The 71,026-nt window shown below is 35.7% G+C and overlaps 7 protein-coding genes and 3 pseudogenes across 8 annotated transcripts; 3 read left to right on the forward strand and 7 right to left on the reverse strand.

Annotated features, from left to right (window-relative positions):
* Nucleotides 1-1,089: 1,089 nt before the first annotated feature.
* On the forward strand, nt 1,090-2,878 carry LOC114741570 (protein RCC2 homolog). The gene is made up of 5 exons (XM_028929839.1): nt 1,090-1,195; nt 1,298-1,351; nt 1,582-1,651; nt 1,991-2,024; nt 2,241-2,878. The coding sequence occupies exons 1-5, from the start codon at nt 1,107-1,109 to the stop codon at nt 2,399-2,401; spliced, it is 408 nt and encodes a 135-aa protein (XP_028785672.1). The 5' UTR covers nt 1,090-1,106; the 3' UTR covers nt 2,402-2,878.
* A 2,561-nt stretch (nt 2,879-5,439) lies between these two features.
* Nucleotides 5,440-7,357, reverse strand: LOC114741572 (cytochrome P450 71A1-like). The gene is made up of 2 exons (XM_028929840.1): nt 6,441-7,357; nt 5,440-6,237 (listed from the first exon to the last, which is right to left on the reverse strand). The coding sequence occupies exons 1-2, from the start codon at nt 7,323-7,325 to the stop codon at nt 5,614-5,616; spliced, it is 1,509 nt and encodes a 502-aa protein (XP_028785673.1). The 5' UTR covers nt 7,326-7,357; the 3' UTR covers nt 5,440-5,613.
* A 798-nt stretch (nt 7,358-8,155) lies between these two features.
* LOC114741560 (cytochrome P450 83B1-like) lies at nt 8,156-9,736 on the reverse strand. Its single transcript, XM_028929833.1, has 2 exons — nt 8,855-9,736; nt 8,156-8,764 (listed from the first exon to the last, which is right to left on the reverse strand). Exons 1-2 carry the CDS (start codon nt 9,734-9,736, stop codon nt 8,156-8,158), a joined length of 1,491 nt encoding a protein of 496 aa, XP_028785666.1.
* A 5,412-nt stretch (nt 9,737-15,148) lies between these two features.
* LOC114741571 (cytochrome P450 71A1-like) lies at nt 15,149-17,023 on the reverse strand (annotated as a pseudogene).
* Nucleotides 17,024-17,901: 878 nt separating this feature from the next.
* On the reverse strand, nt 17,902-19,547 carry LOC114741561 (cytochrome P450 71A1-like; annotated as a pseudogene).
* A 20,839-nt stretch (nt 19,548-40,386) lies between these two features.
* LOC114741562 (basic leucine zipper 34-like) lies at nt 40,387-42,151 on the forward strand. Its single transcript, XM_028929834.1, has 6 exons — nt 40,387-40,721; nt 40,891-40,966; nt 41,124-41,250; nt 41,350-41,520; nt 41,594-41,662; nt 42,066-42,151. Exons 1-6 carry the CDS (start codon nt 40,387-40,389, stop codon nt 42,149-42,151), a joined length of 864 nt encoding a protein of 287 aa, XP_028785667.1.
* A 2,396-nt stretch (nt 42,152-44,547) lies between these two features.
* On the forward strand, nt 44,548-47,300 carry LOC114741559 (pentatricopeptide repeat-containing protein At2g30100, chloroplastic). The gene is made up of 2 exons (XM_028929832.1): nt 44,548-45,594; nt 46,281-47,300. Exons 1-2 carry the CDS (start codon nt 44,839-44,841, stop codon nt 47,052-47,054), a joined length of 1,530 nt encoding a protein of 509 aa, XP_028785665.1. The 5' UTR covers nt 44,548-44,838; the 3' UTR covers nt 47,055-47,300.
* Nucleotides 47,301-48,064: 764 nt separating this feature from the next.
* LOC114741573 (inactive receptor-like serine/threonine-protein kinase At2g40270) lies at nt 48,065-52,322 on the reverse strand. 2 transcript variants are annotated; one of them, XM_028929841.1, is made up of 8 exons: nt 52,005-52,322; nt 51,766-51,907; nt 51,576-51,647; nt 51,355-51,498; nt 50,067-50,644; nt 49,538-49,728; nt 49,321-49,453; nt 48,065-48,993 (listed from the first exon to the last, which is right to left on the reverse strand). In XM_028929841.1, exons 1-8 carry the CDS (start codon nt 52,111-52,113, stop codon nt 48,404-48,406), a joined length of 1,959 nt encoding a protein of 652 aa, XP_028785674.1. In that variant the 5' UTR covers nt 52,114-52,322; the 3' UTR covers nt 48,065-48,403. The 2 variants fall into 2 exon arrangements, with proteins under 2 accessions (XP_028785674.1, XP_028785675.1); XM_028929842.1 differs by having other exon boundaries at nt 52,023-52,320.
* A 3,002-nt stretch (nt 52,323-55,324) lies between these two features.
* Nucleotides 55,325-57,737, reverse strand: LOC114741563 (amino acid transporter AVT1I-like; annotated as a pseudogene).
* Nucleotides 57,738-59,988: 2,251 nt separating this feature from the next.
* On the reverse strand, nt 59,989-62,600 carry LOC114741569 (amino acid transporter AVT1I-like). The gene is made up of 3 exons (XM_028929838.1): nt 62,269-62,600; nt 61,339-61,946; nt 59,989-60,813 (listed from the first exon to the last, which is right to left on the reverse strand). Exons 1-3 carry the CDS (start codon nt 62,429-62,431, stop codon nt 60,298-60,300), a joined length of 1,287 nt encoding a protein of 428 aa, XP_028785671.1. The 5' UTR covers nt 62,432-62,600; the 3' UTR covers nt 59,989-60,297.
* Nucleotides 62,601-71,026: the final 8,426 nt, after the last annotated feature.

Genomic DNA, 71,026 nt, shown 5'->3' on the forward strand with positions numbered 1-71,026 from the left:
TGCAGATTGTAGTTATATAATTTGTGTGTGAATTGTAATTACAAAGTCTCCCTCCCTTGTCATATTTGTGTATGTATTAGTAGATCGAGATTAATGTAGTCCTGTAATATGTGAGAGAGTTAATAATAAATCTTACCTTTGGTCTTATCCTAGCAATTTGAACTTTTTGCTTGAATTGGTCATTGTTATGGATTGTGTTGAGTCTTCATGACTCAGTGGTTTGCTTTTTGTGGGGAAATCTGTAAGTCTCATGATTCTCGTCCAAATTTTAAGTGGCTAAACATTTTACTTTTAGCTTTAACTAGCCAACTAGGGATCACTTGTAGTAATTTGACCTGATTGCCTTGCATTTTAATGGTGATTTTTTTTTTTTTGGTTGTTGTCATTTTTGAATTGGAGCTTCAAGACTTGTTATTGAGAAGTGCTAGTCCATATTTCATACAAGTCAATCGTATTGATGCTTGTCATTTTTATTACTTACTCGCGGCGATTTAGGGCTTTCTTGTAACTGTCTTGAGCTATGATATTTGTATTGTCTCTTGGCAGTCAGCGGTCAGCTCTGCTTGTCCTATGCAAAATATTTTGTTTAAAAGTGATTTCGTACAGAGTCAAAATTTGTTGACGTAATAGGGTAAAGTTGACCTGTTCCATATTTAGGCGTGTTAGCATGCTGTTGTTGCTGGGGCATGCTTTTGACCTGTTATATGTGCTGTACAATATAGGATTATAGGAGCAATGTGTTACTTAGCCTCCTGTGAACTGAACTGTTTCTGTATGATATGTTATGACTTGGGAGGTGGCTTTCTACAAATAGTTTCTGGTTTCAGTGTCATCACTTTGAAGTTTATTCACTTTCCAGGTGGAGGGCAATTGTATATGTGGGGCAAAATAAGAATACAGGTGATGATTGGATGTATCCAAAGCCTCTGCTGGATTTAAGGTTGTGCCATGTCCATGATATTTACAGAATTTCTTGCCTTTCATTTTCTTCTGTCTTGTTGTGTGTGTGTGTTTCTGTGTTTGATCAAAATGTTGTGTAACTGATTGGGTAACTTTTTTGGTCTGTGTTGGTAGTGGCTGGAACTTACGATGCATGGATTCAGGGAATGCACCATTTTGTTGGGGCCGATTCTTCATGTATAAGTTGGGGCCATGCTCAACATGGAGAACTGGGATATGGGCCTAATGCACAGAAGTATTATGATTCTTATCATTGTGTTTCGTTTCGTTTCTTTTTTTTTTTTTTTTTTTTCCTTTTTCAATTTTCTTTAGCGGCTTCACCTTCACCTGTGTTCAGGTCTTCAGCAGTACCCAAAAAGGTGGATATTCTTGAGGGCATGCATGTTATGGGGTGGGTATTACGTGTCGTTTAATTCTTCCCTTGTTTTTATCTGCCTTTTGTTTTACGGATGTCCATATACGTCTTACTTTGAGAGTAATTGCTAAACTTAAATCTCTCGCTCTTATTGTCTCTGGAAGCCAAAATGTTGAGGATATCTATACGAAATAACTTGTTAAATGCCTTTTTGGTTGTTTTGGGTAGTTGGAGATTTAAGATATGATTATTTTTATTTGAAACAGTGTTGCGTGTGGTATGGGCCACTCCATGGTCATTGTTGATGGAACAAATGTTGGTGAACGACTTGACCAGGTAAATCTTAGCTGGTTTGCATATTTCAAAACTATCATGGCGAAGTATTGGGACCATGGGCTGCATGCATTCAAATAAGTAGATATTTCCTAGTTGCAACCTGGGAGTTATTGTTTTTCCTTCCTCCTCCTACTTCATCTTCTCTCTGTTGATGTTGTTAAATGTTAAGTGCTCTATATTGGTTGTTCTATTCCTGTGTAACTAACTAGCATGTGAGTCCCATGCGTTGCAGAGTTGAGGAGTGAATCACATTGTTCAAGGCATAGGAGTAGTGGATCTTATTAGAGTTTTTGTTATATATATATAGATACTATGTGCTAACGTCCTGTTTTTCTGCAGCTTGATATATACGATGGAAAAGCTTCTGGTGAAGGTATGTTGTAATGATCAAAACTCATTTATTAGGAAAAGTGAATCATTAGAAAATGATTTTTTTTTCTTTTGTTTTTTGGGTGGATGGGATACTGCTTCAGCCTGGAAAGCCTGAGTGTGTCTTAATCTATCTTGAGTTGGATGTTTACAAGGGTTTAAGTGTGATAGCTATTTTAAGCTTAAACTGGTTGCTTATTTGAATGTGCTCTTGCTATAGTAAATGAGGAACCTGTAAAGAAAACTACAGTGCCTAAGCAGAGTACAAAAAGGGTGCAAGAGGTGGTGACAATTCCAAGAAGAAGCAGAAAACAAAAGAATCGTCTGAATCGGAGGAGGAGGAGGATGATGATGAAGCAAGTGACGATGAGGAACAAGTAAATGGTGCGGCCAAGGGGAAAAGGAAACGTGGCGGAAATAATTCTGGTAAAGCGAAAGGTAAAGCTAGGGGTTCTGGCCCTGGGAGAAATCGGGCTCCAGTAAAAACGGGTAGGAGAGGAAGACCCCGTAAGTCTTGACTTGGGATTTGTGGTCAAAATTTAAAGTTTTGTTCACCAAGAGAATTGTACTGTTATTTGTTGGCTGGTGAATTTGCCTACCTATTATAGTTATTGAAATTTTTATTCTGCTATGTTTTTATTGTAAATTTTTAGGAAACTAGTGGTTGGATTCGGAGATCCCATAGGCTACAAGCCTGGGTTTTAATTTTTAAATTAAGGAAAATGTCTTTGTTTACCTCATCAGCTGCCACTCTTGTTCGAGTGTGACTGCTGATTTGAACTTTGAGTTGACAAGGGAAGGCAAAATGCTCTCACCAGCAAGTTCCAAGAGAAATGAAGACAGAAAGTTGAGTTGGAATGATCACCTATCAAGTCATGTTTTGAGATTCATGTGTGGTTTTAATTTCTCGGCAACAGATCTTTTAATTATTTAATGACGGATTATCATCAAAATTGCATCAACAGACTTTTCCAATTTTATTGTAGTTTGTGGCCGTATTTTTGATTGCACACGATACTATTTAATACTACTACTTTGGTTCTCAAGAAAGAATTTATTTGATTTTTATTTGGTTTTGAATTTAAGATTTTAATTTATTTTTTTAAAATAATTTTTATAATAATAATAGTTAATCAACATTGATTAGAAAAGGTATTTTAAAAAGATGATATTTATTATTATAAATAGTTAACTCAATTTTTTAATCTAATTTAATTAATTAATTAGTTTTTATATTAAAAATAAAAATGGTATAGGAAGGTGTATTAACGTAATCCGGAAGCTCGGTGCATCCAATGCGAAAGGACGATCGTAAAGGTACTTGGGCTTGTGCAATTATCATTTAGTTTGTATTTTGCGAACCCGTTTGTTTAGGAAACACGATGTTACTCGACATGGCAATAAAGCCATAAGCAAGCGCATTGAATTACTTGAGGAACGCTATTTTTGGACCAAATTTTTTTTTTTTGGGGGGGGCGGGGGTGGTTGGGTGTTCAACTGGGGCTACCTGTGCGAGTGTGCCACGTCCCATAAGAAGGCAATTTCTAGTGAGTTTCCCTATCTTCGGCCGGCAATATTGAATGAATTTTGGCTTCCTTCTTTTCTTGCAATCCTCCAAATTCACCGAACGGATGCCATGTCAGGTGTCGAGCATACAATTACGGTCCAAACATCCCTTATGAACAATGTAATAGATTACTAATTTAGAAATACTAGATCTGCTTCATGATACAAGAGGTAATTAATTTGTGAATAGTTAGAAAATTAATTTAGTTTTTGTAATGGATGTTTTTTTTTAAAATATCTTTATTAATCATGTGTATTAGAATAAAACTTTTTAATACAGGTTACTTTGGATAAAAATAAATATGAGAAAACAAAGTAGATTGACTCTTATATTTAGAATTAAATTGAATCTCTAACTAGTTTTTATATTTAGTATCAGAAGTAGTATTAAAAACATTAATTAAGTTAGTTATTTATAAAAATCACATGTTAGCTTTTTTAAAATACTTTTTTTTAATTATATACATTGAAACTATTACTTGGTGAAAATCTCTTATAATTAATAGGAATATTTTGAATAAAAAATTATAAATTTGAAAGATAAAATGTATTTAGATCTAAATTCAACCCCTATATAGTTTGTAATATTTTTGTTTCTTAATATAAGAGCCAGTTTGACATTCAGTTTGGTACTAAATATAAGATTTCAATCCACTTTGTCTCTTATATTTATCTATTTTTTTAAGGTAGTCCTTATAATGGTTGTACATGGTAAATATTTCATCAAATAGTAATTCTAGCTAATACATATGATTAGTAAGGGTATTTTAAAGAAGACGACACATATTTATTATAAATAATTAGTTTAACTAATTTTCTTAATTTACTCAGATTAGTCAACTAGTCACGTCCTGTATTAATAGTAGAAGGTAGTATAATATTATACTCGTAATATAATACTCCTCCGGTCCTTAATATAGGACTCAATTCTTGAGTTAGTTTTGGTCCTAAATATAAGACTCATTTCTCATATTTTTTAATTTTCTCTAAATTACCCCTATGGATACTCCCCCAACCATAATCAAGTAAAAGAGGGGGAGGGGGTATTAAAAAAGATTATTATGGTATTTTAGGAAAAATGTGTCATTTTTCTTATCATTAACTAATTTACCTAACTTCCTTAATCTAATCAAATTAGTTAAATGGGTCTTATATTAAGGACCGGAGGAGTATAATACAAGTGGTGGGTGGTAATCCGCACCTACCTTAAGATTACCTTTCGGAATCGCCAAGTCTTAGTTTTAAAATTCAGCGATCATGGAGGCTTGCTGATTAATTTTCAGTTTAAAAATGATTCACTTTGACGATCAATGTACTGCATCAATACTACTGGTTACAGGCTCTGCAATTGTTGAATGAAAATAAATTCAATCCGTATCCGATTGTCAAATTACTATGACAGTTGAAGCCTTCAAATTATGAGAGCTGTTTTCATTTCTTTGCAAACCTTCACGTTCACTAATCAGCATAAAGAATGCCCGGCATTCGCGGCTGTACGTATTCTTCCTTTGTTTTCTTTATTTCTATCAGTTTGACCTTCACAGATACATTACGGCATACTTATATCTTAGTCGTACTAAAATCTTTGTTTAAGAAAATTTATCTCACCAATTTTATTCTTTTCAGTTGCAACCTGCTAACTAAGTCAACTCAATGAAGCTCAGTCTTGCGTGATTTATCCATTAACAACGAAAAAATATTTCTAGCTGCTGAACACGTACGTTGCTTAAATTATTTTTTGTGCGAACTAACGTCATTGCTGATTAATGATTTGATGTTGTTCCTATTATATTTTTTGTTCCAAGTGGTTTGTTATTATTTACTTACCACACAAATGTGCAGAGGCTTCGAGGTTGGATCAGGTCAAGAGTGATGTGCGCATCCAATACATCTTTCATTATTATACCATAAACACGCGACCCAATACATCAACCCTAAATTTAACAAGGCAGGATTATAAGCAGGATGGAATCTACGATCTTATATTTGGTGGAAACTGCTAAATGATTGGCGGAAAAGTAATTTGACTAAACTATGCAGTCCTGTAATTTCTTGGGCATAAGGCAAAGAGCATTCTTTTTGTGCATGGCGATTCCAGGAAGAACATCAGTGTCTATGTCCTCCACTTTCATCCCTTTGGGGAGTTCCCAATCGAAAGAGTTGAGTAAATTAGCAAGTGCTAGCTCCACTGTTACAACTCCCAGTTGTATTCCTGGACATATTCTTCTTCCTCCTCCAAACGGTATCCACCCAAATCCTTGTCCCTTGCTGAAATCCACAGACCTACCTTCAAATCTTTCTGGATTGAACTCTTCTGGCTGCTCCCATGCCTCTGGGTCCCTCCCTATGGCCCACACGTTGAAATATATCACACTCTTGTCTTCTATGTCATACCCACCGATCTGGCATTTCTCAGTCGCTTCCCTCGGTACCATTAATGGCGCTGGTGGGTACATTCTCAGTGTCTCCTTCACTGCCGCCTCCAGATAAGGAAGCCTTTGGAGATCATCTTCGTCAATGAAGCTTTTTCTCGGCTTTAAATTTCTGATTTCTTCTTTGACTTTATTCATCACTCTTGGATTCTTAATGAGAGCCGTCATGGCCCATACCAGCGTCGCCGCCCCGGTGTCAGTCCCAGCTATGAATATATCCTGCACCCAAATAATTCACTATATTTTATTATTGTAAGACACTCTCATGCTTGTCCCAATCTAATGAGTATATTATATTGTATCCAAACATATGTATTTTATCAGTGCACGGCAAGCCTTTTAAGAGTCTACGCCATAAGCATTCTGCCTAAAATATTTATTTAATCTCAGGTTTGAAACGGTGAAAAGGTTAAGAGTAATACCGTAAGTAAGGCTTTGATGCTAGTCAATGAGAGTTCGAATGAAGATGTATCCTTCGTCAATCCAAGACAGACATCGATGAAGTCTTCTTCTTGGTCGGATTTTCGTGCTTTTGAATGGATGTGATCATCGATGATCTGCTGGAAGAAATTATCCAATTCCGTGAAGTTTTTTTCGAGCCGCGATAATAATCCCCTGAGCCTATCAATCCAGTGCCCGATGAAAGGTAAATGGTCTGTGAAGTAAAACGCAGCGATCATGGCTTGTTCTTCATTCAACATCCCATGAAACTGACTCCTTTTGTTTCCTTCATCTTCATATCTCTTTCCAAAAGCAGCTCTGCAAATTATGCTGCTTGTCAGACGCATCACCGCCTCGCTCAAGTTTGTGACTTGATTCAGGGAAGCCGACTTTGATATATTGTTCATCATTCGGAGCACTTCGTCTTCCCGGAGAGAGCGAAAAGACTGAACACGTTTGGTGTTGAACAAATGAACGACACAGAGCTTTCTGAGTTCTCTCCAGTAATCGCCGTAGGGTGAAAAAACCAGGTCTGAACAATCATAGCTGTATTTCCTCTGACCGAGCAAGGATGGACGACTGGCCATTTGGAGGTCATGGGTTTTGAGGAAGAGCTCAGCCATTTTTGCGGAGGAAACAACCAGAGTTGGTATGGAAGCGAGGCGCAAGTGCATGAGAGGGCCGTAGTGGTTGGAGAGACGCCATAGGTGGAGGTGAAGGTCAGAGCTCGGAAGCTGATGAAGGTTGCCGATAAGAGGAAGGCCTGGAGGACCAGGAGGGATGTTAAGCGAGGCGGTGGTTCTTTGTTTATGAAGAAGGTAGAAGAAGATGAAAGGGATAAAGAGAAGGGCGATTAGAAAAAGCATGATTTTGCAGCTTCTATCTGCTTTCCGCCGGCTAAAGTGCGTCAGTCGCTTTACATTTTATAGAACGGAAGTCTCAATTTGGAATTATTTATGCAAGTGAATATTACTGACAAATCCGTGGTTTTTTTTTTTTCCCGGACTAGAGACTGAAAGGGAAAACCACCTAACGCAGTTGCGTGTGCATTTAAATATGGGACGGACGCTCTGTGTATATTTATAGATATATTCTTCCGGTCCTAAATGTAAGACCCTTATACACATTAGTATAAGAGTCTTACATTTAGGATCGGAGGAGTATATTTTTATATAAATTGTTTCCTTCGGTATGGCCCAAGAGCAACATTGGGCTGTGAGCCTGTGAGTTTAAATCACTCCGCCCACACATTATCCAAATTTGTTCGAGAGCATGCTTTGAGGGGGGGAAAACTCGCGCTTTTGATTGTATTTTAATTTCTTGTAATGTGTTTCTTGAATACTTAATGAAGAATTTTATTATTTTAAAATAGCGTGAATAAGACAAAGTTCAATCATATCACAATCTTCTTGTAAATAAATCACAATTTGCTTGTAAATAACTTGAAATTATATATAAATATAAAATAATAGTTACGTGAGGAGGTGTATAACTACAGCTTAAATACCAGAGCAAGATATTATCGTGAAAAGTTAAATTCTTAGAAGGAAATGAAAAATCATGAACTCGACGTCATTTTATTGAAGCGAACAAGTGAGCAGACGGAAGTGAAAGTTTGAGACAGCTACAGTGCAATCTTAAATACCGGGAAGGATTCCACGCACACAAAAATAGCAGGTGACCACGTGGATGTGTATTATGGGTTCTTAATGACTAAGAAAAGATCATTTTTCTTGTTCACAGCTATTCCTGGTGTGACTTCGGTGTCAATGTCATGCTCCTCAATCCCAGCAGGCAATTCCCAATCAAAACAGTGAAGAAGATTAGCAAGTGTAAGCTCCACTGTGACTACTGCCATGAGCATTCCGGGACAAATCCTGCGACCAGCTCCAAATGGAATCAGCTCAAAATCTTGGCCTTTGAAGTTTACTGAACAGTTGTTGAAGAACCTTTCTGGATAAAACTGTTCTGGCTCTTCCCATGTCTCAGGGTCTCTCCCTATAGCCCACGCATTCACTAAAACCATAGTTTTTGGTTGAATCTCGTAACCTTCTATGCTGCACCTGTCCATGGATTCTTTTGGCAGAAGCAAGGGAGTAGGTGGAAACAGTCTCAGAGTCTCCTTCACCACTGCTTTGAGGTAAGGAAGCCTCTCAATATCCTCTTCACTTATGAATTCTTTCTCACTATATAACTTTCTGATTTCATCTTGTACTTTCTTCATTACCCTGGGATTCTTTATCAATGAGGTCATTGCCATAACTATTGTTGCTGCACTCGTGTCTGTTCCTGCTATAAATATATTCTGCATCCACATATATAACAGAAATTGAATAACCTTTAAGAAAAGAAAAAAAAGACTCTTGTTTATCATAGAAAATGGAGACAATATTACCATGAGCAAAGCCTTGATGTGATCTAAACTGAGATCAAACGAGGACGATTGAGAATCCATTATTTGAAGAAGGATATTAATGATGTCTTGTTGGTCGGCAGGAGGTGTTGTTGCATTTATGTGATCGTTGATGACTTGTTGGTAGAACATGTCAAGTTGCTTGAAGGTTTTATCCAGACGACTGAGAAGTCCTCTGAGTCTATCAACCCACCCCAACCATGGCAGATAGTCTGAGAAATACAATTCGACCAATAATGCCTCAGCTTCATTTAGCAGTCCATGAAATCTACTTCTCTCACGTCCTTGGTCTTCCAAATCATGCCTTTTCCCGAAAGCAATCCGACATATCAAAGTGCTGGTGAAAAACGTTAACCTCTCGCTCAGGTTGATTACTTTGTGAGAAGCAGCAGACAGTGACAAGTTTCGAATCATTCGCACAACCTCGTCTTCCCGAACGGGACGAAACGAGTGGGTGCGCCGAGAGCTAAACAGGTGATGGACACACAATTTTTTCATTTCTCTCCAATAGTCACTGTAAGGTGCGAAAGCCACGTCTAAGCCGTTGTACGACAATTTCTGTTGACCAAGCAAAGATGGTCTGCTAGCAAATACGAGGTCGTGGGTTTTCATGACTTGTCTGGCTATTTTGGCCGAGGAAACAACAATGGCGGGCTTGAGGCCAAAGCGCAGGAACATGAGAGGGCCATATTGTTGGGAAAGATGGCATAGATAGCTATGTGGGGAAGACCTGGAAAGCTGGTGAAGATTGCCTATGAGAGGAAGACCCGAAGGGCCTGGTGGAAGCCGTGCTCTTATTCTTCTTGTTCTGCGGATAAGAAAGATGAGGAAGATGGATGAGAAGAGAGTTAAAAGTATCACCATACTTTTGGTGCGGTACGAATTAAGTGTGTGGAGTTAGGAACCTGGATCTAAGATATATATAAAAGTGGTATGGTTACAGTTTATGATTTAAAATTCGATCGTTTAGGTTCACAAAATGATGAACGGGTAAATGGATATGGAGAAAAATTGAAAAGGGGAAAGAATTGCCATAAGATATTTCTCATATTCAATCACGTGCTTAACCCAAATGCCTGTAGGCCACATCATCACATGACCCGATCTGGCCTATCAAAAGGCGAGACACTCCTATTTAATTTGGAAACAATTTTAAAAGCGACATGCATGCTTAAAGAGTAAACACGTTACCTAGCTAGCCTAGTGTAAGCTTAGTATTGGTGTGGACTTAGGTTTTGAAGAGGACATTAATGGGCAGTTACTTTGGCTTTTCCTAGACGGGTGGGGCAAAAGAAAAAACTAAGGGTTATTTGTTTCAATTTATATCCTGCAATCCAGTGCAGGGTAGTGTAATGACAATGTAATGAAAGTTTATAATATTAGCATTTGGTACGTTTTTTGAGAGTGGTGCAATAAGCTATATCTAATAATTATTTAAAATGAATAAATAACAAAAGATAAGTTTATCTTTATAATGGCAACAACACACTCTCTTCAGACGAGAAGAGAGAGAATGAAGATATTTCTTATTTTTATAATGGCAATGGCAAATGAATGACGGGAAAGTTAGTTGAGGATGGAGGTGGGGTCATGGATTTTTGTGTTGCTCAGATTTGCTGAGGAGGAAGGTTAATGACAGAGAATGAAAACCAGAAGCCACGTTGCCGTACCTTTGGTGTTTGTATCGTCGTCCGCTGAAGAGCCACGTCTTGTTAGTCTCGATGCGCTTTCTGTAGGTGCAGGAAGGACTGCCGCCGCCGGTGGCCGTAGTGGCGATGTTAGCAGCGGGGTAAATTTCATGGAAGGAGAAATTGATGGACAAATGTGGGAAGACGCACAAGTAGATGGGAGTATTTTTGGCATAAGGCAATGCTAATGGGATGGTAATGTAGATTCACAGGGGGCCCTATGAATCCTCATTGCCATTTTTTTGGTAATTATAATTAATGCAACCAAACGCACATATAATGGGATCTAAATAACATTCATCATCATTGCAACCCTACAATGCGGTTGAACCTATATGGTAATGTAACGGGATCTTAATAATTCATCATGCTAAATATTCTTTTACTAAATTTTATTAATCCAAATAACAATCTCAACTTTTTATTTTTAATGTTTTGTATCAAGCAGAACTTTTAACTTCAAAACACCTAAAAATTGTTATTTTCACGGATTATGGGATTAGATGTTCTTTGTTTTCGTATGCTAGAACTCCTCTGTACATGATTTTTTTGTTTTGTTTTGTGAATGAGATCATTTTCAGTCAAAAAAGAAAAGAAAGAAAAAAGACATCATTTGTGATGGAGGTTCGGAGCATGTGCTGTCATTTATTTAATGTGAGAATCGGTCTTAGTGCTCATCACAATGATAAGCACTATCATGTTTGTCAAATTTCAACCATTTAAATTTAATATGGATGACTAAGATTTAATATTTAATATTTAATATTTTTTTAAAATATATTTTTTTAATAGGTACATAACTCAAAATAAAATGAAATACCTTGACTGTAAGTTTTTTTTTTAAAATAATTTTTATTAAAAAATTGTTAGTTAAAAATTTTAAATTTAAGTTATTAAAGTTATATCTCAACAGTTTAGATTTTATGACAGTAATAAATATCATGATACTTAAGTATCGAAACATATTCCACTCAGTGTGATAGCATTGGATTCATTTGTCCGCTTTCTAAAAAAAGGAGGGCAAATCTGGCCCGGCGCGGGTCTTGTGTTGCTCAGCCTCTTGTTTACATCAGTCGCATTCATTTTGCTACCTGGATGCTATTCTCTATTTACTTTTCTTTTCACTATAATAAATGAATCGTAATATTTTCAAAGAAAAGTAATATGTAAGATATCATATTTTATGCATGAAATCTATTTTTAAATATATCTTTTCTAATCTTTTTGTATGTTCTAGGTAAATATCCCATATATCACATCATATGAAGTGTTTAATATATCTTCAAACATTTTCATATAATTTAAATTTAAAATATACAACATTTGTATATTATTTCTATTTAAGAGTTATGGGCATTATATATGATCATCTAAATCTAAAGTTTAATACATTTTATTCATTTTTTTCTTGATTTATTTTTGTTGAATATATATATAAGTCTTTTCCTATTTTTTAAAATATTTTTCTACACATTTCAAAAGTTTAAATATTAAAAAACAAATAAATACATTGTTTAAAAAATATTGAGATATTATTTATCAACTAAATATATATAATTACCAATTTACTATGAATTCAATTATTTAATTTCAACAGCTGCTTAAAAGAATGGCCAAGTTCGGATTCGAGAAGCTGCTCCCTTCGTTCAACCGTCGTTTGATCAGGGGACCGTTAAAAGGATTTGTCGGCTGGATGGATATTGCGTTTATTGAAGGGATGCCTTTTAGGATAATGCGGATGCATTATCTTTTCTGTGGGTTGGGCCGAAATGTGTGTTCAGGCCCATAAAACATTTGGTCTATAAATCAAGTACACTGGAGACCAAGTTTAGGCGATGTTTGGGCACCATGTGGTCCGTAAAAGCAAGTTTTCCAATGTCTGTTACTCTGTTTGGGTAGAGTTTTTTTTATTCTCCTCCACAAAATCTAAAAACAATAAAAAAAATATTTCGAAAAGGTAAGTGAAAATTATTTTTAACATATTAAAAAAGTCAGTTTAATATTTAGAAAAAATTGCAAATAAAGACCCTATAATATATAAAATTTCAATTTGAGACTTTTAATTTGTAAAATAGCAAATAAGAACCCGATCTCACTTTTGCAAATATGAAATCGTGGTGAAATGTCTGAAATATCCCTTAGTCAAATGACAAATTGACTATGAAAAATGACAAGTTTACTTTAGTGAATGACAATTTCATTAGACCAAATTACAACTTGGTTGAGGGTATGCCAAATGACGAGTTGACTATGGGAAATAACAAGTTCATTTTAACGAATGACAACTTTAGTAAACCAAATCACAATTTCACTAAAGGGCATTTCAGACATTTTACTCACATTTCATATTTGCAAAAGCAGGATCTGATCCTTATTTGCTATTTTTCAAATTCTAAATCCCAAATCATAATTTTATATATTAGAAGGTCTTTATTTATAATTTTTCCTAATATTTATACTTCTACGTTTAGAAACTAGTCACGCCAATCAACCTCGCTCGTCTTCTACCTTTCACTTGCTTTGAATTTATCATCTCACTTTTTAAGTTTACTTTTGTAATTCAAGTTCAATGCAAGAAGCCGTTTCTTTAATATACTACTTCTGTTTTTTAATACAAGATCTTGTTTAATTTTTATTTTGATCCTAAATATAAGAACACAATCTATTTTGTCTCTCATGTTTATTAATTTTTTTTTCTAATATAGTCCTTCTAATAATTGTAATTCTAGCTAATACATTTGATTAGCAAAGATATTTTAAGAAAGACAACACATATTTATTACAATTAACTAACTTAACTTATTTTTTTAACCTCTTAAATTAGTCAATTAGTTTTTATATTTAAGACCGGAGGTAGTATATATATATATATAATGTGGTATAGTTACAATTTATGACATAAAATTCCACCGTTTGCAACTTACAATCTCAAAACGGAATGTCGCGGGCAATCAAAATCTAATGGCCAAATTAAATGGACTGAGTTGAGTGAGTCTAGAATAAAAATAAACACTAGTACTATGTGGTCCATGCGTATCCGTCCCTGAATTATAATCCACGTGGTCAGGACGGCAAAAATTTTGGACCAAGAACACAGGAATTGACGTATACCTCCCTCCACACACCCCAAACTACCGTTGTACGGAACCCAATGAACCAAAACAACCACACAAGTTTATGGTTCCCATCTTGCTTATCATTCTTTGCGTATCGATATTTGATAACGTGGGAGCATGAAAAACTGATATTGGGAACAGCCTAGACATATTCTATTGAACAGCTAGAGAATCTTTCTGGATAGAATTGTTGTGAATTTTTGGTTGAATCTGGTAGCCCTCTCTGTTGCCTGTTGCATCTTTCCATGGATTCTCGTGGGAAAAGTAATGGCGAAGGAAGGAATGGTCTCAGGGTTTCCTTCACCACTGCTTTAAGATAAGGGAGTAGTCTCGCGGCAAAAACAGAGGACGATTCTGGCACGTATATCACTCAAACCCTGGCTTCCACTCATCACTTGGGTCACGTCGTTGGTTCAAACCCAAAAAAAAAAAAAAGTTGCTCATCACAGGGGGCGTTTGATTTTTTTTCTCATAAAAGTCTACTGAAAAAATATAAATTTAGCTGGCAAAAACAATATAAAATTTGAAAAAAAACAGATATAATATTCCGGTGACGCCTCCAACCGTCCCCACTTTGTACGTGTTTCATTTTTTATTCATTTTTGAAGTTTTAAATACTAAAAGAAATAAATAAAATATTTTAAAAGCCATTAAATTGTTAGTATTTATCCTGTGCATCAAAGAAAAAGATATCTATTTTAAATCATATTACAAATTTTACAAATATAATATAAATCCATATGGGTATTTTCTGTGTTTTTATGCCTCGACTACACTTCAAGCTAATATTATATTATCTGGATCATAATTATAGTTCTTGATGTAAATTTTATATGTTGATATTGACACTCATGATTAGCTAAATTATTGTAATATAATAGGGAACTTCTTTTGAATTCACCTTTAATTTCTGCCAAAGAAAATCATCTTTAATTTTTGGATCTTACCCTCGCCTCCTGGATTAATAGAACGTCTACCATTAGTCTTCAGGGGAAAAAAAACCTATATGCTTAAGTGTGTATTAATTTTACACCTCACTAGCCTCATCCCCCAACACTTTTCGGCCTGGCTCCCCTGCTTTGACTTGTGCCCAACTTATAACAGTAACAAACGACTAACTACGTACGATTCCAACAAAACCAAACTTCAGAATCCGAACGTATCTTTCGTAACACACAGTTTACTATCGTCGCATAAATAATCAGAGGTCATGCTAATGTTCCCGTGTTCATTTTGATAAATCATTTAAATGCTCTAGCACTAATTAGATACTCCATCATAAAGATCTTTAAACCGATGAAAACTACTGCTGATGAAATAACTTCTTCATTAATCTCGATCGACGTTTAAATGATTATTTTAGGCTAAACAAATTCAGCATAAGTGATAGTGTCATTATGTCAATATGGGATCTTGATAAACCATTACACTGGGTTGATTCAAACACGACACAAACTCTAAATAACAAGACACAGGCTTCTACGTTGCCCTGACATAATTGTGTACGTCTATCTCACCTGCTTATCCTGTACTTCTCTGATATTTTTAACTCCACATGATCATAATGCGACAAACACAAATTTCCTCCATCACAATTCAACTTGAGCGAGCCGTACAGATATTTTGAATCATACTGTAACCTGTGCCGACCCCAGTAGGTGCGAACGTGGGGGGGCTGTATGGTTCTTGGCAATCAGGCAAAGATCGTTCTTCTTGTGCGTTGTTATTCCTGGTACGACTTCTGCGTCAATGTCTTGCTCCTTAATTCCAGAGGGCAATTCCCAATCAAAAGAGTGAAGAAGATTGGCAAAGCATAAGCTCCACGGTGGCCAATCTCAAGTGCAATGCAGGACAAATCCTGCGTCCAGCTCCAAATGGAATCAGCTCAAAATCTTGCCCTTTTAAGTCTATTGAACAGTTGAAGAACCTTTCTGGGTAAAACTGTTCTGGGTCTTCCCATGATTCAGGGTCTCTTCCTACAGCCCATGCATTCACAAAAACTAGAGTCTTGGGTTGAATCTCATAGCCTTCTATGTTGCACTTTTCTATGGATTCTCTCGGCACAAGTAAGGGCACAGGTGTGAACAGTCTCAGAGTCTCCTTCACCACTGCTTTGAGATAAGGAAGCCTTTCTATATCCTCCTCATATATAAAATCTTTTTTGATGACATATAACTTTCGGATTTCATTTTGTGCCTTCTTCATCACTCTAGGATTCTTCATAAGTGAGGTCATCGCCCAAACCAATGTCGCTGCACTCGTGTCTGTTCCTGCTACAAATATATTCTGCATCCACCATAAGAGAAATTAATTGATCAGTAACCCTAAAAAGATACCATATCAATGCAGCACAAGAAGATGGAGACAACATCACCATGAGCAAAGCTTTGATGTGGTCCATAGTGAGATCAACCGAATTTGAATGAGCACTCATCATTTCAAGAAAAATATCTATGATATCCTTTTGTTCGGTTTGAGGATTTGTTGGACTCATGTGGTCGTCGATGACTTGTTGGTAGAACATGTCGAGCTGTTTGAAGGTTTTGTCCAGTCGACTATGAAGTCCTCTGATTCTGTCAATCCACCCCAACGATGGTATATAATCTGAGAAGTAAAATTCAGCCAACAAGGCCTGAGATTCGCGGAGCAGTCCATGAAATCTACTTCTCTCGCTTCCTCTGTCTTCCAAATCATACCTCTTCCCGAAAGCAATCCTACAAATCAAAGTTCCTGTGAAAGACATCATCGTTTCGCTCAGGTTGATTACCTTGTGAGAAGCAGCAGATTGAGACAACTTTCGAATTATTCTCACAACCTCATCTTCCCGAATTGTACGAAACGAGTGTATGCGCCGAGAGCTAAACAGGTGGAGAGCACATAACCTTTTCATTTCTCTCCAATAGTCACTGTAAGGAGCGAAAGCCAAGTCCAAGCCATTGTACGACAATTTTTGTTGACCAAGCAAGGGTGGTCTGCTAGCGAATACGAGGTCATGGGTTTTCATGACCTGTCTGGCTATTTTGGCCGAGGAAACAACTATGGTGGGCTTCAGGCCGAAGCGAAGGAAGATGAGAGGGCCATATTTCTTGGAGAGAAGCCATAAATAGCGATGTTGGGCAGAGTTAGGAAGCTGATGAAGATTGCCTATGAGAGGAAGACCAGAAGGACCTGGTGGAAGATGTGGTCTTGTTCTTCTTGTTCTGTAGATAAGAATTACGAGGAAAAGAGATACGAAGAGGAGGACAAGTTCCAACATGTCTGTGTGTGACTGGAGCTAAGCACTTGATTCTAAGTTATATATTGAAGTGGGGATATCAATAGTGACTACCAACGCTCAAGAAAATTAGAAAAGAAAACAAAATGAAGAGAGTAGAGGAATGGTCGCCATCTACGACACGAGTCGGGGTTCATAATCTCTGTAGCTGTCCTTGTTCCATAGCTTGAAATACAAAGGATTTTCATCCAAGACAAGTAAATGAATATGGAACGTGTCGTTGCGCCTGATCATTTCCTTTTATTTTTTTGGACTTTGCACAATTTGCAGTGAATATTTTGTGGGTTCAGGAGATGTTCGGGCGTAAATATACTTTTAAAAATTATTTTTAAAATAAACTTCTTTATATATTTATTTTGTATACCGTAAAATTATTTTTAAAATTATAATTTTGTTTTTCCTTTTATGCTTTTCTAGATTCAAAAATTTTGACTTATCTGTTAAAGGCCTGCATCGATTGGCCCACACGACAGTGATTTAGCAAAATGAAGTGATCCTCAACAACTCAATTCCTCAGCCTCAGATACCACGACAGTGATTGATTAGTGAAATTTTATTTTATTTTCAATTCTAATGAATTGCTTGAGTTGCGTATAAAGATAATTGTTTAATATTCAAATTATTTTACAAAAAAAAATTAACGTAAAAAAATTAAATATACAGAATACTAAGCACAGATAATTCAAATTAACTTTGACATTTATTAAAAAAAACCATTTAATTTACTGAATTTAATTTCCTCACTTTATTTTTAGACACATTAAAACTTCGACAACGAAAATTATATTTTTTTCCCAACAAAACAACGAAAATTATATTAAAGAAAATCAACTCCACATAATTACAATACAAGGAATAATTCAAGTTTCGTCTATCATAGTTGATATATATGTTGAAAAAAATAAAAATAAAAAGAAAGTATAAGAGGCTAGCTGCACGTATTATTTTGATTCATACTCTATAACATTGGAAACCTATGTCAATAATAGGCCTAGAAATTGGTTTAGTTTCATGGATCTTAGCGACTAAGCAGAGATCATTTTTCTTGTGTATGGTTAATCCTGGCATGACCTCTGTATCAATGTCTTGCTCCTCAATCCCAGCAGGCAATTCTCAATCAAAAGAGTGAAGAAGATTAGCAAGTGCAAGCTCCGCATTGATTACTCCCATTTGAATTCCAGGACAAATCCTACGACCAGCTCCAAAAGGAATCAGCTCAAAATCTTGGCCTTTGAAGTTTATTGAGCAGTTGAAGAACCTTTCTGGATAAAATTTTTCTGGGTCTTCCCATGTCTCAGGGTCTCTACCTATGGCCCATGCATTCACTAAAACTAGAGTCTTGGGTTCAATCTCGTACCCTTCTACGTTGCACCTTTGCATGGATTCTCGTGGCACTAGTAAGGGCACAGGTGTGAACAGTCTGAGAGTCTCCTTCACCACCGCTTTGAAATAAGGAAGCCTTTCAATATCGTCTATGCGTATAAAATCTTTGATCTCCCCATATAACTTTCTGATTTCATCTTGTACCTTTTTCATCACTCTGGGATTTTTCATCAATGCGGTCATCGCCCAAACTACTGTCGCTGCACTCGTGTCTGTTCCTGCTATAAATATGTTCTACATCCACACATGATAATTTGATCCATAACCCACAAAAAATACTATATAAATCCATGCAGCTCAAAAAAAGGAGACATACAATATTAATTACCATGAGTAAAGCTTTGATGTGATCCAAGGTGAGATCAACCGAGGTTGAATTAGCGTCCTTTATCTGAAGGAAGATATCAATGATGTCTTGTTGGTCGGTTTGATGAGGCGTTGTTGGATTCATGTGATCTTTGATGACTTGTTCGTAGAACAAGTCAAGCTGCTTGCAGGTTTGATCCAATCGACTGGTAAGTCCTCTGAGTGTATCAACCCACCCCAGCCATGGCAAATAGTCTGAGAAGTAAAATTCTGCCATCAAAGCCTGAGCTTCCTTCAACAGTTCATGGAATCTACTTCTCTCACCTCCTTCATCTTTTGCCTCATACCTTTTCCCGAAAGCAATCCTACAAATCAAAGTGCTAGTGAAAGATAGCAATGTCTCACTCAAGTTGATTACCCTGTGAGATGCAACAGATTGAGACAACTTTCGAATCATTCGCACAGCCTCATCTTCTTGTATGGGACGAAAGGATTGGGTTCGTCGGGAACTAAACAGGTGGAGGACACACAATCTTCTCATTTCTCTCCAATAGTGACCGTAGGGAGTGAAAGCCAAGTCTAAGCCATTGTAAGACAATTTCCTTTGACCAAGCAAGGATGGTCTGCTAGCAAATACGAGGTCGTGGGTTTTCATGACTTGTCTGGCTATTGTGGCAGAGGAAACAACTATGGTGGGCTTGACGCCAAAGCGCAGGAACATGAGAGGACCATATTGCTTGGAGAGATGCCACAAGTAACGATGTGGTTCAGGGCTAAGAAGCTGGTGAAAATTGCCTATGAGAGGAAGACCCGGCGGACCTGGTGGAAGACGCGCTCTTGTTCTTCTTGTTCTGTAGAAAAAAAGTAGGAGAAAGGTGGATGAGAAGAGAATGACAAGTACCACCATGTCTGTGATACGATGCAAACTAAACTGCACGAGGAGGTAAGCACTTGATTCCAAAACTATATATAGAGTATAAGCGGTGATCAGTAGAGGAATAGTGGGATTGGTTGCAGTCTATGACAACTGACACCCATGGAGGGATTTGTCTTTTATTTCCCCTTTTTTAGGTTCTGCGTCTATAAATAGCTTGAAAACAAAAGCTGTCATTAGCCACTGTCAGTAAGTTGCGTTCTCCTTTTTTTTTTCTTTTTCTTTCTTTTGTGCTGAAACAAGATGTGTTTTATTATATATTGACATATCTTTGTTTTTTGGACCATATTGATATATCAATTATATGCTTGAGTAAAAATCTTGGTTCTGATTAAAAAAAAAGCTATGATAAAATGGTAAACATATATTGGTTGGTATAATTTACGTCGGTCTGTAAGTTTTTTTTTTTTTAATATAAAAGATTCTCAATTTCAAGAGTCCAACGCGGCCTTCTCAACATGCAGATTTGCGGCTAAGAATGGAAAGATGGAAAAAGTATGAACAAGCATGAATTTCTATGGTTTGGATTGATCATGATGATGAGTCATGAGGTTGAGTTGGGCACGTGATATGGATTAATAATTAGATTGATAAACACCATCGTTTTCTTTGTTTCTTCCTTCTTTAATTCCCTCCTCCTCATGTCCACCATCCTTTATCCTCTTCTTGTTCTTTTGCTCAACCGCTTCCTCCAAATCTGGCACATCTTCTTCATTGAAACGGTCACCATGAATAAGCATCAGTCGTGACCATCTCATATATATATATATATATATATATATATATATATATCGCCTCAAGATCTGGAGAAGCACCGGGATCCTACACACACACACACCATCTATGAATTGTGCATGTCTAATCACACGTGGTCTGTCTTTGTTGTTTTTGAGAAAATATGAATATGAATTGTGCATGAAGGAGATATACTTGCATCTATCTCTACAACGACTTTTATTATGTCGATTCAACGAAGGAGATTCGGTCCTCTCTATGTCAATAATTGGGCCCGTTTATAAACCATGGATTGAGGTCTCTGACCTCGATTTGGGCCCTCCTAAGATCCTCTCTTTCGGTCCTTCTCAATTCTGAAAAATCAGCTTCTGCACGTGGACAACTCTTTGTGATAAACATGCAATAACTCCTATTTAATAATTTTCTTTTAAAGGAGGTGCGGCGATCCAGGGAAGTAAACCAGCCATACTCCACGGAGATTCACTAATTTAAGAGAGGTGATGGTCTTTTTTTAATTCGAGATTGCATTACGAGTAAATCTCCCTATCGATAATTGCAATGTGGAATTAAATTCCTGGGTTAACTTATTTCCTTAGTATTTATACGAGGGAATATACCAAGCAAAAGGGTGATACTTGTATTGAATCTTTGTTGATTCAAAACTCATGATAGTGAAAAGTAAGTGCGCAGAATCCCATTTTACGGAACGGGATTTGGGAAATGGATTCCATGGAATTTATGTTGTTCTTGTTTCATGCCCGAGATAACGAATCAAGGATTGGAAGGATGTCATCAACTCATCATTTTTATTAGCTCTTTTCAGAACTCAACACATGTAGCCTTTCTTTACAACGCAGAGGACATAATAGAACAGCAACAAATATAACCTTTATTCAGTAACTCAAAACGACTACAAAGCTAAATTATTCATCACATCCATAAAACCAGAAATGTTACTTAAGACAAGCAAGCACAGATAACTGCTAAATATCGAAACCCAGAAAGGTAGATAGACAGAGAGACATTGGTAGAATAGCGAACAGCTGAAATCATTGTGCTGATAATATAATTAGATTGGTGACACAGTTCATTCACATGGGATCATCGGACGACGAATCATTGGCTTCGGGGGGTCCGGCTTCATCATCAGCAGGAGCAGGGTTATGTGGTGGTGGATTTCCAGGGAATGGTGGGGTTGCAGCGTCAATAATGGTCTTAAAAGTATCGTCATAAATGTCGAAAGCAGGGTTAGTCCTCATAATGTTTAATATTTCCTCATCCTCAGCCTCCATCTCCTTCTCCAACCTCTCTATCTTTGCCTTAATCTTCTCTGTCTCCGCTGAAAATTGATCATATTATTAGTTACTAATTGCACCAAAATTAATAGAGAGGATTTCAACATAAAAGAACCCCAAAAAAAAAAAAAAAGACTATTCAGCGGGACAAAAACCTTTCCTGGCCCGTGAAACAACCCCCGTAATTCATGGTAAATAATCATTTTCAAAACGATAATTGCTTTAAAAGGCTAACCATGGTAAGAAGGACAAACTTAATCAAATAGAAATTTACCATAGTCATTAACAATATACCTTCATAACAGTGCAGTAGCCACTAATCTAAAGTAGTAAAGATAATTAATGTAATAAGAAGTAATTAATACTTGATTTTTCATGTGTATAACAAGTCCCATCATGAATCTCTAAAATCTCTAAAATAACTAAGACCAATCATGAATGGACTGTAGCATTTTCGGTCCACCAAAATAACTGCTACCACTGGCCATAACAATCGTAATCAAAATAACAGTCACCTATATCCAAAAGGGCTCCGCCCAATAGTACAAGTCTAGAATGCAGCGGACGGCTATAATAATGTTAACTAAAACAAAAGGCCCTAAAGTTTGGCAATATACATCAATCAAAAACATGTATATCAAAATAGAGGCTATACAGAGTGGAAAGGAAACTCAAGCCTCGGACACCTTTCCCTTGGAACCAACACCCGAACCCTCGCCTGAAAAATGTTAAATACCACGGGTGAGTCAAATTGACTCAGTAACCACAATTCCAATTCAACAAGTATCCAGGGAGTGATTACAAGATAGCTAAGCGGGCAAAGTACAACTTCAAATAATATATAAGTTAAACATCTTTACAGAAAACAATATATATAATTCAGAAAGTAACTTGCATGCATAGAACTTCATCAACCATCCTTATAACCTCCTTGTAACCTCTGACAGAACCCATGGGCTATTCACACATAACAGGATTCATCTCTTTTACAAGATTGCACCAAGCTCTCCAATAATGAGGTGTAACTCGGCCAAAAGTTACAGAACTCATATCGGACCATGGGTTCCCTTTCCTTGGAATGTGGAAAGGTGTCATGTCCCTTGGGCTGACCCTTGACCCGGCCAAAGGAAGGGTGATACCGAGGGCCCTAAGAATGTTAATGCCAACCACTGGGCGCCAAGTGGCGGCTATACCACGTGGTATAAATAATCAGACCTCCCACAACTACATTCAGCACAACCAACACAGCACAACCCAACTATCCAATTCCACACAATTTCATATCCATAAAGTATTCTCAGCTTCAATAATCAAATTTGTTCAACATCAATACGATATTCATAAGATGAAATAATTCATCGCCCACTTAACTAATAAATTTATCAATCTTAAATCTTGATATAGATATATAATTTACTTTTCATACAAAAACTACCACAACACATATTGAGAACATTTATAATATCAACACATGCTTATAATCACATCAACAAGCATACAAGGTAAATTAGAAAGTGGTTACCTCAAGTTCTTGACACAAGAACTAAAAGGAGGATTCAAGACCCAGAGCCCCAACCAAGCTCACTCTACAATAATAAATTGATAAACATATATTAATATAAAAAGACTAATTAATATGGCATTAAAATAGTTTTTATTAACTAAATCCCCATAATTGGCTTATCTAAAAATTTATCCTTAGGAAAAATAATAATCATCTATTCTTCCAAGTGACAATTCCTAATACTTCCCAACTCTATTTCTCTCATTCACATCATTAATAAGAATATTTCCTTCAAATCATCTAAAAATCTCCAAAAAGTGCTTACTTTAACTCTTAGAAAAATAACCATATATCAACTATGCCTTCAATCATTATTAAATCCTATTCCCTTCTTCCATTAATCATTTCCCACTCATTAGAATCAATAACTTAGAATATTTTCCTCAATTTCCTCCAAACACCCAACTTCCACTAATTAAAGTCTCTCCAAGAATAATCAACATTACTATTTCAACAACAATCCTCAAAGTTTAAGCATTGGATCCTCAATATAACCTCAAGTGAACTCAACTAAGAGATAAATTTCGAAATTAATATCATCATTAATACAAATCACAATTTCCCAACCAATCCCTAACTCACATTGCCTCAAATCAACCATCAACTAAAAATCTAAGTCATAAGGCTTCTATTCTAACCCCATAAGCTCCATTAATATCATCAAAATGAGTTAGAAGCCTCAAAGATTAAAAATCTAACAAGCCCTAAAATATTCATTCTTCTGCCATTAGCTAAGGAAAATAAAAGAATAAGGTAAATAAAAAAAAAGAGAGGATGAGAATAACTTACCAGAAAAACCCCAAAGGAATCCCCAAGCAAACCCCCTTCTATTCCTCACACTCACCCACTCACGCTTACTGTTCGGTGATGGCGGAGCGGCACAGACCAGGGGAAGTGGACGACGCGGAAAAAAAAAAAGGGAAGAAGGAGTGTTTGAAAGTGGTTACACGTGACCCCCACTAAATGCCTTGCTATACCTTTTTTTTTTTTTTTTATATATATAAGCCACGGCCCAAACAGGGGGAGTTAACCCCCCCCGCTCCCACCAACAGGCGGTGGGTGGCCCACGTGCCACCCACTTGCCTATTTTATTTTATTATTTTTTTTTTAATTTTTTTTTTTAATTTTTCTTTTTAAAGTGTATATATAATATATATTTTTTTTTCCTTTCATAATTTATATGTATATCACAAATATTATGATTTACAATCTACACAGTACTACTGAATTTTTATTATTAATTTATCTCATACCCATATAATTTAAATCCTATAAAAAAAAAAAATGGATCGTTACAGCTCTCCCCTCCTAATAGGAATTTTGCCCCCAAAATTCAGTTTAGTAAGGATTCTACGTACCTAATTAAAAAGATGAGGATAAGATTGTCGCATCTTCTCTTCCGTTTCCCAAGTAGCGTCGCCGGAGCCATACCCTTCCATATGACTTTCACAAGTCGAATTGTCTTATTTCTTAGTTGTTTCTCCTTCACATCGGCAATTCGCTCCGGTTCTGTCCGGTAAGTCAAATTCTCACGAAGTTCAACCTCTTCAGGCTCAATGATGTGTGAGGGATCAGGTTGATACTTCTTCAATTGCGACACATGAAACACATTATGAACCCTGTCTAGTTGTGGTGGCAATGCAATCTGGTATGCTACTTCACCAACTCTTGCAAGAATCTCATATGGACCCATAAATCTTGGACTCAATTTCTTGGCTTTGATAGACCTTCCAATCCCTGTCATTGGAGTGACACGTAGAAATACATGATCACCAACACAAAATTCCAAGGGTCTCCGTCGTTTATCTGCATAGCTCTTCTGTCTACTTTGAGCTGCCAACAACTTCTTTTTAATCATTTCAATCTTTTCTGTAGTGCGATCAACATAATCAGGGCCGATGATAGTTCTTTCACTCAATTCTGTCCAACACAACGGCGATCTACACTTTCTGCCGTACAATGCCTCGTAAGGCGCCATCTGTATGCTCGAGTGATAGCTATTATTATATGCAAACTCAGCCAATGGCAAGTGATTGTCCCAGCTACCCTTCAATTCAATGGCACATGCCCTTAACATGTCTTCTAAGGTTTGGATTGTCCTCTCTGTTTGTCCATCGGTTTGTGGATGATAAGCTGTACTATATTTCAATCTAGAACCCATAGCTTGGTGTAAGGCTCTCCAAAAACCTGACGTGAACCTTGGATCCCTATCAGAGATAATGCTCTCTGGCACACCATGCAATCTGACAATCTCCTTCACATATAATTGAGCATATTGTTCCATTGTATAAGTAGCTCGTATAGGCAAGAAATGAGCAGACTTGGTCAAACGATCAACAATCACCCAAATTGCATCATGATTACTAGGTGTCCTCGGTAGCCCCATAACAAAATCCATAGATATACTATCCCATTTCCATTTCGGTATCTCTAAAGTTTGAAGTAACCCTGGTGGCTTTTGATGCTCAATTTTGACCTTTTGGCAAGTCAAACAACGGGAGACAAATTCTGTCACGTCTTTCTTCATTCCAGGCCACCAATAGTTCTGCTTTAGATCATTGTACATCTTAGTGATTCCTGGATGTATGGTGTACTTACTTCGATGAGCTTCCTCTAAGATGTATTGCTTGGATTTTCCATCATTAGGGATACATACTCTCTCTTTGAATCTCAAAATTCCATCTTCGCCAACTTCAAAATCACTTACCTCTCCTTCTTCTAGTTCTTTCCTAACCTTCAATAAATAGTCATCCTCTAACTGAGCTATCTTGAGCTCCTTCCAGAATTCATTCTCAATCCGCATGGCTTGCAAGATTGTATCCGTATCAGCTAGCACATCAGTGTCCTTCACCCTTTCTAACAAATGGTTCTCATAGAGACTCAACTGAAATACATGAACAGCTTTTCTACTCAAAGCATCAGCGACAACATTCGCTTTACCAGGATGGTATTTCAATTGAAAGTCATAGTCTTTTAGAAACTCCATCCACCTTCTCTGTCGATTATTAAGCTCCTTTTGATCCACCAAATACTTCAAACTCTTATGGTCACTAAAAACATCAAATTGTGAACCATATAAGTAGTGTCTCCATATCTTCAATGCAAATACCACTGCTGCTAACTCTAAGTCATGAGTTGGGTAATTTTCCTCATGTGGTCTCAATTGTCTGGAAGCATAAGCAACAACCTTCCCTTCTTGCATTAATACACACCCTAAACCTTTTAAAGAAGCATCAGTGTAAAGGGTGTATGGCAATGCGGGATCAGGAATAACCAATATTGGTGCAGAAGTCAACTTCTTTTTCAACTCTTGAAAGGCGGCTTCACACTTCTCAGTCCAAATGAATGGTTGGTCTTTCTTGGTCAACTTAGTAAGTGGCATAGCCAACTGAGAGAATCCTTGTACGAACCTCCTATAGTAACCAGCTAGACCCAGGAAACTTCTCACTTCAGTCACTGACTTCGGTTGTTCCCACTTAAGAACTGCATCAACTTTTGTAGGGTCCACTGCAACCCCTTCAGCTGAAACCACATGCCCCAGAAACTTTACCTCCTTAAGCCAAAAATCGCACTTGCTCAATTTAGCATAGAGCTTGTGCTCCCTCAATACTTGCAACACTATTCTAAGGTGCTCACGGTGTTCTTCTTCGTTCTGTGAGTAGATGAGAATGTCATCTATAAATACCACCACAAACTTATCCAAATAGGGTCTGAAGATTCTGTTCATATAATCCATGAATGCAGCTGGGGCATTAGTTAAGCCAAATGGCATCACAAGAAACTCATAGTGACCGTACCGAGTACGAAAAGCAGTCTTAGGAACATCTTCTGCTTTAACTCTTAATTGATGGTATCCCGATCTCAAGTCAATCTTAGAGAATACTGCTGACCCCACCAACTGATCTAACAAATCATCAATTCTTGGTAGTGGGTATTTATTCTTGATGTGACTTTGTTTAATTGTCGATAATCAATACATAACCGCAAGGTTCCATCCTTTTTCTTCACAAATAGCACCGGTGATCCCCATGGTGATACACTTGGTCTGATGAATCCTTTCTCAAGTAATTCTTCAAGCTGCTTCTTTAGTTCTGCCAATTCAGCAGGAGCCATTCGATAGGGAGCCTTAGAGATAGGCTCTGTCCCAGGAGGCAAATCAATAGAAAACTCTACCTCCCGCTCAGGGGGTAATCCTGACACTTCTTTGGGAAATACCTCAGGAAACTCATTCACAATCTCAATTTCATCAATCCCTTCTTCTATCTCAGCTTGCACAGAAAAGAAAACCATAAAGGCCTGACATCCTTGCTTTATACAACTTTCAACTTGAACAGCTGATAACGAGGAGGGCCACTAGGCACCTCTATAGGCATGCCATGCATAGGCAAGGAAACAGTTTTTGCTTTACAATCAAGCGTGGCACTATTAGCTGTTAGCCAATCCATACCCACAATCACATCAAGACCCTTAAGGGGCAAACAAATCAAATCAATCTTTGTCTTGTGACTCTCAAACTCCAACACAAGATTCAAGCATGCATTTGAAGTTTTTACAGAAGATCCAGCAGGTGTCGAAACATTCATATCAAAAGGCAAATCATAAACATGCAAGTTCAATCGCTTAGCACATTCAAAAGCAATAAAAGAATGTGTAGCACCAGAATCAAATAATGCATGTATACTGTGACCTTGGAGAGAAATGATACCTCTAATCAGGTTAGGAGACGCACCGGCCTCCTCTTGAGTCAACGCAAACACACGACCGGGAATGGTAGATCGGGTCTCCGGTGCACTTTGTTTGTTTGCAGTGCAATAGCGAGAAATATGTCCAACCTTGCCACAAGTAAAGCAAGTCCAACACTTGCCTTGATGATGCTTGCCACACCTAGAACATGCTGGAGAACGTGCGGTGCTGGGTGCAGAAACAGTAGAGCCTCTGAATGATGATTGGCTCCCACTAGCATTACCCCTTGGAAGTGGGGGCCTCTGTGACTGTCTGTTCTGGAAGCGGCTCTTCTTGCTAGAGCTTCCTGGATTGAACCCACTTCTCTTGCCAATCCCACCACTAGGCCTCATAAAGGAAGAGAAACGGCCCTGGGAGTCCCTCTTTGGCTCAATTTCATAGCCATAACCCTTAATCTCAGCATCAAGGAGGCGAAGTCGAGTACACATGTCATCAAAAGAATCAATCTGGAGTGGCACTAGCTGTCGTCTAAACTCTGGTCTAGCCTTCTGTAACAACCTGTCTGCCATCCACTTGCTATTCTTTTCAGATTGTCCATAAGCCGTATACTTAATCAACTCTAGAAATTTGGCAATGAAAGCATCCACATCCATGTCATCTTGCTGAAAAGCATAGAACTCTGTCTCCTTCAGTGATTGGAGGGCTGAAGGAAAATAGTGTTGAAAGAACATCTCCTTAAACACCTCCCATGTAGGGAAAGTGCCATCAGATGGTCTAACACTCTCCCACCATCTCTTAGCAGCATCAACAAGTTGTACAACCGCCACTTGCACCCTTTGATGTGAGGTGCATGGGACCAAGGTGAAGATAGTTTCCAAACGGTCGATCCAAGCCTCACTCTTAGAGGGATTAAAGGTGCCATTAAATGTTGGCGGATCACACCTATTGAAATTCCTCCATACATCACTAATAGGCTGCTCCTTCTTCTGTTCATGCTGACTACTATCCCCAGTTTCCATAACAGTGTGGTGACCTTCTTGGGAACGATGGCCACTTGATTCATCAACATTAATATGCCCATTTTCTTGGACGGGCTCCTCATCCTGCCTCATTTCATTCAGCTGTTGCTCATGTCTCTGAACTTGCTGACTGATTTGGACTACCAATGTCCTTAGCTCCCTTAAGAATGCTTCATTGTCCAGGGGCTCTTGAGGTTGGTCCGGGTTGCTATTGTTATTATTATTAGCCGGCTGTGTCCTACGTGTATCTACCATCTCTCCCCTCCTAAAGGACACAACCAACCAAGAAACGATAAGGCTTTAAGAAACTTAGAAAAAGTCTAATAATAAAGGGGAAGCACATGTATGATCAATGTATATTGCCAATGCAACTATATGCCATAATTAAAATGAAACAAGAAAGCCAAAAACATAAGGCTCTGGATACCAAGTTTGAAACAACCCCCGTAATTCATGGTAAATAATCATTTTCAAAACGATAATTGCTTTAAAAGGCTAACCATGGTAAGAAGGACAAACTTAATCAAATAGAAATTTACCATAGTCATTAACAATATACCTTCATAACAGTGCAGTAGCCACTAATCTAAAGTAGTAAAGATAATTAATGTAATAAGAAGTAATTAATACTTGATTTTTCATGTGTATAACAAATCCCATCATGAATCTCTAAAATCTCTAAAATAACTAAGACCAATCATGAATGGACTGTAGCATTTTCGGTCCACCAAAATAACTGCTACCACTGGCCATAACAATCGTAATCAAAATAACAGTCACCTATATCCAAAAAGGGCTCCGCCCAATAGTACAAGTCTAGAATGCAGCGGACGGCTATAATAATGTTAACTAAAACAAAAAGGCCCTAAAGTTTGGCAATATACATCAGTCAAAAACATGTATATCAAAATAGAGGCTATACAGAGTGGAAAGGAAACTCAAGCCTCGGACACCTTCCCTTGGAACCAACACCCGAACCCTCGCCTGAAAAATGTTAAATAACCACGGGGTGAGTCAAATTGACCCAGTAACCACAATTCCAATTCAACAAGTATCCAGGGAGTGATTACAAGATAGCTAAGCGGGCAAAGTACAACTTCAAATAATATATAAGTTAAACATCTTTACAGAAAACAATATATAATAATTCAGAAAGTAACTTGCATGCATAGAACTTCATCAACCATCCTTATAACCTCCTTGTAACCTCTGACAGAACCCATGGGCTATTCACACATAACAGGATTCATCTCTTTTACAAGACTGCACCAAGCTCTCCAATAATGAGGTGTAACTCGGCCAAAAGTTACAGAACTCATATCGGACCATGGGTTCCCTTTCCTTGGAATGTGGAAAGGTGTCATGTCCCTTGGGCTGACCCTTGACCCGGCCAAAGGAAGGGTGATACCGAGGGCCCTAAGAATGTTAATGCCAACCACTGGGCGCCAAGTGGCGGCTATACCACGTGGTATAAATAATCAGACCTCCCACAACTACATTCAGCACAACCAACACAGCACAACCCAACTATCCAATTCCACACAATTTCATATCCATAAAGTATTCTCAGCTTCAATAATCAAATTTGTTCAACATCAATACGATATTCATAAGATGAAATAATTCATGCCCACTTAACTAATAAATTTATCAAATCTTAAATCTTGATATAGATATATAATTTACTTTTCATACAAAAACTACCACAACACATATTGAGAACATTTATAATATCAACACATGCTTATAATCACATCAACAAGCATACAAGGTAAATTAGAAAGTGGTTACCTCAAGTTCTTGACACAAGAACTAAAAGTAGGAGGATTCAAGACCCAAGAGCCCAAACCAAGCTCACTCTACAATAATAAATTGATAAACATATATTAATATAAAAAGACTAATTAATATGGCATTAAAATAGTTTATTAACTAAATCCCCATAATTGGCTTATCTAAAAATTTATCCTTAGGAAAAATAATAATTCATCTATTCTTCCAAGTGACAATTTCCTAATACTTCCCAACTCTATTTCTCTCATTCACATCATTAATAAGAATATTTCCTTCAAATCATCTAAAAATCTCCAAAAAGTGCTTACTTTAACTCTTAGAAAAATAACCATATATCAACTATGCCTTCAATCATTATTAAAATCCTATTCCCTTCTTCCATTAATCATTTCCCACTCATTAGAATCAATAACTTAGAATATTTTCCTCAATTTCCTCCAAACACCCAACTTCCACTAATTAAAGTCTCTCCAAGAATCATCAACATTACTATTTCAACAACAATCCTCAAAGTTTAAGCATTGGATCCTCAATATAACCTCAAGTGAACTCAACTAAGAGATAAATTTCGAAATTAATATCATCATTAATACAAATCACAATTTCCCAACCAATCCCTAACTCACATTGCCTCAAATCAACCATCAACTAAAAATCTAAGTCATAAGGCTTCTATTCTAACCCCATAAGCTCCATTAATATCATCAAAATGAGTTAGAAGCCTCAAAGATTAAAAATCTAACAAGCCCTAAAATATTCATTCTTCTGCCATTAGCTAAGGAAAATAAAAGAATAAGGTAAATAAAAAAAAAGAGAGGATGAGAATAACTTACCAGAAAAACCCCAAAGGAATCCCCAAGCAAACCCCCTTCTATTCCTCACACTCACCCACTCACGCTTACTGTTCGGTGATGGCGGAGCGGCACAGACCAGGGGAAGTGGACGACGCGGAAAAAAAAAAAGGGAAGAAGGAGTGTTTGAAAGTGGTTACACGTGACCCCCACTAAATGCCTTGCTATACCTTTTTTTTTTTTTTTTATATATATAAGCCACGGCCCAAACAGGGGGAGTTAACCCCCCCCGCTCCCACCAACAGGCGGTGGGTGGCCCACGTGCCACCCACTTGCCTATTTTATTTTATTATTTTTTTTTTAATTTTTTTTTTTAATTTTTCTTTTTAAAGTGTATATATATAATATATATTTTTTTTTTCCTTTCATAATTTATATGTATATCACAAATATTATGATTTACAATCTACACAGTACTACTGAATTTTTATTATTAATTTATCTCATACCCATATAATTTAAATCCTATAAAAAAAAAAAATGGATCGTTACAGCCCGGACGTTGGCTGCAGTGTCCTCGCGCCTTCTCGTCAGGGCTTCAATTTCATTTTGGTATTGTAACCTCCCGGTTGTTTGTCTCTGATCTTCCATGTCGTTCTGTGCAATTTGTGCCTATGGAAGTGCCAAATACAAACACTATTCACACCGTTTGATTTTTTTTTTGGGGGTTAGCAATAAATTAAAGCTGGAAGCTATGCCATGCCCACACATGTAATTGAGAGCTTTTTAATCACCTCCAAACTGGTCACTTGAGCTTCAAGCTGTTGCATATGATACTGCCTTCTGTGACGAAATGTTTCTGAATATCTTCGATTAGCCAAACGACTGCAACCCCTCAACACACACACTTGTTACCATGATTATAATCATCACAACAGATATAATGCGTTGATTTAGCTGTAAAAGAAATGATTAGGCCTGAAACCAAAAACGTACGCTCTCAGATCAGCTGGTTCCATTTCACCGCCACCTTGAACCTGCTGGGGCTGGGTCTGCAAGTTAGCCTCAACAAACATTTCAGGGTTTTCCGGGTTAGGGTTCTCCTCTCTGGGTCTTCTTTGGCTGGATCGAGGAGCAGTTTGGGGCAAATTCTCTCCACCTCTCTTTCCTGAGCCTGATCCCTCCATTTCTTCCAACTTAAGATCGAAGCCCTACATACACAACATTGAATGAAGAACAAATGAAAAACATTCAAAATTATTCATTAAGTAGCAAGCATTTGCATGAAATACTCTAAAAGGTTCCTTTCTCTCTCGATTGTTTGCCCACAAATTGCTGCATATACTGATGATCTATACTCACACTAATAACAGGAATGATATTGAGCTAGAGCGAGTGAGGACCAGGTGAGAATACTCAGCCCTTTATATAGATATAAGCCTGAAATTAATTAATCATGTTTGAATATGCCATTAATACAGTGATTAAATGGCATTCTTGTAATTATCTGGACTGTACTCTTTTAGGCATAAATTTTTTTTTTCAAAAATAAAATCCAAATCATTTATTATTATCCCCAAGTGTCAGAAACTTCCCAAGACTTACATGGAAATTTATAAAAAATGATATCCAAATCACTAACTGCTCCAGACCTCATAAAACCTAAACGCAGCGAGCCAACAGCATTCAGAGATAGAATGAAAGTGCAATGAGCTTAATGATACAACTAGTCAGCTATACGGTGCTTTAATTTTAATAAATACTAATAATATATATAGCCTGATTACCTAATTTGTAATTAAAAAACAAAGCACTTATGTCTCAGGGATGAGCTGAAAAATAAAATGATGAGTTGTGCTTGATTGATTCATTGGGTTCTGAATTCACTGCTAGATAATTAGCATATACAAGTCCAGCATATGAGTATGTATGAAATTTGGACACCTATAATGTGTGAGCCTCATGTTTTGCGTGAATTTGACATAAGTCGCATTATTTATAATTTATATAGAATGATTTTCTATAAAGTTTATTATATACTTGGGAGAATGACAAATAAGGACCTTGAAAATTACTAAATCCCAAATCAAGATTTGTTAACACACTTTAATAGATTTTGACATCACTTACCTTGTAAATAACAACGTATTTTTGTAAGAATAGTTGATTTGGGATTTTGTTATTTTTATAGTCTTTTTTTAATCATTTTCCCTATATTCTTTCAATTTTACTTATTTTTTTTATAAAAAATTTGGAGGTTTAATTTATTTAGTATTAGTACAGGAATTATAGGAATTATAGGTTGTGCATCTATTTCTGGGGCCTGTTCCTCTCCCAAAAGGAAGAAGGGCTCATATAATTTTTTATTCTTTAAGTTGGTTTTTATTTTGATTTTAATTTTTTAAATTTTAAACTATAGGTTTTGGTTCCTCAAATTCTTTTCTATTTAAAATATTGGTCTCTATAATTAAAGAAAATAGATTATTTTGCTCCTTGAAGGATCAAAACTTATGATTTAAAATTCAAGGGACTAAAACCAAAATTCATGTAAATTTGAGAGACTAAAGATTATATTAACAAATCAAAAAAAGGAACAAAAACTAATAATATGCAGCATCGATATGAAGCCTAAAAACTAGATAGAGATATTGAGAGATATGAACAATTTGGCTTTCTTATCAACCCCTCCATGAGTTTTTCTTTATTTTATTGTTTTAAATTTCTCCACACATATTTCATTATTTTTTTGCAATTTTATTTTCAAACTTCTAATTTTTTACTGGACATATAAATATTTCAACAAAGTTTAAATGTTGAAAAAATAATATAGCATTTATAGTATTTTTTTTTTAAAAAAAACTTAAAGTTATTATCTTGTTGAGTACCTAGTATGCGTTATTAGAGCCAAGATTCGATCACTGTAAACTCTTGTTATCCACATTTACCTAATCAAATACATTCATGCCAATCTTTTTGGTAGAAAATTAGGCGGTATCCTCTAACCAATAATTAGAGACTAATTCTCTCGAGATGTGGAAATAACCGAATTGGGGATTTTGCTTCTTCTAACTAAGGGGCTGTTTGGGTAGAAATTAAACCATAATTTTAAAAATGCTTTTACAGTATACAAAGTAAATATGTGGAAGAGTTTGTTTGTTTTACAAAAAAAATACTTCTGAAAAGCACTTTTGGGTGCTTCCAAACACCCTCTAAGTATATTTTTCTATGCACACAACCTTGTTCAAACCCAAACATCATGTTTAAACGAATTTAATTCTAAGATCGTATCTCTTGAAGATTGGAACATAGCTGAGCGAAGAATATGATCTTAACAAACAGCTAGACCTCATATTCTCTTGCTGCGTATGTCTTACTGTTTAAATTTGATAAAATCCTCGTGTTCGTCGAAGAAAGCAGTGTGCAGTGACAGGCCAAGACACACATATATGCAAGAGAAAGATCAAGAAACTTTATTGCATTGTATGGTTCAAATCGAATTAACCGGTAAGGTGCACAAATTCGTTGAAGAGAGTGGGGACACACACCCACACACACGGGGTAAATATGCTAGTACTATATAGGAAGCGATAATAATGCGAAGTACCAGTAAGCGAGTGAAAGAAAATTATGTATTACGACTAAGATAAGGTTACAGTATTTAATCTTGACAGAGTGGACTTAAGAATGTAAACGTTTGATTAAGATTGCATTCAAGGATTCCGCTTGGGATGTTTGGTAAATCCAGTGAAGAGGGAGAGAAGAGAAGGTTGAGTTCATGAGTACGTAATATTATACTTTTTTATTTTTAATATAAGACCTAATTAATTAATTTAAGTAAGTTAAGGATATTAGTTAAATCAGTTAATATGATATGTTTTTTAAAACATTCTAATCATCTTATTTAATTCATTCCCATCATCTCCTATTTAATTATTAATGAGAGAATATTAATGGGGTTAATTTAGAAAAAAATTGATAAACTCATAAAATATGTCTTACATATAGAACCAATATCAACTTCCTAATTAAATTTTGGGGAAGTACATACCCAAACGGTACTAGATTAATTTATGCCCCAAATGCAAGATATTTTCTTAAGATCAGCGTTTTGCTTTTGTTAATAAAAACAATTAATTAAGAGTGAGTTAATAGAAAATTTCACGTACATATCGGATTTCTTCGTCTTTTTTTTTAATTTCAAATGAAGACTATTAATACCTTACATCCAAATGCGGATCATACAGATACTTATACTCCTTCTAAAATTTTGATTTAATATGCATTATGAAAATATTCATTTTAATTTATTTTTTTATAAATATATTAATTGTTTAAACGACAACATAAGAGTACGTATAATATATTAATATTTTTCCATTCTTTGTTCTTTCCAATTGTCCTTAAAATTTCTTCCCCAATCTCATTTGAAATCTCCCTCCCCTACCCCAAGTGAGAGAGCTTCTCCCCACTTGGGCCCAACGTGGCTTGACTACGGATTAGTCAGTCTCGCGTGATTCTATAAAGTACATGCTCTCAGAAAAATAAAAAAACATTAATTACTACTAATTTATGGTCCATTTACTTATACAATAATTTCATTAATTACTGTTTTAAAACATGTACATACATTAATTGAGTTGCAATATGTATCAGCAGCAATTAAATCAATATAGTTAGGCAAGCAGCTATAAAGGAAGACCACACTCCTCATTTGCTCAATGTCTTGATTTCCATCTCCTTAATATCTACTTTGATTATAGATCATCAATTTGCAACTCGCAAGCTAACTTATCCGGAGAAGGACAGGAACCAGAGAGAAAGTGCTTGGAGGTAACTACTTGATACATAGTACCTTTGGTATAATTTGTTTTCTGTTTCTTTTCCTTTCTTTGGGTACTAACAATTTTTATCTAGGATTTAATTTGATCATATAATTCTAGAGAAATGGATCCGAGTTCTGCAAAAAAGAGAGATGGAGGTGGTTTAAAACCACCTCCTGCTGAAAAGAGGCCGGTTGAAACCGATGAAAGGTGCTGTTTAATTTCATAAATATATATATTATTTATTTATCTATTGTTTGAGGCAGCAAGATCCTCTTTCGCCGTGCAAGTAGAGTGAGACATGCTTAGATTTTCTACTACTGGTGAAACACCAAACACTATTACGTTGCTGTTTCAACAGCGAATTTGAATAACTGAGATTTGATTTGGATAATCAAGATTTTCTCCCCCTAAAATCCGAACCATCTAGAATTCCAGATAAAGCCCAGTTTTACTGTTGGAAGCCACAGTTTTTTTAGCAGAAGAGAAACCGAATCTGATACACACAGACTCAATAGTGGGCCTATATGGCTGGAGAGGATTCATATATTTATTATTTTGCATCTTCCCATGCACAGACATCAAGTAGTGGTTCTATAATTTCCAGGTATTCCTCTTCAGTTTCATATGGGAGTGTTAAAATATATAAACCGACAACTTCTATGTTTTAGGTTTCATTATATGAAATATTTACTATTTTGCCGTACTTTTATACACTCCCGGATGAAAGGAAAAGAACTCATATTGAGTGAAGCTTATTCCATTTAAGTGCACTCACTTTTTCTCACAGCTACATCTACTAATTAGGCAGATACACTTAGCTTGAAGATAAAAGATCTCAATAATGTTCTTGTTGTTGTTTATGCAGCCAGTGAGATTATATTACAGAGAACTAATATAACTGTTTCAAGGTTTCAATAATGCATTTGCAAATTCGACTCTGCTATATATATGTCTATGATCCATTGTATAATTTAAGTCTTGTTTTGATGGAGAAAAAGATACTTATGTCGTGGTAAAAATTTCCATAAAGCTGAGATCGATCTTCAGTTTTTGACTTTTTGTTATGAAAGGGGGGATAGGAGAGCGATGACACACGTACGTACACACTTACACGCACTAGTTAAAAAGGGAAGCTTATCAATGACAACCATTTTGGCCCAAAAAAAAATGACAACCATTGAATTTTTAATTTTGTATAGAAATGGCAAATTTCAAGTTCAATCATGGTGAACAAATAATCTTCATGACGAACCGGCGATTGTATCTGTCTATCTATCTATATATATTTATTTAAAATAATTGGTGGGTATTTCGTTGGTAGTTTGAGATTTACACACATTGCCAGCATATTTTATTTGAGATTATAATTCTTTAGAACATATATTTTAAATCAAGTGCAGACAACTATAACTTTTTTTCTTGTTTGGCTGCAGTCGTTTGCATAAACGAAAATATGCTCAGGCATACCGTTCGAAAAGGCAGAGTCAAATGCAGCAACTTGAAGATATGGTCAAAAATTTAGAGGTTATTAATTAACTCATAGTTTACGTTTAATATGTGTAATTAAAAATGATTTTGTCAATAATAACCAGAAGATATCATTCAAGTTATTAATTAGCACGTAAATTGGGATCGATATATATATGCAGGCTGAGATTGCCCAGAAGAATGAAAAGCTGAATCTCCAGGAGGCTGAAAATTCAACGATTCGAAGTGAAATTGCAGCATTGGAACAACAACGTGATGTCCAAGCAATTCTTGCCCGACCAACGGCAGGTTATATATGTAGTACATGAATAATTATGTCCCAGCATTGTAAAAAACTATGTTTCACCTTAAAATATGAACTGTGTCCACCAATACTTGTGTGTTCGTAACTGATATCAGAAGAAACAGAGAAGCTTACGGCCAAGGTGGAGAAGTACAAGAGGAAGATTGAGGCAAAGCAACGAGAGACTAAGAATGACCCAAACTACTTGAGGTTTAAGGAAGACAACAAAAACAGATACGGCGAAGCATTGGGACTTTTCTTTCCCGATTCCGACAAGCCTCCCCAGTGAATTGCTTGTTGGGAACTACTTCGTCTCGACTCATAACAAAAGTCTGTGTCCTTTGTGCTGTTGTCGGTCGGATTTTATGTCTGCTTTTTTGGAAGTTTTCTCAGTTGACTTGTATGTTTGTATTGAAGGATATGAGAACTCACAAAATTTAGTTCCTTCTGCATCTGTATGTCGTCGTTTCGTGATTTCAATAGCCGTATCTGATTGTGATCTATATATATATATATATATATATATATATATGTCTCTCTCTCCCTCTCTCTCTCACACACACACGCGCACACACAGAGACTGGGTTTGAAATTATAAGTACTGGTGTTTAAAATTTCCGACATTAACGAAAATAATGTAATAGAAGTACAGTAAAGCGTATATATACGGTGGGAGACTATTACCCTCCAAGAATTTGTAATTATAAATACTAGCGTCTAATAATGACTCCAGAATTGAATCCTGTTCTTAATTAGTATTGTCCCTCTAAATTTTTTTTAAAAAAAAGAAGTTTGAATTCATAAATGGTTTTAGGGAAAACGTGTGCAGCTTCAAAAATTAATGAAGCTCGGTCGATCCGTTTGGTGTGACAGGATGGTGATGGAAATGGAGCTAATATCTTTAATTTGTACAATGTGGAATTTCACAACAAGATCGACTACTTTTTGTTAGTTTTAAAAATAGAGGTACATTTGTCAGTTTTTGTTTTGTTTTCTATTTCATTATATATGTTATATTATGTAAGCTTAAAAAAAACTAAAGTTTCAAATTAAAAGTTATTTTGTAGATTGAAAGAGCCAGTGAATAAATTCGATCCTAACATTTATTTGTTTCTTATGCATCTTATGAATAAAAAAGCCAACGATCTTTTGAAACGACACGACGGACAAGGGATAAAAGATGCATGAACATTGAATTTCATCCTTATATTGCAATACTCCTTCTACAATCTGGCAAGTAATTTAGTGCTTTAAATCTCAATCCTTCAGCAAAATGGGAAATAATATTTACGTTCTTTTCTGATTAAATATTCTTCAGCATTTGTGTAAGTGATTCAGTGTTTCAAATCGCTTCAAATTTTCACTTCTGGCACCAAATATTTAGGTGCTTGCCGCCTCTTCCAGCATTTTGTGGCAATGCCATTAAATGGTTTAGCCTCTAATTATATTTCAACATTTGGTAATAAATAATATATAAATTTGAACATTTAATTTGCTCCTCATCATCAATGACTCAGCATTAATATTGGCCAGAAAATTGGCTGTTTTCAATTGTATCAATCTTCCAACATTTGGTAAGTAACTGAGTCTGGAATATCTGGCCATCCCTCCAGCATCGTCAGCATATGACAAGAGGATTTTCAAATGTTGTCATCGATTCATGTACAGGGATTATTTTTTCCAGTTAATCAATAAAAGGCTAAATTACATAAAATTTTCCTGAACTTAGAGCTATGTCCAAATAACATCCATAAAATTTTAAAATTTGATATAATATAACCTCCTAAACTCTTAAATCTATATAGACAAACCCAAACCATCAATTTTGTATCCATTGAACCTTACTTTTGCATGCATGTAATTTTCTCGTACCTATATAAATGCAGAAGTTCAGGGAGATTTATTATAAAATTTTAAATATAATGGAATTATTTATATATAATATAAAGTTAGGAGGAGTTTTATATAATATAATCTTTACAAAAATATGGTAAATACGTGTGAGAAAATTCCCCGATTATGTATGGTAAGATATTCTGTCTCTAAGCACGCCCCTGAGGCTTTGGGGCTTTGCATTTATTCCTACACACACACACACACACACACACACGTATGTATATATATACGTGCGTGTGGGTGTGTGTAAAGTAAACTACGCTAGTATTAGTTTCTCTGAGCAGAAACGCCTGTCATTTCTCTAGCAGTGTGTCAGAAGACAGTCCAAATTTTTCTGTGAGTTCTACGTTTCATTTGAAGTCAAACTAGGCGAAAACTTTACTCGATCTAAATCCACGTTCTCCTTGTGATCATTTTTGCAGGGGGAGGTATTTGAGAGAAGATGGCAAGCTTGAGAAAGATCGAACCTGCATCATCTGCCGCAGTGGAGGAACCATCCACTGAATTAACTCTGGGGATAGGCTCTTCGTTTCGATCAACGACGACTGATAGTGATCATCGTGGGAAGAAAATCTCCATGAATCCTGCCAAAGAACACCGCCAGGTTGACATGATTGTGCAGGACCTGACTCTCGACGATGATCTCCCGGACAAGAAGAAATCCACTGAACGTGGCGAGGGCTCAGGCACTCATCATGGTGAAGGCCAAGCGATTCCCTTGGCCTCAAGCCCTAGACGACTTCAACAAGAAGTCATGGAGCGCAGGAGGATCAACCGGTATGTGTCTCGGACTTGTATTTTGTACTATGAAAATTTTGTTTCAGTTCAAAATGGTTGTCGAAGGGTCAAGATTGTCGCTTTCCTGCGATGATTTTGTTAGAACCCAATCTTTCAAAGATTTGGGGCTTTTTAATTACTCATTTGTCTGCAGAATCATTTCATGCAGACTTTCTGCAATGAGATCCAGAGCGAGGAAGAATGAGTATGTGGCTGAGCTGGAGAGACAAGCGAAACATTTGGAGGTGAAAATTCCATCTCGAAAACTTACCATTCTTTTGTTAATGATTTTTCATTTTTTGGGTTTTACTCGTTGAATACATTCGTTTATGTCGCGCCCTGATTAACCCCGACAAAGATTCTGACCTAAAGCTAAGAGTACTTTGAGATTCCTGAATGCAGAATAAGATAGCCATTCTTCATCCACAAGTTGTGGCTTACGAACACCAGCGTCGCTTATTGCTGGTTGAGCATCACGAGGTGAAATATCGAATGGCTTTGCTTGAAAAAGAGAGGCTTCTCAAAGAAGGTAGCGCGCGACATCAATATCCTTCCTACATTCTCAAGGGTCGTTTGTGTTGTACAAGCAACGGAGTTTAATTTGTCTCTGCGTGTTTGTGCGTTTCAGTTGAAGCGGAGAAAATGCAAGAAGAAATATTGAGGCTGTTAGAATTTCAAAGGCATCAACAACAAATCCGAGCTGAAGCGATGCGTAGTTGGGGTGCTGACATGACGCTAATGTGCCCAAGCCCTGCGGGTGCCTCCGAACCAGTGATGGACTCAAGTTCGTCAGTAGAAGGTTAGAAACATTATGGTTTAGTTAGCTATATTAATCATGCTGAAACTGCTATATATTGATGAAAAAACTACAGTGAAAGACATAGGAAAGATTGGTTTCACTGTTCTTATCTCTAATGGTTTGAAAAGCCTCCCACTTGAAGGTTAGAAACAGCTCATTAAACATATCATATTATACAGGACCAACTATCTTTGATGCCCCTTCTCTAAATGCTTCCTCTAAATTCTTCTTCTTCTTCTTCGTCTTGCGTCTTTTTTAAACCAAATCCTACCCGACTCTTCTTTTATCTTAGAAATGTAATCATATTGGTTCACCAAGTTTCCGGTTCTTTTATTAACTATCTTGGGTCTTTTAAACATATCATCAAGTTCAATGCTTTCCTATATATTTCATACAGTTGTACTGTTGTTTACAATGCTTGTTCCTTATCCGTATGATGATTCCCATTTTCTAGTTCAAAGTTATGGTGTTTGGGATCTGGATACAGTTATGCTATTCACATACATCTTGGCACTGTTTTGTTAATTATGTTGTTTGGTTACAAGAAGCTAAAATTGTTGGACCATCAAACATGGAGGTTGATACAGCCAACAGTGACATAAACAAGGGCAAAGGGAAGGCGAGGGCTTAATTCTGTCGATATCAACGATGAAACGGTGGCTGAAGGATCTGGACTTGCTGTCTCCTTATACTTTTACCAGTTCATTGTGTGATGCTTTTAGCGGGTCTTATGTAAACTCACAACTAAACCTTGGTAATCTGAAATAAGTTGTGATCAGGTTCAGTACCTACGTCACAATATACTGTGTTTGTTATATGATGATATATAAATATTATCCGTCTTTTTAATTATATGATGCTTCTATCACGGGAGTTCGTTTTACACATAAAAAACTGTTATCTTAAGCCATTTGCACAAATCATTTTAGATCAGTTGATCAGATTAATTAACCCCTCAAGCGTACTTGCGATATATGGAGACACAAATAATAATACACATTCAGATACCCAATAACCTGACAGTATTTACAGAAATGCATGTTTTCATTATAATCAAAAAGAGGTCTTTACTTTCTTTAGTTCCTCATAAGTTCATTTTGTCATTTTTTCTGTCGAACTTTGAATTTTTGTGTATGTATATAAAATAAACTTAGGTTGACTTTGATTATATTTGGACCGCTCAAGGTGGCGTGGTGTTAAATTTTTGAGTTGTTTCTATTTAATGCTCCTCTTACGTGCATTCATATTTAATAAATACAAATGCATGCATTTATATTTCATAATTCTACAACAGACAAGACTCATTCGATAAATATTGAAGTCGCATACTTCATTATCCAACAATTAAAAGTAAATGCACATTATAGTCGGTGCCCCCCCCCCCAAAAAATTCATCCATACTATTATTTCCAGTATTTAATATAGGAACTTGTTTGATTTTTAATTTGACAATAAATATAATATTTCAATCTATTCTGTCTCTCATATTCATCTATTTTTTTAAGTAGTTCTTATAATAGTTGCACATATTAAAAATTTCATCAAATGATAGTTCTAATTAATACACATGATTAATAAACGTATTCTAGAAAAGACGACACATATTTAATATAAATAACTAATTTAACAAATTTTTTTAAACTAATCAAATTAGTTAACTAACTTTTATATTAAATACCGGAGATATATAATACTTTCTTCAACGCATACAAAAACCCCAATAGGAAACCACTTTCTCAATAATCTTTTATTGTGCAAGCGACTTGATGATTTTAAACAAATTGTCCGCGTCACGAGTGGCTGTCTAATCATCTAATCATGGTATCTTATTCCCCACTTCGACCTGCAACATGTTTTCTTAGCAATTAATTATTGTATTGTAAATTTTATCCTCAACAATGTCTTCTTTTTAATTTCTATTTGTTTCGAAATAACGAGGAAATAGTTGCATAAGAATAGTATCTAGAAAGGAATCTAAATGTCAGCCAAAAAATGCGCTCACGAAATCGAAGGTGCTCATTGCTGAATAGCCTATGATATTTTCATCATATATCATTATCAATGCCCATATAAATTATGAAATCCATAATAAAGCTCACTGCTAAGTAGCTTGTTTTAATCACTTCGAAATTCGAATGTTATGCGATCATAGAAATATGTCTCGTTATGAGGGTTGTTAAAAAGGCTGGGCGTGGCTGTGTCTAACTCTTATTGGCCCAGCCATCATGGGCTTGACCATGAGCTCATAATAAGCCTCAGATATTCTAAGTTGTGTTTTTCATGTATTAAAAAAAAATTTGTGTTTTTCTTTATTTTGTTTGAAATAGTGTCTTGAATAGAATTATCTTTAATACGAAGATACTTATGTTAAAAATAATTATTTACAGATTTTGTATAATATATGTATTATTATATTGAAAAAATTCGATTAAAAAAGGCTATGCGTGCAGGCTTCCAGACTTGAACTCAATCAATTGCCCCTTTCATGCAAATAGCTCATCACGATCTGTTATCCAAAACAATACTCTCCCGTTCTAAATATAAAACTCTTATACCAGTATATCTAAAGATTTTAAGGGTTTTATATTTAAGATCGGAGGAGTATTTTATTTTATTTTATCTATAAAAAGCTTATCCATAATTTAACCCCATTAACGTAATTTTTTTTAGTTGAATATTACTCAAATTCTTTTTGCCGAAAAAAAAATCCTCAAATTCTGTAGTCAAGCAACATTTTGCGTATCAGCAACAACTGAGCAAGAGGCGATATCCAAACTTAAGGATTTGGGCCATGGAATTGATGGTCTAACATCTTCGGCCCAATCTAATCCATTTCCGTAACGATTATCGTACTGGCGAGTCGCTGCTCATGGTAACAGTGGGTACTGTGTAGCCTCGGTTGGTACACGTATCCTCACGCTAAATGCTCCGTTCGGTCGTTAGCCTCAAGCGTTGTGACTTGTGAGTTTTTATTTTATTTTATTTAAATATGGTGGGAAAACAAACCGAATGTTACCCAGACCCAGTTTCAGTGTTCTTTTCTTTCTCTGCATTCTTCCTTCAGCGAAATTCAACTTTTTATTTCATCTGCCGGTTTAATCCTCTCTGATTTTCTCCAACCTTTGCACTGAAACAGCATCTTGGTGGATGCTGACAACTTGTGGCAAAATTGGGTGTTTTTGTTCGGCGACCATCTATTTTGAGACACAGGTTGACGAATGTGTTGGATGAGTTGAATTTATAGAAACTTGATAGAAGAGCAGTTTTATTTGCTCCTGAACCGAATTTATAGAAGGGAAGAGAAACGCGTGTGATTAAATGGCCTCTGCACATGGGTTAGCTCCATTGGCCGACTTGCGTTTGATGTTTTCTTCCTTGAGTTCACTACAGCGACATCGTTTTTGCTCTTCTGCTTCTTGTTGTACACTTCCCATCAAATTTTGTCATGGGGCTTCAATTAGTGTCTTTAACAAATACCAACATTCTGTGTTATTGGTTTCAAAACCCAATTCAAGTCGAGGGTTTAGGCTATATAAATCGGTGGAGTTGGACCATTTCTTGACTAGCGATGACGAAGACGAAATGGGTGAGGGTTTCTTCGAAGCAATAGAGGAGCTTGAGCGAATGGCGAGAGAACCCTCTGACATTATGGAAGAAATGAACGATCGTCTCTCCGCGAGGGAATTGCAGCTCGTACTGGTTTACTTCTCTCAAGAGGGAAGAGACTCCTGGTGTGCGTTGGAGGTGTTTGATTGGCTGCGAAAGGAAAATCGGGTGGATAAGGAGACGATGGAGCTTATGGTGGCGATCATGTGTGGTTGGGTGAAGAAGTTGATTCAAGAACAGCATCGTGTTGGTGACGTCGTCGACCTCCTTGTGGATATGGAATGTGTTGGTTTGAGGCCTGGTTTCAGCATGATTGAGAAGGTAATTTCTTTGTATTGGGAAATGGGTGAGAAGGAACGAGCAGTCTTGTTTGTGGAAGAGGTTTTGAGGCGAAGACTTTCTTATGCTGAGGAGGGCCCGGAGGGGCATAAAGGAGGGCCGACAGGGTATCTTGCTTGGAAGATGATGGTAAACATTTGCTAACCTTGCTTGCTAACTTGAATTCCCATATACATAAAGAAATTTAACGAGAGCTTATTTGAATCTGATGTTTGAGAACCTCGTAGTGGAATCACTTGGTATATAGGTTGTTTATCGCTCCCCCCTTTGCCTTAGATATGATGTTAATCGGAACTGTGAAATTCACCTTATTTGAATTGCATATTTAAGACTACTGGATATCTAAGATCTCTCTGTTTTGAGTGTAACTTATAACGTTATTGCTGGTCAGCTTGATCAATCTTTATCCTTGGCTTTTCTTTTTTCTCTTTTAGGGAGCCTTTGATCTATGTTCAGTTGTGCTTCTTAGAACTGCAGAAGTCAATATTCGTTCCTAGTATTTACCATATCATTGGATTTCTCAAATTTGTACTTTTGTGGTAAGAGTTGTGCGTGGCTAGCTGTTAATAGAGGTATTATCAGCATGGATCAAGTCAAGTATGGAGTTTATGCTTGTTTTTTTGTTAAGGAGGGGTGGGAACATCTGTGTCGGGGAATATCCTTTCTTATTTTTTATTGTACCTAGATCATTTGGCTGGGAAACACTAACTGGGGACCAATTTTTCACTCTAAATGTCATTTCTTAATCACTTCTTAGTTACCTGTTGCTTATCCTCTGTCAGAAGGGTCTGTGACTAGTTGGATCTTTTTGTCAGGTTGAGGGTGACTACAGAGGAGCAATCAGATTAGTGATTAATTTTAGAGAATCTGGGCTGAAGCCAGAGGCCTATAGTTATCTTATTGCAATGACTGCTGTGGTTAAGGAACTGAACGAATTCGCTAAAGCTCTTCGCAAGCTGAAGGGTTTTGTGAGGGCTGGGTCAATAGCTGAGCTAGATCTTGAAGATGTAGAGCTCATAGAGAAGTATCAATCAGATCTTCTAGCTGATGGGGTGTGCTTGTCCAATTGGGTCATGCAAGATGGGAGCCCATTACTTTATGGTGTGGTTCATGAGAGGCTCCTTGCTATGTATATCTGTGCTGGCCGTGGAATAGAGGCTGAGAGGCAGCTGTGGGAAATGAAGCTTGTGGGTAAGGAGCCTGATGGGGATCTCTATGACATTGTTCTTGCCATTTGTGCTTCACAAAAGGAAGCCAGAGCCACGGCAAGGCTGCTGACCCGATTAGAGGTTTCAAGCTCGCTACAGAAGAAGAAGAGCCTGTCATGGCTGTTAAGAGGCTATATCAAAGGAGGGCATTTTAAGGAGGCAGCGGAGACAGTCATGAAAATGCTCGAGTTAGGATTGTATCCAGAGTATTTGGACAGGGCAGCTGTGCTTCAAGGATTGAGGAAGAGAATCCAACAATTTGGAATTGTAGATACTTACCTCAAGCTTTGTAAGTCGCTCTCTGATGCAGATTTGATAGGACCTTGTCTTGTATATTTGTATATAAGGAAATATAAGCTTTGGGTTGTGAAAATGCTTTGAGAAGATGAGCTGATATCATCCCAATTTTCCGGTCATTTTCTTTCAGCTTAATTGTATACTATTACTGCAAGCACTGATTTCATCTGTGCTTGCTTCTGTGTTTATTTTGTATAGTTCCCGGTTCAAGTCTTGTATAATCTGCGAAACGGACTAGCTCTTGTGACAGGGTAATGGTGTGGTGTATACATATAGTCTCCTACTCAGGAGTGAGGCCTTCATGCAATGATATATCCTTTGGTAATACTATTCCCTCAAGTCAATACTATTCCGTTATGCTATTGAAGCAAGAACAAACCCGACAAGCAATATGGATTGATGAAGGGCATTAAACCACGTGTTTTTTCGCATGATCAAATAGAAAAATGATTTTTGTTTAGCCAAATGGACTGACATTGTCTCACCATTTACATTTCCTCAGGCGCAGTGCCAGGGTTCGAGAAGAATTGATGTATCCAGTGTGCTAAAATATGCATTTTGTTTTTCCTCGGAACGAAGACAATTTACAGCTCATCCTTTTACGTAGGATGAGGTAAGGGAAGAACATATAACCGTGAGATTCCATTAAATACAAGGACAAGGCCTTTTAGCTGTTATTTGGTGTTATTCTCTGGGGTTCTGTAGGGCCATATCCTTTATTATTAGCTGCTAATCATGACCGGTTAGGTGAGTCTTCTGCGTTGTCGGTCCAAGATGCTGCAAAAGATGTAAATAAAGAAAACCTAATAAATTATCAGACATGTGAGAAATGAGGCCAATGTTCAAAAAGATATTTATCAAATATCTGATGAAGGAGCGAATAGGAATAGGAATAGGAAGGGTATGTACGAAACGAGTTTCCCTCACCTGAGGCGACAAGTTCCTTTCTAGGGAAAAGAAAAAAAAAATCGTAGATTAAGCATTTTTTTGACCGGCATCATAGATTAAGCATTAAAAGTTTAGAATCCAAAGCATTATATTTAAACGCGTTATTATGGTCTATGGATTTATACAAGTCCAAAGGAGATTATATATTAGATCCAAAGAAACAATCAATCAATCTCCATGTAAAATATAAAATCTATGACAAGTTGTACAGTTTACAATTTGTTATCAATACGACTCATTTCACAAATTTCATGCGATGCCCATGACCCCATCTAGTTGGATACAGACATAATATAATTAGGTCATTTTTTTGGGGTCAAATTCCCTTAAAATATTAAAGAGCACTCCCTATTCCTAAGTGCTACTACTGTTAGCTTTAATAGAAGAATCAATTTCATGTACATACAAATGAAAAGAAGAAATAGAAAATGACTTGAAACACCATTAACATCCCAGTCTTTTCTTCTTGTTCATGGATTAAATTCTCAGGCAGAATCCGTGGACATAATTTCGAGTTCTGCCCACCAAAGAGGGGAAGATTTTGGAGTTGCTCCATCAGGTCCCATGCCAGTTATTTCCTTCAACTTAGCTGCAACCTCTCTCATAGTAGGCCTTTTCTCTGGTTCTGAATGCAAGCACTCTTTTATCAATTCCCACCATTTCTCAACCTCTTCTGCTTGCACAGAGTTCAGAGTTGGATCCACCAAATCTCTCAGGGATTGCCCCATTGTTAAGTACTGTGACAGAAAGCCAATCTCCACAGGATAGGGAGTTCGCCCTGTGATCAACTCAAACAGTATAACGCCAAAGCTATAAACATTTTCCTTGGGGTATGTTGACGGTGTTTCCGATGGCTCTGTGGCTGCAGAACTTTTCTTTGTAGCAGCAGCCATGTCATTCCAGAAACAAAGGTCTGATACTTGAGCAGCATTGTCTTCAGTGAGATATATAGATGAAGACTGAAGGTTTCTGAGGGAAATGGGTGGTTCCAGCTGATGCATATGTTCTAGGCAATAAGCTATTCCCATAGCAATCCTCATTCTCATTCCCCAGTCTAGCTGCTCTGCTTCTCTTACTGCACGTCATACAAGATATCATAACATTTAAAGATCTTACTTTGACATGACACCGAAAAAATTGGTGAAGGATGAAATTAATTATCTGCAATAAAGGTTATCAAAACTGTCACCCACTCATCCTTGCTCTTAGATACACTCAAAATTATTATCCTAGGTCACTTGGTATTTTGGATGGCGTGAGATGTCTGGAATAAAATTGCTGGATAGGCCCACCATCTAAAGACTTCAAATGATGTTGTACTAAATTCCTCCAAAATGAGTAGACACAGAAACTAGTAAATATTTAAAGTACAATTGAAGTGATGACTTGGAATGGCACTCACTATGTAGATGTTCAAAGAGAGTTCCATTTGGAGCATACTCAAAGACCATCATTCTTGTGAATGGTTTCTTCTCTTCACAGTACCCGATAAGATTCACAAAGTTCTTGTGGTTCACACGGGATAAGGTCTCTATCTGGAACCAGGGGTACAAGGTTAAAAAAATATGGAATTAAATGATAAAGTCAGTTTCATTTACTGTGTCCAAGGCCCCCGTTACCTTTCTTCTAAATTGAGCTTCCATAGTTTTAGGCCAGTATTTAGATGAGGTCACTGCAGTAGATACTACAGCAATCTCAACACCACTGGAAAGAGTCCCTTTGTAAACAGTGCCCTCTGGAATAGAACCGATGATGTTGCTGAAATCTTCACAAGCTGCTTGAACCTCTGCTCGTCTGAGATTTGGCACACCTGAATCACTCATTCTCAGTACAAGTATTTGGGGAAAAGGAAGGGAGTGATGAAGATCCGTGAAATTAACTTATTATGGTTTTTTTTTTTTTAATGTGTAATACTATGAGATTGAATGACCGATGACTGACTGAAGTTATTGATGAAGAGAATAAAGCAATACTGACAAAAGCCCGTAGAAGAGCTCCTCACCAACCAAATTCAAATTTTCATTGGGAGCATTTTAGGTAAAATTCTAAATGCGCTGAACGAATACAGTTGAGTGCACCCTTAAGATTGTCCAAAGACACCTCTAAGCGTGACACTAAAACACAAAACGATAAGAGAGTAGATATTACCTGTGATGAAAGCCTTCTGCAGCTGCCCACTTAACCCTGTGGACCAAGGTTTCACAGTTACGACCCTGCTAGTTCGGAAGCAAGTAAAAACAATCGCTGACACGACAACCAGCAAGGATACGCCCCCAGCTGTTGACCAAATGATCAGAGATTTCTGGGGCTTGAAACTTTTTGTGCTCCCTTGGTTCCAAAATGAAGCAGGGGAAGGCTCTGAAATCCAATTGGACTGTGAAGGAGAGGATACAACAGTAGGTGGATTTGCTGGTAGTGATATTCCTGGGGTTGGTGTCACCATTGGTGAAATTGAAGGAGTGAGAAAAATAGAGGACGGAGAAGGTGAAGGGGAAACTTCAGGGGACCTTAAAGGTGGGAGAATATATGGTGATGGGGTTAATGCAGATGGTGGATTTGAGGGTGATTCTGATGGCGAGAAAGGCTCATAATCTGGTGGTAATGAAGAGGGGAAAGGTGAGGATGATGGTGAAATCGACTCTTTGTTATCATCTCTTAGTCTCCTTGCTTTTGATCTATGAAGAAGTTTCCTCTTGTAATGCAAATCCCCATGGTGGTCTATGGGCCTGAGACAATTTCACACAGCAAGCAAATATCAGTCAACATGATCTGACCGAGCTCATAATTCGTTGGTTTTGTTTGTATTTGCCATATCATTGAAAATGATCATAAATTTCTTTCATTTTAAATCAAATGGCAACAAAATGAATATGATCCATGAGACATTTAGTATTATATACCTTGAATCTGATATTACATACTATTTTAGGTGCTATCTAATCATTTACTTCCATAAACCCCCAATTTCGTACCAGATATGGCGCTATAAATATCGTGGGATAGAATGCCCTAATGTGTATGAAACCCTGTATCATGGGACACCAACTGAATAGCAAACTAATCCTAGCAGAACATATAAGCTGACTGACTGAAGAAAAACTATCCGTCTTCTTTGTTACACCGTCAGAGAGCTTGAGGTAGAGATTGTAATAAATCTGATTATGCACATCTGGGCAACATAAGCTTCAGTTGATTTTGACAATATGATTATTCGCACATCAAAAACTAGATATACATGTGGCTTTAGAGGTGGAACCAGTTATCTAATCTTTATCCTCATGATATTCAGAATCCATACTGAGCTGATACGCTTTTGGGGCTGTGTTGGTAAGGTACTTATTATTGTTCAGCATACTGCAGTATACGCATATATTGGAAAAAATCAAAGGAGAAAAACTTAGAAAGGAAAATAAAAACAAAATATTTGTCAACTTACAGGGTAGTGAGGGATGGATTGCTGCCCGGGTCAGATGGAAACGATCCTTTAAAGTTGTTATGTGCCAAGTCAAGGACTTCCAGCTCCTCCAGTTGTGATATCTCTTTAGGAATCTCTCCAAAAAGAGAATTGTTGCGCAAAATGCTGCCAGATAGAGAAAGTGGTTGAACAATTTTCATATACTGCTTATAATCAACAACGGCACATACATATTGTCTTACATAGATTTTATGTGAGTCAGCTTCCCAATTTCAGGGGCTAGTGTTCCTTCAAGACAAAGGTCCTTCAAATTCCTGCAAGTTGAACAACTCTTTGATTCAGGCGTATCCTGAACATGAAACTGCTATTTTTTGTACCATCTTAACCAGAGATTCTGCATGGAAAGAAGAGGAAGAAGGAAGCTTGACTCACAAGGAAACAACTTTGCCGTGAACGGAGCATTCTACTCCAAACCATGAACAGGGATCGGTATGTACGCCTTCGCCATTCCAATTGGACAAAGCTCCAAATGGGTCTCTTACCACTCTGTTCTTCAACTTTAACAGAGCCAAACCTGCATTAGAATATCAATTGAAACACATTAATCAAACCAAATCATAGTGAAGCCTTCCACTGGAATTACAAAGCTCGCAAATACAAGAAGTGAAAACCATCATCATGCATCATGCCTTCATTGTTGAGAGGTGAAGAAGAAACGCTAAAACTCGAAGCAAACAAACTTAGCATCACCATCAACACCACCAACCCTTTTTCTTCCATCGAGTCACCACAGACAGAATGTGTGAGCGAGTTAGTGTGTTCGAAATCTACAAACTCCGACGTTTCTGACTATAGTCAGTGCCACTCATATTCTTAGCACTCTGTTTATATAACTTCCTCGTCCTTATATACCAAACTGGCCTTCTTCATAACTAGATTGAGTATATAACGTTGCTATATATGCACTTTAACCCTTTTAAGGGCAGTTGTTGTATTATTCAGTATATTTAGGCGTACGTAGATTAAGTAACATGAATAAATTCATAGCATTTCAATATATTCTAATTAAGATATATGAGATAGAATAGTTCTCTCTTATTCCATCAAAAAAGAATAATTGTCTTATAGAAGCGTATTGTTGGTGTTGTTTCATCATGATGACGTATAAATACATCACTTGCACATATAGATGCCAATCCCATAATCTTAAATCAGAATATACGAAGATTGTTAGTTATTTCTTGCTTTTCTTTTCCGTTGCCCTTCATAGATGTGTAAACTTGACTTCTACGTCAATTCTCTCAGCAGATAGGAGATATCTGAAGAGGGCCACAGAATAATATTATATATAAAAGTTCTATATATGGACCTAATTGAACCTTAAATATTATGTGCGCATATATAATTGCCCTTTTCTTAGTACTATATTGCCTGCATCGCTACATTATATTCAAATTGTGAACCCCTGTTGGTGGAGTAGATTTGACTTCATACTGGAATAGTGGAATGTGAATGAGTACTACAATGGCATGGGGACCAAATTTGGAAAAATCTTGAAGATGTTCTCGATGGCACAATGATGGAAGCATATGGGGACAAAAATTAATAATGGAGTGAAAGACAAGTACTAATAAACAATAGTTCATAGTTGAGTTGGGTGCAGCAGTTTCATATGTTCAAATGAGAAAGATGAGGGACAAGGAGAGCCAATCTTCTTTGAATATGACCCCATAGAAAATATAAGGTAGATGTAAATTAATTAAATTAATTAACCTTTCTTCTTTTTTTAATATTATATATATGATCCCATATAAACTACAATGACATCATAATGGCATAGAAATGGATGCTGTACTTAAAGAAAGCTGCTCCTGAATATGTTTCTTATATATATGGGAAGTGATGGAAATTATCGAAGTCCCCTGCATATTCAGTTAAAGTCTTCAGGTGCCAAAATTTTAATTTGGTCCTTCAAATATATATATATATATATATATAGATATATAGACACACACACACACACTATCTCACATATTAAGTAATGAGTTGGCTTTATTTAAAATTAATATATATGTATGATATATTAGGTATTGTTAACTTAGTTGTAGATTTATGCCGATGACCTAATTAATGTGGACCTACCATTAATGAATTGATCAGCAAATAGACAAGTTAACCTCCCGGTGTTTAGCAGAAAACTACGTACGACCCATACCAACTTGGTGAATGTGACACTGATTTATCCCCCACAACCCCACATAATTAATGATCTCCGTGTCTTTAAATGGCTGATCTAATTGCTTTTTTTGAACTTTAATTATTATAAAAGAAATCATGAGAGTCCAATACCATTTCAAAGCCAAAACTGCATCCTGATGAAATCTTTAAGCCACGAGATGCTCAGAAGCAAAGAATTGGTCGCTCAAAAATGGGTCAACCTTTCACTAGAGTGCCAAGGAATCTCAGCTTTATACCGCGTTGGCAATTGGAATGATCATTGAAGCTTATCTGGTGTCAAAGTGTACCAGTGTTTAACAGGGGCAAATGTGGAAAAAAAACTAATTGTATGTTGTTACAAATTTAATTAGTTTAACTATCTTAATATGTGTGAAATAGATTGCGGTTTTTATATTTGAGATCAAATTTTAATGATTTTTACCTTCAGATCGAAACTGAACTCTTTTTTTTTTTTTGGCCAACACGAAACTCGACTCTATTCTTGTGCTTTTATCAGCAGAAATTTTACGTTATATGTTAAATATCAAACTAAAAATAAAAAGTGTCATGCTCCTTATTAAAACAACTAGCAGGTAACTCAAATTAAATATTAAACATGCGTGCTAGTTGCATCAAATGTACCTGCGGTAAATTAATCTCCCTCCGTGGGGCTTGGGCAGAATTTTTGTTTAGATTATGCCATTTAATATCCGCATGTAATTTGTTTCGTTGTACTCAAAATTACAACATGAGTCATTTATATTTAAATGTTTATAATCATTTTAAGGTTCGAGGCAAATATCCCAGGAGGGAGGAAAAAAACATAACATCCAGGCTGCAGATATATATAATATGCGATCTGAGTTTTCTTCAGAATTTTTGTATTTTCGGAATTGTTTGGCAACGAAAGATAAACAAAAAGCAAAATAACAAGTCGGAAAAGTTGGGCAAGCAGAGCAAGCCATAAATGAAAAAGGATCTACGTTTAATTCATCTCACAACCCTCCCATCAAAATCCAGGCAGACACTTAGATCCTATTTGGTACAAAATATTAAAAATGAGGGATAATGATTAAGATTGTAATTGAAAAAAAAGCTATTAAAAAAATCATCACCATGAGTAATTGCTTATTTCCCAATCTCACATATATAAGTTTCTTTAATCCAATGTTATAGGTAATTTCTCGTGCTAAATATAATTTTCTCAATATCAATCCCAATTCCAATCCCTATCTCTCCTTTCTAATGGTTTGTACCAAACGGTACCTTACGTTATTGCATCAGAATATAATGCCCAAAATATTTATACAGAAACACGATGGCTTTCTGCACGAATAATAAAAGGCACAGATAAAAATATTAATATAAAACATTTTGCGTCTATGCCAACAAGATATTGTACATAGTATTACTTCTAGTCTTTAATATAAGATCTTGTTTAAGTTTTATTTTAGCCTTAAATATAGAACCCTAATCCATTTTATCTTTCATATTTATACTTTTTTTTTTCTAAAGTAATCCTTCTAATAATAATAGTTCTGACTAATACACTTGATTAGTAAAGATATTTTAGAAAAGATAATACTAATTTATGATAAATAACTAATTTAATTTATTTTAATTAGTTTTTATATCTAAGACAGGAGCTAGTATATTATTACAACTAAGTTAAACTTGTCCGCCTGTCGGGTCTTATTATGTCATACGGCTCTTAATAAGCATTTAACTTAATCGTACAAAAAATTTGTAGTACTAGCTATTTGCCGACATAAATCTACAAATGGCCAATTATGTCCAGAAGAGACGTGTAAGTACCAACAACAGTAATCGCAACCCCCATCGTTATTATCGAATAACTGATAATCACATCAGAACCAAATCTGCTGTAATTTCCAGAAATAATCTTCAGGCAGCACGCTGATGGAACAAGTATTGAAGACGAGACGCAAAGTAATGAACCCGCAAGTGGCCATGAGGTATCCGTACAGAGGAATAGAAACTGCTACGATGAGATTACTGATAAGCATGGAGGTCCTCACCCCCAGATGGGTCAGTCTTCTGTTGTAATAAGAAGGGACCATACTTTTTGCTGCGTTTATTAATGGGGTAAGCATTAAGGCGTGTTTGGCTATGGGATTGATCAAGGTGGTGTATGTTGCTAGTGTTGAGCTGAGTTTGCCTGCGGGAAGGTCTAGGGTTATCTGGGATATTGGACGTCTTCTCCAAACGTTAGGTATCCCAATGCTGCTGTGGCTGCGTAACCAAGAGTGCATAATGAAAAGGATGCAAGCCAAACCTGACAATTCATTAATTAGATTGATGAATTCAGAAAAGAATTCGATCCATTGATGAATACCATGCATTTATGTGGAGTCACGAAAAGGATATTGCCTAACTTGCTTTCTGAAAAAAAGACCAAGTTTTTCAGGCTCATTTGGCCAAATGTTAGGCCTATGCTTGCTTAGACAAAATCATCAAGACATCAAATCCATGAATAATCCCATTATTCATAAGAAATGAATATCACAACATTTTCAGGCTGTGAAACCTTTTGAACTTGATATTTTTCCACACATTTTATTGAATTTCTTGCATTTTTTTTCTTTTAATGTTTTTCCTCGTTTTCCAAATAGTAGCAAGATATCTATAACTTAAAAAGAAATATTAGAGTTATTATTTGTTACTCCTCTGGTTGTTAATATAAAACCTTTGCAGTGTAATTTGCATATAAAACAGGTCTTATATTAAGAGCCGGAGAAGTAGTATGGGCCATGCATAGAAAAAGGATCAACACATTCACTTTCAATATTTTTACCGACAGCACAACCAACTTGTCAGTATCAGAGGGCTAATTAAGTCCTAGTTCTCATAGAGTTACCATCAGATAAGTCCGACAATTATATTGATGAAAGTTGGATAAGCTTATGAGTCCAAAGGCCTTCATCTATCTTAGTTGTTTTAGGCGAGAGTAAGCCGATATCTATCTCTACAAAATAAAACATTGGCAAAATTTTCTATGAATGAGCTTTCTTTTGGCCTGATTCCTTTAAATGCACTGATCACTATTAATTCTTCAGGCAGAAAAACTTTACCCTGTCATGTTCTTAGTTGCCATCAGCTATGGGCACAACGAATGGAATGGGTGGACATGAGGATATGCTTACACTGGAAAAATGGCTTCTGTTTCTCATGGAAGTATAAAGAGTGGGCAACACCGGATGAACACCGTAACATAAGGCATAAAGACCCACAGCATTAGGAATTCCACTCCATCTTAACACAGTTCCTTTGCCTTGAAACCCACTTCCATCAATAGTAGCATTCCAAAAGAGAGACAAGATGAAGACTGCAGAAGCCAAGGCCCCAGTAGCAGACACATAAGAGGGCACGCTCAAGTCTTGCAACCACACAGTAGGCAGAACAATAATTGCAGCCAAAATGGGACAAAGCGGGGCCCCTCCAATTGCGAACCCTCCAATATCAATTTGAACTTTTGGTATAAGCTTGTATATATGGTCACCTTCTAGAATGAGGTAGCCTGTGACGACTAGGTAGAGCTCAGAGTTCATGGCTATGGACTCCATAAGCCTTCCTTTCTGTCCGAATGCGCGTTGGCCTATGTCAGAGACGGTCCTAATGTTAGGGTCCATGTCCATGCATCTTTGGACCGGCATGCCTGTGCAGGAACAAGCTGCAGAGATGACCAAAAGCAGCAATAAGCTCAACCATCCTCCCGATGCCAATGCGTAGGGTATGGACACCATGCCAATTCCTTAAAACACAGCAACATGAAAGTTTTGGACTATGCAGTTTCTAGATACAGATTTTCAGCTCAATACGCCACTATTAATCGGAACAAGGTATTATATCCCCAATGTGCAAACTATTTGCTCAAGAATGAGCGTTTGTAAAAAGAAAATTGCATGAGAAAGGAAAAGATGGTGATAAAAACGAATAGTAAAATAAAGAAAAATTCAAGACAGATGGGGTGGAGTTATGTAGTAGATAATAAGAAAACCTGAGATGGCATTAATGTCACGGAAGCAAGTCATGAAGAAGGAGGAGTTGCCCGGAGGAACGGCGTCGTGCTGTGCATCAGCTTTTGAGCCATTAAGCAGAGGCTGAGACTCTTCATCGAAGGGAAGGGATATAAGGAGCAAGCCATTACTACTTCCTTGAGCTGCCATATGTATATGGAACAACACAGCCCAAGAAATTAATTAACAACGTACGAGGTGTAATGTGTTATGAGTGAATAGGTTTCTAGCTCTATATATAACATGACAAGGGATCGCGGAAATGTTTTTTTCCCCCTTATTTTTCAAATTATTTTATTATGGTTACTTTATACGAACTACAATCTCCTCCTAATCCTTAATATAAGAATTAGTTAAGATTAATTTTAATCCGAGATATAATACCATAATTTACTCTGTCCCCCGTCTTTTTTTAAAATATTCCTATTAATTGCAAGAAGTTTTCACCAAAAAATAATTCTAATTATCTAAATACACATGATTAAAGATGACCGTTTTAAAGAAACCAACACACATTTGTGACAAATAACTAATTTAACCAATATTTTTAACATTTTCAAATTAATTATCTAACTTGTATTAAGGATTAGTAATAGTAATAGTGTGTATATTGACCTTTTTTTTTTTTTATGTTTATGAAAGAAAAGAACTGGGTTGCAGCACCAGCGAGCAACAATCACGTGGGAATTGTGCGTTGAGAACAAGACAAAGAGGCTGCTGAGACATGGGGGAGCGATGCGAGGGCTTAAATTCTCTCCGCCTCAATCTAAAGCAATGGTTCTAATTAATGCACGCCAACAAAACCTCTCTCTTCTCTCTTGTCTAGCTACTCTCTGAGCCTTTTCCATTCCAAGACCAAGTAGCCCAATTCTTCATAAAGTTGAATCAGGATGGCATCCAATTTTTCAGCCGATGGAAATTAATGGTGGGTTAAATGGTGGTGGCATCTTAATTAGTCTTATTCCATTATTTTAAAATTATATTTAGCACTCAATGAACCTGGCTTTCCTTTTGGCGTACATATATTATAAAACATATTTTGGTTTGACGTTCAGGCTGTATTTGGTGTTATTTGCGCTTTATATATTATCTACACCTAGCGGTCCTGAGCATTACATGAGACTGAGTGGTCCCTCTCAATTTTATTTTTCAATGGAAATTAGACATTTCCAGTGTTTCATATTATATTAAACTTTTGTTCTCCTAATTTTGAGAAACAGAGGATATACTCTCAAGTCTTGATCCATTCCCCGCAGAAAAAAGTGAATATTTAAAAGCGTGGGACCACTTTCTTTTTGTGTGTGTGTATATGTATGTATATATGTATATGTATATATTAGTTCTATATGCCTGATTGTTGAGAACTTTGTCTGGTCCACATCTAATAATTATCCTCTCAAATCATATATGCTGTTTTAGAGAAATAATACTATTATTTGTGCTTAATATAAGAGTTAGTTAACTAATTTAAGTAAATTTAAAAAATTAATTAAATTAGTTATTTGTAATAAATAAATATTATTTTTTAAAATACTCTTATTTATCATGTGTATTAGCTAGAATTACTATTTGATGAAATATTTAACACATGCAACTACTGCAAAGACTATCATGAAAAAATAAATAAATGTAAGAGATAAAGTGAATTAGGATCTTATATTTAAGACTAAATAAATGTCCAAATAGCTCTTATATTAAAAACCGGAGGTAGTGTTAAGTTTCTAGTTTGTCGTGAAATTAAAACGTGAACTTTGTGGAAAATAATGTCAATTGCTGAAAAAATCATTTTAAGATCTGGTTTACGGAAAATCTTCGCAAGTTTTGTGAGGATCCGTGTTAAACAGTCATGATTTATGCGTTAAGACAAACGTCTCTTGTTTTAGATTTAGAAAGTAATTTTTTTCCCAAAAAAAAGACTTACTTGAATGAGTTTTTGTAAAAAAGAAACAACGTTATGTTTTTCCCCGTAAAAAGAAAGAACAAATGAAGGCAAGCAGGAGACCATTTCATATTAAAGTTTTGGGACTACTGGTTTTTCCAAGAGTAATTCAAGACGAAATAGAAGCTGGTCAGAGTATATTTTACTTTTAAATAAACAAGAAATAACATATAATTAACTTTCAAAAAATAATAACAAAATAAAAATGCAACAATTTAAAGATAAGAATAGAATATCTCCCAGCCACATTTTGGTAACGAAACAAAGACAAAAAAAGAAAAAACAAAGAAAATGATATGTCAAAAGCATTCCAGACAACCAGGTGAAGCCAGATATAAGAGATTCCCATATCAGAAAAGGAGAGGAATGAAAGGACCTATACATTCATCACACCCTCCCACATGCGTGCCACAGAGCAACGAAATTCCAATACATTGGAATCATTAATTATTTGCCAAACACCTTAATTACATATATAATTCATACAGCTACATTAACTGACTTTAATTATACACAAATATATATTAATCTCTATGTACTGAGAGAAGATACTCTAATAACTGGTCTACGAAAAGGCACGTCTATATAAATATTCACATGAACACAAAACATAACGTCTACGTCGACAAAGCATAGCTTATAGGTATATTTAACTTCCTATGACGCAAAACCGCGCCAGGTCTTTGATTAAGTCATACGCCTTTGTCTTTCTTAATACACACATTCACCTTAATCGTGCAAATTAATCAAATACTGTTCGCTGACATAATTCTACAAGTGGCCTATTATGTCCAGAAGAGACGTGTAAGTACCAACAACAGCAATCGCAACCCCCATCACTATTATCGAATAACTGATGATCATATCACAACCAAATCTCCTGTAAGCTCCAGAAATCTTCAAGTAGCAAACTGACGGGACCAGTATTGAAGTGGAGACGCAAAGTAATGCTCCTGCAAGTGCCATGAGGTATCCATAGAGGGGAATAGAGACTGCTACGATGAGATTACTGATGAGCATGGAGGTGCTCACTACCAGATGGGTCAGTCTCTTGTTGTAATGTGAAGGGACCATACCTTTTGCTGCGTTTATTGTTGGGGTGAGCATTAAGGCGTATTTGGCTATAGGATTGACCAGGGTGGTGTATATGGCTACTCTTGAGCTGAGTTTGCCTGCGGGAAGGTCTAGGGTTATCTGGGATTGGACGTCTTGTCCAAACATGAGGTATCCCAATACGGCTGCCGCTGCGTAACCAACAGTGCATAATGAAAAGCATACAAGCAAAACCTGCCAATTCATCATTACTTTGGTATGAACGATACATTCTCGAGTCAGGAAAAGAATTGCTACCTGACTTGCTTTATGGAAAGTCATAAATTAAAGTTCGTTGGTGCATGAAGCTCATTTGCCCAAATGTTCGGCTGTCCCTACTTTTTTTTTTTTTTAACTACTTGGACAAGATCTCAATCATGACACAGATCTGAGTTCTTGTTCAGATAAATCCAGCGGATAATGATAAAGTCGGATAAGCTTGCTTGTCCAGACGTGAGGGCGTGAGGCCTCTATCTATCTGAATAAGATTAAACTTTACTAAGTTTCTATAAATGCAACTTTCTTTAACTTTTCGCCTGAATAATAAAAGTACTTTACCAAGTTTCCATGCATTGAATGCACCTTCCTTTAATTTTTGGCCTGATTATTTAATTCAGATGCACTTGCTATTAGCTCTTCAGCCAAAAAACCGTGTCATGCATCCGCCAAAAGCCATAGACAAAACGGAATAGGTGAACATGTTAGTAGAAGGATACTCACAGTGGAAAAGTGGCTTCTGTTTCTCATGGAAGTATAAAGAGTGGGCAACACCGGATGAGCACTGTAGCAGAAGGCATATAAACCCACAGCATTAGGAATCCCACCCCATCTCCACACAGTTCCTTTGCCATGAAACCCAGTTCCATCAAGAGCAGCATTCCACCAGAGAGACAAGAGGAAGACTGTAGAAGCCAAGGCCCCAGTTGCGGACACATAAGAGAGCAGGCTCAAGTCTTGCAGCCACACAGTAGGCAGAATAATAAGTGCAGCGACAATGGCAGAAAGTGTGGGTCCTCCAATCGTGAACCCTCCTATGTCAATCTCAAGGTTTGGTATCAGCTTGTTGATGTTGTCGCCTTCTAGAATGAGGTAGCCCGCGACAACCAGGTAGAGCTCAGAGTTCATGGCTATGGAGACCATGAGCCTTCCTTTGTGTCCGAATGCGCGCTGGCCTATGTCGGGGAAGGTCCTAATGTCAGGGTCCATGTCCATGCATCTTTGGACCATGATGCCGGTGTAGTAACAAGCTATGGCGATGAGAAATAGCAGCGATAAGCTCAACCATCCTCCCGACGCCACTGCGTAGGGTATGGACACTATGCCAATTCCTGAAAACGAAATTTCGGATCACATACTTTCAGTTACAAATCTTCAGCTCGATACATGACTATTAATTAAGGACATGTTAATGAATCATTTAATGCAGTCAGAAGATTGGTTCCAGCAGGGTTAGACAGAAGGTCGCGGGAAACAAGATCTAGAATCGCCAAAACGCAAAAACCCTTTACATGCTCAGTAATAGGAATTGTGAGAGTTTGGAAGAATTAAGAAAAATTAGAGAAAACAAAAAGAAGATGGTGAAAACGAATCCTATAAAAGAGGAATGGAAGAGAGACAATGTGAAGGAAGTGGAAAAAGTGAGTAAGGAACCTGAGATTGCGTTGATGCCATGGAAGCAGGTCTTGAAGAAGGAGGAGGTGGGGGATGGAACAGCGCCGTGCGGATCAGCTTTGGAGGCATTGGGCAGAGGAAGGGGCTCTTCATCAAAGAGAAGGGGTATAGTGACGAAGCTATCGCTGCCGTGAGCGCCCATGGACAGAAATCAAACAAGAAGGAGGCGTACCGTGTCTGTGTGAGCCAGATCAGTGTGTTGCTCTGTATTAATACAAGCCAGGTGGCCGGGTTCAGAAGAGTTCGGCGATGCGGTCCATTTTTCCTTTTAGCTATCATGTTATAGTGAGTTATTGACCACGTATTTGATGTATGTCTGGGAGTGCGAGCTTTTAACAAGTATAGATCACGTGGGAATTGATTGCTGAGGATAAGACAGGTGGGGGCATTCAAATGGCGCCGCGACGCGGGGGTCCGTTTCTCAGAGCTAAGCCCCACTTTCTTGTATCTAGGCACCCGTGTTTTTAAAGCCCTGCTTCATAACTTCAATCCCTTGTTACAATAAAGAATAAACAAATACAGTACCAAAATCACACTATACAAAATATCTTCTTTAATTTTTATTTTTATTTTAAATATAAAATATTAATCTATTTTAATTTTTATATTTATTTTTTTAAAATAGTCTTTATAATAATAATAATAATAATGTCGGTTAATATATTTAATTAGTAAGGATATTTTTTTTTAAATATTTATTTGCTATAAATAACTTATTTAATTAATTTCTTTAATATACTCAAATTAGATAACTAATTCACATATTAATAGGCGAAGGTAATATTTAATTGGAGCAAAAGTATAAAAATAGGTTTAAAATCTCAAGCAAAATTTTTTATATTGAAAAATATTACTATAAAAAAACTATTTTTTATAAAGTAAAAACTAAAATATACATGTGCGCATAAAAGACTCATCCTTCCGATAAAATAATTGTCAATGTATCAATTTGAGCTGGGTTCAGTAGGAGATGGTGTTTTCTTTTCAAGTGTAATCCTTTTAAAAGCAAACATTAAATATGGATACTTCTTAACGGAATTAAGGCGGGGGGGATTTTTTTTGGAGAAAAAAAACAAAAAAATAACACTTGAATTTCCTAATCTCCAAATAGTCTGCTGAATTTAAAAAGCTCAATTGGGTCTCAATTGGGATTATCATGTTAAAGGAAAAGACTAAATTACCTTTCATTTTATTTATTGTTTTTAAAATACTAAAGCCTACACTAGCTGGCTGGCCAATCACCAGAGCTCCAGCGGCGACAGTCACCGAAGCTTCGATGATCGGCCGACAATTGGTCATCGAAGCTCTGGCGGTTGGAAATAATTTTTTTGAAAATTTTTATAATTTCAATATAACGGTTAACAACTTTCGTAACGCTATTAACAATTTCAGTATAGCAGTTAACAACAAGTTTTCTGAGAAATTCAACAAGTTTTGGCAGTCGGAAATAATTTCTTAAAATTTTTTTACAACATCGGCATAACTATTAACAACTTTTGTAACGCTATTAACAACTCCAGTATAGTAGTTAACAACAAGTTTTCTAGAAAATTCAACAAACTCCGACGGCTGGAAATAATTTTTTTGAAAATTTTTACAATTTCAATATAACTGTTAACAACTTTTGTAAAGCTATTAACAATTTCAATATAGCAATTAACAACATGTTTTCTGGAAAATTCAATAAGCTTCGACGGCTGGAAACAATTTTTGTGAAAATTTTTACAACTTTAATATAACGGTAAGCAACTTTTGTGAAAATTTTTACAATTTCAATATAACGGTTAACAACTTTAGTAACGCTATTAACAACTTTAGTATATCAGTTAACAACATATTTTTTGGAAAATTCAACAATTGGTCGTCGGAGCTCCAACGGCGGAATTTTTTTTTTTAATTTTTACAATTTCAGTATAATGGTTAACAACTTTTGTAACTCTATTAACAACTTCAGTATAGCAATTAACAATAGGTTTTTGAGTTTGTTAACGACATTACTGAAATTATAAAATGCTATTTTTTGAATTTTCTGAAAAACCTGTTGTTAATCTTTATGTCAAAGTTTTTAATAGAGTTACAAAAGTTGTTAACCGTTATACTGAAATTGTAAAAATTTTCAAAAAAAATAGTTGTTAAAGTTATAAAAAATGCCCTTTTTTTTTGAATTTGTAAGAAAACCTATTGTTAAATGCTATAACGAAGTTGTTAATAGAGTTACAAAACCTGTTAACGACATTACTGAAGTTATAAAAATGCTAACTTTTAAATTTTTTGGAAAACATGTCATTAACTACTATACTGAGGTTATTAATAACATTACAAAAGTTGTTAACCGTTATATTGAAGTTATAAAAATTTTCAAAAAAAAAAAGTTGCTAAAGTTGTAAAAATGCCATTTTTTTGAATTTTTAAGAAAACCTGTTGTTAAATGCTATACCGAAGTTGTTAATATAGTTACGGAACTTGTTAATGACATTATTGAAGTTGTAAAAACACTACTTTTTAAATTTCTCAAAAAACCTGTTGTTAATAATGTTACAAAAGTTGTTAACTGTTATACTAACGTTATAAAAATTTTCAAAAAAATTTGTTTCTAGCCACCGGAGCTCCGGCGACCAATTGTTGAATTTCTTGAAAAACCTGTTGTTAACTGCTATACTGAAATTATTAATAGCGTCACAAAAGTTGTTAACTGTTATACTGAAGTTGTAAAAGTTTTCAAAAAAATTGTTTCCGGCAGTCGCAACTTGTTGAATTTCCCAAAAAACCTGTTGTTAACTGCTATACTGAAGTTGTTAATAGTGTTACAAAAATTGTTAACCGTTATATTGAAGTTGTAAAAATTTTTCAAAAAAATTGTTTACAGCCACCAGAACTTGTTGAATTTCCCAGAAAACCTGTTGTTAACTGCTATAATGAAGTTATTAATAACTTTACAAAAGTTGTTAACCGTTATACTGAAATTGTAAAAATTTTCAAAAAAATTGTATCCAGCGTTCCGAGCCTGTTAAATTTTCTAGAAAACCTGTTATTAACTGGTATACTGAAGTTGTTAATAGCCTTACAAAAATTGTTAACCGTTATACTAAAGTTATAAAAATTTTCAAAAAAATTGTTTCCAACTATCGAAACTCCAGTGACCAATTGTCGGCAACCAACCGGAGCTCTAACAACCGACCGGCCAGCCAATGAGGGCTTTAGTATTTTAAAAACAATAAATAAAATGAAGGGTAGTTTGGTCTTTTCTTTTAACATGATAATCCTAATTTGGTATCTTGACACCAAATTGGGATTTTTCAAATTCAGCAGACCATTTGGATATTATGAAATTCAAATGTTATTTTTCTTTCTTTCTTTCTTTTTTTTTTTTTTTTTTGTTTTCATCCCCTTTTTAACCTAAGGGATGGGTTTTTCTACTTTCTAGGCTTGTGGCACAGCCATGATGGTAATGGTGGTCCCCGGCATTTTGCTCTTTCAATAACATTCGTTCCACTCAGGCAAACAGACAACACGTTATAAGGGGAACCTTGGCAGTTTCTATATATCGTGATTCATGCGCATCGCTGAATTCTGATGCCGACGAGTCAACACCGGCCGCCTCTAAAATCGTTTCTTTTTTTCCTTTAAAAAAATTAAATGGATTATCTCTTAAATTTAATTTTATTTTAATTTTCATTTCCAAAATTTAAAATCAAGGTTTTTATTCTTTCAAATTGAATTTTATTTTGGTCCATTCAATTTTTTTTAAATCTTTAAATAATATTTTTGTTCCGTAAAATTTTATTCTAAGAATTTTAATTTTTAAGAATTAAAATCAAAATGAAGTGAAATTTTAAAAAAAATTATAGTAATTTGATTTAAATTAACAAATGTACAGTGGTTGCTGGGGTCCTTTTGGCACATCTATAGAGAATAACACCACAATCTTGTGTAAGAATGAGCCGCACAGAGACAATACTGTTTTTTTTTTTTTTTGGGAAAAAAAGGTAACATCTTCTAAAACCAGTGGTCACCGCATACGTATTACATTACATTTAATAATAGTAGCAACTTTTAAGTTTTAAAGCTTAAACTAATTGCGTGTTTGGTTCACTAAATCATGAGAAATGTAATGGAATGTAAAGTAATATAATGAAATATAATATAATAATAATTATATGAGTTTGTTTGGTACTCTATCAAGGAAAAATGATGCGTAAGCATAAAAATGCTTGGTTGAATTACTAAGAATATGGGAATAGGCAGTAATAATATATTAACAAAAATAAAATTATCCCTATTTACGTTTATATATACAAGTGATATGATTATAAAAAGAAGTTGAAAAATAAGCAATAAGCTTTATATTGTTGTGAATATAATAATATTTTTATGGATGTCCATATCTCTTTCATTATCATCAATATTTTTAATTACCTCTATATCTTATAATTATCTTCTATTATTATATAATTTGTAGAGTATGTTAAAGATGTAAAGCAGAATAAGAAATACTCCTGTCTTTTATTCTCCTTTTTTTCCACTCCTTTTTTTTTAGTTTTATAACATATATAAGATTTCAACTTATAAAATATAACTAAAAAAATAAAATACAAGTATCAAGCAAGGTTATAGCGCACATCGCATGCCCACGGTAAAGAAGTAATAAAAATAACGAAAAACAAAAAGCAATTTAACAACTAATAAATCAATCAATATAAGCTGTATGCTTCATAAGGTAAGGCATAAAAAGACTCAGAAAAATTATCTTTTTTTTTTTTTTAAGAAATGAGTTGTTAACTGTGTCATTTAATCCATCTTAGAAACATAAAAATAAACTGTCAATCATATTGAGAACCATTACTAAAAAGGGGACGAGGAGTAAAGAATGGAAGACGACGATGACGTGATCTCCTACTTGAAGGGTGTTTGGATAAGATCAAAATTATGGTTTCAGAAGTGTTTTTACTGTATACGAAATAAATATGTGAAAGAGATTGTCTCGATTTGTAGAAAAGTACTTCTGAAAAGTGATTTTAAGGGCATCCAAACACCCTCTTGGATGAAGAAAAAATAGATTATATTCAAATATGATATAATCCATACTAAAATTAAATATTAGATAAGCACAAAAATAAGGTAAAAAATTACGAAAATTTTCAAAAATTAACTTCTCAAAAATATGAAGATTGACTTCAAAAAAAAAAAAAGAAATATTAATCTCAAGCCAAAATAAGAAATCAAAAAATATTCATATTTTCAATTCAAATCTCAATTTTTATAAAAAAATTTCTAAAATTAATCAATTAATTTAATAATGCGTAAAAAGTTCATTTAAATCCAAAATATCATTTAATTCCTATATTAATATGAGATCAAATATACAAAAATTAAGTTTTATCAGAGGCGGGGCAAAGAAGCTTAGAAAATGCTGCAAAAAATCAATAGTGACCAATTGAAAATCAAGGCAAACACAGAGTATCATCATCGCTGGAGATTGATGGTCAAAGACGAGTTTGAAAACCGTAAAACAAAAACAGTTTTCAATGGCTGAGAAAAGTGAAATCAGGCTAATTTCAGGGAGAGAATTGTCAGATTGCTTCAAAGAGAGAAAATCAAGGCAATAAGTTGATACTACCTCCTGTCCTAATTATAAGAGCCAGTTAACTAATTTGAGGAGATTAAAGAAGTAAGTTGAGTTAGTTATTTGTCTTAAATAGGTGTTATCTTTCCTAAAATATCCCTACTAATCAAGTGTATTGACTAGAACTATCATTGTTAGAAGGGCTACTTTGAAAAAAAATGTATAAATATGAGAAACAAAATAGATTGGGATCTTATATTTAGAACTAAAATAAAAACTAAACATAATCTTATATTAAGGACAGGAGGTAGTAGTAGATTTGGGCTCACTGATCACAGTAGCAGCGGCGCCTCAGTTCGCGGGCAACAGCAATAATAAAGAGAGCGGGTAGGCAGTGATTAAGTTTATGGGTTTTTTATCAAGGATATTTTGGTTAATTTAAAAATTATAATGATAATAATATCTTTTTTTATTCTATTATAAGAGGTGTGCATTCTCCCTCATCAATTTTAAAAGTATAATTCTCTTTACATTATTTTAGATAATCAAAATTATAACATGTAATTCTCTTTATATTATACAATTAGCCAACGAGTGAATCAGCTCGTTATATTGTTATATTATGATTACATATAATCTCCTTCCATGAAATGCAACCAAACGGGCCGTAAATTGACCAATATTTTAGAAATCAAAAACACGTTCTCCCTCCTCAGGCACCAGAGCTGTATAGCGACCGGCTGAGAATGGATACGGAGAACATCTCTTAAAGTCAAATCTGGTTTGTCTTAGCTTTTAGAAAGTGTTCGGATAGAAACCAAACCATGGTTTCAGAAATGCTTTTAAGGTTTACGAAGTAAATATGTAGAAAAATTTGTCTCGTTTTACAAAAAAGTACTTCTAAAATTATAGTTTAAAGGTTGTCAAGCACCTTTTTTAGTTTTTTTTCCATCAAACCGCTGGCTTGCCGTGTAATAAAAAAAAAAAAAACCCGTTCTCCCTCAATTTATGCTATTTGCACCAATATGTTAATTTTTTAATAATATTTCTTCGTAAGCAAAGCACTAAAAAGATTTTTTTATTAAAATATTTTTAAAATCTAAGAGATGTGAAATACGAATCAAGCAACTTTTGACAAGTCAGTTGCCAGGATGGGTAACCCATCATAATATGCCGTCCCGTGTGTATGTCACCTCACGTCTATATTTATTTCAGTCACGAGTAATTTTATAAAAATTAAGATGCAAAAACTAAACTCATAAACTTTTTCCTCTCATTTCCTCGTCTCCATCAAACTTCTTCCGATGTAATATCTCATAAAATATTATTATAATATTATTAAAATATAAATAAATAAATTTAACAGGTTAAAATTCAATCTAATTAAACTCATAGGAGAAAAAGGAAAAGAAAATTCTAAGGGAATCCTGATTCATGTTTAGAAGCTAAAAGGACATGACTTTAATAATTTTTACCGTTGTTACTTCCTACCCAACTTTGTATAGAACTTTATTAATTTATAAAGATATTGTTTTTCAAAAAAAAAATTATGAAAAATTTATATGTATAGTCTAGATTTTAAACCTTTCAAGTTTTAAATTAACATCAATATAAAATACGTAGAAAATCTTACTCTTTGTAAGTTATAAACAAAGCATCTTGCAAAAATTACTTTTTTGTTTTTATAACTTACGTAAAAAGTTAGCTTCAATCACGTGTTGTCATTTCTCTAATGAGTAATGTAGAATAATTGATAATCATATCAGAACCAAATCTGCCGTAAGCTCCAGAAGTCTTCAAGGCAGCAAACTGGTGGGACTACAATTGCGGCGCAGAGCCTCTCCATTTCTTTTTCATCAATTCCCCCGTGCTCATAAAGTGATGAGCAATCTAGGTCGCGTCTAGATCTAATCAGGACGATTTAGATTTAATATTTTTAAGTAATTATTTAAAAATAGAAAAAATTATATTTTTAAAGAATGATAGTTAAGAGATTATCTTCATTTTTTTATCCTATACCTATTAAAATAATTATTTTAAAAAAATAAAAAAAAAATAAAATTAAGGGTGTGTTTGGATGAAACCAAACCGTGGTTTGGAAAAGTGATTCTGGAGAATAGATTCTGTGAAGAATAGATTTTTGTAAAAAAGTGATTCTGAGAAGTGAGAGTGTTTGGATAGTTGTTATCAGAAGCACTTTTTATATATACAAATTACTAAAAAAAGACATAAGTTAATATGATAATTACAAAAAAAAATAGATTTATGATATATTTTAATTTGAAGGAATAAATTGTTAATAATATATTTTTTACCAACATAATTAATAATACATAAGATAATATAATTAATAAATAATTAATATGTATATATATTTATAAAATATAAGATTGAATATGTTTATAAAAAATATATTTATAAAAAAATAACAAGATACATATCATATAGGCTCTCACACTCTCCCTTTTTTCTCCAAAAGCAAAAAAATTTTGCTTTTTCCAAAACCATGGTTTTGGTTTTTAGGGGGGGGTGTTTGGGTGATCTATTCCCCAAACCATGGTTTGGGGTGTCACCAAACACACCCTAATCTGAATCATTCAGATCTGATGAGCATGGATGTTCATCAAAACTGATAAGCACCCAATGCAAACCCCTCCCCCCCCCCCCAAAAAAAACCTTTTTCTAATCCTAACCCTTCATTTAATTTATAGTTGGAGAAAACACACAAGCACGCAACATTTAATACCTTCACATCACACACTATGAAAACTCTCTCTTCCGGTTTCTTTCCACGCCCTCACTCTCTAGTCTCTATTTTCGGTTTTACCTCCCTTTTTTTTCTTTTATTATTCTCTCTCTAGTTTTATAAAGAAAAATTTGCTAAAGAAGAAAAATGAAAAAAAAGTTTTACATATTTTATCTGGACAAAAAATCAGAATAATAAAAATATCACACAAAAGCGGTAAAACTTTTTGAAAAATTGCATGCCATTCAATTAAGATGGCAGAAAAAATTTAGTTAAAACAAGGCAGTATAAAATTGTTGTTTTGTTTCGTAAGTTTAGAATAATGACAATTTTTTTAAATAACAATTTTGCGGTTTTTTGAATAACATTTGATTTGAAGGGATGAATAAAAATTGGTCATACTTTTTTATGGCGTTTGCATTTTATTA

This window comes from Neltuma alba, unplaced genomic scaffold (assembly GCF_004799145.2).
Source record: "Neltuma alba isolate B1F8T4 unplaced genomic scaffold, ASM479914v2 tig00003421_pilon, whole genome shotgun sequence".
Taxonomy (NCBI): domain Eukaryota; kingdom Viridiplantae; phylum Streptophyta; class Magnoliopsida; order Fabales; family Fabaceae; genus Neltuma; species Neltuma alba.

Coding starts and splice junctions, on each gene's coding strand:
- LOC114741570 (XM_028929839.1), top strand. CDS start 1,107: ATGCACCATTTTGTTGGGGCCGATTCTTCATGTATAAGTTGGGGCCAT. Junction 1,196..1,297: donor TATGGGCCTAATGCACAGAA/GTATTATGATTC, acceptor ACCTGTGTTCAG/GTCTTCAGCAGTACCCAAAA. Junction 2,025..2,240: donor TGGAAAAGCTTCTGGTGAAG/GTATGTTGTAAT, acceptor CTCTTGCTATAG/TAAATGAGGAACCTGTAAAG.
- LOC114741572 (XM_028929840.1), bottom strand. CDS start 7,325: ATGCTTTTTCTAATCGCCCTTCTCTTTATCCCTTTCATCTTCTTCTAC. Junction 6,238..6,440: donor GCATCAAAGCCTTACTTACG/GTATTACTCTTA, acceptor ATTTGGGTGCAG/GATATATTCATAGCTGGGAC.
- LOC114741560 (XM_028929833.1), bottom strand. CDS start 9,736: ATGGTGATACTTTTAACTCTCTTCTCATCCATCTTCCTCATCTTTCTT. Junction 8,765..8,854: donor ACATCAAGGCTTTGCTCATG/GTAATATTGTCT, acceptor ATGTGGATGCAG/AATATATTTATAGCAGGAAC.
- LOC114741562 (XM_028929834.1), top strand. CDS start 40,387: ATGGCAAGCTTGAGAAAGATCGAACCTGCATCATCTGCCGCAGTGGAG. Junction 40,722..40,890: donor GAGCGCAGGAGGATCAACCG/GTATGTGTCTCG, acceptor CATTTCATGCAG/ACTTTCTGCAATGAGATCCA. Junction 41,663..42,065: donor GAAAAGCCTCCCACTTGAAG/GTTAGAAACAGC, acceptor TTTGGTTACAAG/AAGCTAAAATTGTTGGACCA.
- LOC114741559 (XM_028929832.1), top strand. CDS start 44,839: ATGGCCTCTGCACATGGGTTAGCTCCATTGGCCGACTTGCGTTTGATG. Junction 45,595..46,280: donor ATCTTGCTTGGAAGATGATG/GTAAACATTTGC, acceptor TCTTTTTGTCAG/GTTGAGGGTGACTACAGAGG.
- LOC114741573 (XM_028929841.1), bottom strand. CDS start 52,113: ATGGAAGAAAAAGGGTTGGTGGTGTTGATGGTGATGCTAAGTTTGTTT. Junction 51,648..51,765: donor CACGGCAAAGTTGTTTCCTT/GTGAGTCAAGCT, acceptor TTCAACTTGCAG/GAATTTGAAGGACCTTTGTC. Junction 48,994..49,320: donor TCTCTTTGAACATCTACATA/GTGAGTGCCATT, acceptor TATGACGTGCAG/TAAGAGAAGCAGAGCAGCTA.
- LOC114741569 (XM_028929838.1), bottom strand. CDS start 62,431: ATGGGCGCTCACGGCAGCGATAGCTTCGTCACTATACCCCTTCTCTTT. Junction 61,947..62,268: donor TGGCATCAACGCAATCTCAG/GTTCCTTACTCA, acceptor TTTCGTTTTCAG/GAATTGGCATAGTGTCCATA. Junction 60,814..61,338: donor ACAGAAGCCACTTTTCCACT/GTGAGTATCCTT, acceptor ATGAATTGGCAG/GTTTTGCTTGTATGCTTTTC.